The following is a 67,852-nucleotide window of genomic DNA, read 5'->3' on the forward strand; positions in this document are numbered from 1 at the left end:
TGGGTTCATCTCCGAACGGGAAGGGGAAGTGGTATTTGAAACACTGAGATGTGAGAAGAGTTTCATTATTGCTCTGGATGGCCCCTTCATTAGACGAAAGCACGGTATTTAATGAAGGGGAAAGGAAACAGGAGCTTCCTGCTGTGTCCAGAATGGTGTCTCTTTTCAGCTTTGCTTCATTCCCCTTATTTATGGGAGGGAGAGAGGCTGGACCTATCCATCCCTGTAGCACCACATCCCTGAGTCTCATGAGGGGTGCTCCAAGGACAGCCCAAACCAAGATCTCTCCGCAGACAGCAACCCACAAATGCAGTCCCTGATGGACTCCCCAGCTTTGGGATACATCCCTGTGCCCACACTCCAGTGGTCAGAGGCTGGCCTTGTGTGTAGGCATGGACTACTGAGGTCTACCCCCTCTCCAAGCACACACGCCCCAGGTGCTACACACCCTGCAATTCCCTTGTTATCCAGGGGAAACCGAGGCATGGGAGATGTGTTATCCACACTTGGCATCAAGTCTGAAGACCATGTTTGATGAAAGGCGACAGGGAACACTCTCTCCATAGCTTCCTTGCAAAGTGCCCTCAGATTACCAGGGAAGGACCTGCTTTCTCCCAACTGGCTTAACAAACCCAACATGGGATTCACACATCCAGCTAGTTCTTCCCAGCTGGCACCAATTATTTCCCAAGGTAGATTTGCTCTCTCAATTACACTCCATAAAGTTTTCAGCATGGAAAGGCAGAATCTCTTTTCTTTATTTCCCTTCCTCCTCTCCTAGTAATTGGGGGGTTTTTTTTAGCAATATGTCAACAGATTTCAGGAGTAGAACAGGCTCACATTCCCTTTGCTGGGACAACTCTAGCTCTGTTAGGAATTGAGATGAAAGGAAACTTGCTTTCATCCCAGCATAAGCAGGCAAGTGGAGCATGAACAGAGAGAAGATGAGCAGAGAAGCAAGCACTATGATTTTATTCTGGGTTCCTGCACCTAAAGCTGTCCTTAATCACCACTCATGAGTCATAGCCAGTTCTTTCACTGGGAGCTCCAGACAAGGTAATTTCTTTTCAGAGACTCACAGGCACATTGGCTGGAAGAGACCTCTGGATGTCCCCAGTCCGACAACTCATAATTTGCTCCCAGAATTTGATTGGGACATGTCCTGTTCCTAAAGTGAGGGTCTTTGAAAGTGTTCTGAGGTGAGAGAGCATCCTGCAGTGGAGAATATGTTGGAGGAAGAATTGTTTCAGCGGTTGTCTACTCTTTTTGCTGCTCTGAAAAAGTCCCCAGGCCACCTTCAATAAGCCAGCTGTACCGGGAGATGAACTCTGGGACCCGTGTGGGCCATGGTTTGTGGAGGACAGCAGGAGGAGGGGATCCGTAGGATCTCAGGACACTGAATAAAACAAAAGGACAGGGCTTGCAGAAAGCAGCGAGGTTCAAGATAAGGTCAGGAGCTGGAGAGGGGCTGGGTGTGTGAAGGGTGAATAACCACAGACGCAGACCATCAAACCCTTTGCCTCTTCTGGCTGCTTCACCCCAAGAGCCAAGTGCCTTCATCCTGGGCCTTCATGCATTATTTACAAGACTGCAGGAACCACAGCCCCTTCTCAACCCCATCGCTGGAACCTTCCAGCGACTTCCAAGCAAAGGAACAAGTTTCCTGTAAATTACATTTCCGGCAAGCATCTCTGCTAATTAAAGATTATGAAATGAATTTACCGTTGCTTCAATTAAAATCCATTCACAGCTAATACCTTCCTCTTTTCCAGCGTTATTTATTTATTGAGGGTGGGGAAGGAAGGAACCGCATTCAAGTCTCCAGAAGTTCTCTGGATTTGGAACAGACTCGGCTCTGCCTCGTTACATGGAATAGGTCCCTGGAGAATGCAGGCTGATTGCAATCTAATTTATGGCATTCATCAACATATGAATTAATGCTGGGGTCTCAGATATGAGATCTCTCTATTTCCCCCTCCCTCCTTGCACAGCCTCGGCAGCTCCTCTCCGCTGCCACGCTTCCTTCCCTCCCAGTACTGCTTATTTCCTTCATTAAAGAAACAACTTTGTTTTCGGTTAAGAAAGCTTGTTTATCACTCATAATTTGCTCCCAGAATTTGATTGGGACATGTCCTGTTCCTAAAGTGAGGGTCTTTGAAAGTGTTCTGAGGTGAGAGAGCATCCTGCAGTGGAGAATATGTTGGAGGAAGAATTGTTTCAGCGGTTGTCTACTCTTTTTGCTGCTCTGAAAAAGTCCCCAGGCCACCTTCAATAAGCCAGCTGTACCGGGAGATGAACTCTGGGACCCGTGTGGGCCATGGTTTGTGGAGGACAGCAGGAGGAGGGGATCCGTAGGATCTCAGGACACTGAATAAAACAAAAGGACAGGGCTTGCAGAAAGCAGCGAGGTTCAAGATAAGGTCAGGAGCTGGAGAGGGGCTGGGTGTGTGAAGGGTGAATAACCACAGACGCAGACCATCAAACCCTTTGCCTCTTCTGGCTGCTTCACCCCAAGAGCCAAGTGCCTTCATCCTGGGCCTTCATGCATTATTTACAAGACTGCAGGAACCACAGCCCCTTCTCAACCCCATCGCTGGAACCTTCCAGCGACTTCCAAGCAAAGGAACAAGTTTCCTGTAAATTACATTTCCGGCAAGCATCTCTGCTAATTAAAGATTATGAAATGAATTTACCGTTGCTTCAATTAAAATCCATTCACAGCTAATACCTTCCTCTTTTCCAGCGTTATTTATTTATTGAGGGTGGGGAAGGAAGGAACCGCATTCAAGTCTCCAGAAGTTCTCTGGATTTGGAACAGACTCGGCTCTGCCTCGTTACATGGAATAGGTCCCTGGAGAATGCAGGCTGATTGCAATCTAATTTATGGCATTCATCAACATATGAATTAATGCTGGGGTCTCAGATATGAGATCTCTCTATTTCCCCCTCCCTCCTTGCACAGCCTCGGCAGCTCCTCTCCGCTGCCACGCTTCCTTCCCTCCCAGTACTGCTTATTTCCTTCATTAAAGAAACAACTTTGTTTTCGGTTAAGAAAGCTTGTTTATCGTGAATGAACTGGGCATCTCACCTGGCTTTCTGTGAAGTCAACTGAAACCAGGGAGGATCTAGTCCCCATTTTGAGTAAGTGTTGGATCTGGTGCTCCGCTGCCGTGTGCCTCATCTTCCTTGCCTGGGACACAGGGATGCTGTTCCTGGCTTCCCTCTGAAAGCCACGGGGAGAATAAAAATACATTTGTGCTTTGGAGCCCCACAGAGGGCTTTTGTGTGTTTTACTATTGCTCCGCTGTATTGTTCTTGGCTTTGACCTTGGACAGAGGCTGGACAAAAGAATAAGCAAACAAGGCCACTTATATTTCAGGTGCATGTTGGACACTTGTTAAAGAAAGCCTAAAACTGCAAAGTCTTCTGGTAGCAGCCATTAACCCGTACGGTGACTGGAAGCCCCGGAGCTATTGACAAGGTTATAAATCATCAGCGGTGGTGGATGAAGGGCTGCTTCTCCGCTCGCTCTCTGCCCAGAGGCTGGCGCAGGCAAAACACAACAGCAAAACAAATCTAAGGGCAGAAAGTGGGTGAGCAGCGTGCCTCGGGCAGGGAAGGCAGGTCTGGGAGTGGGACGAGATGCACAGAAGAACATTCAGCTATTTAAAGGGGAGACTTTTGCTTCATCAACGTGAGGAGGCAACCGTTGGGTTGGGTAACACTGAAGACAGGTATAGTCCAGGATGGAAACCATAGGCCTACAATGTCTGATCGCTAGGATCAGGCTTCCTTTCCCTGGGGCATAACTCCACAGCCAGAACTGGTTTTGAGACAGAAGTCTCAGTGTCTGTGCTCTCTCACTGGTCAGATCCCAAGGTCACCTTCAGCAGGGTCTCCCATTCTGGAGACAAGGCCTGGGTACAACTTCACTGAGGCTCAGCACCACAATGAACTGCTGCTCCATCCCTCGCCTGTTCTTCCTGAGCTGTCTAAATGTGTGTGGACTTAGTGAATGTGGTTTAGTTTTTTTCTCTGCTCTCTGATAAAATAAGTAAAGCATTTAAGGTCATTTTTACACTAAGGCATAGATCACTCTGTCCATCAAAAACATCAAAGAGTGCTCCAAGGACGAATGGAATAGGCAGGTCTCTGTGCTTGAAGGGACAGAGCAAGATGTGGGCTCCGATTGCAGTGAAGAAGGCTTGAGTTGGATTCATTAGGAAAGGCAATAACCCGACACTGGAGGCCAAGAACTGACTGCATAGCTCCTCACTGATGAGAGACCTCCTTCATCTGTGGAACAGCAGGTTCAGCCAGGAGAACATGCAATTCAATCAACATTTTGAAAGCCAAGAGTTTTGGTGAGCTCTGGACTATCTGATGTAACATTAGTGGACTTTTAATACCTTCACAGTAGTAAAGTGCAGGAGTCCAAGGACTACGTCTCTATGTGGTTAACAACCTACACAACAAAACTATGCCCTGCTCATTATGAGTGTCACCTTTAGTCTTAATTCAGCCTTCTCCTGGGGTTTCAACTCCTAGAAGGGAACATTTTCCTGGCTAAATTGCTCCTTGATAGCATCAGGCAGGCCGATTGGAAAATACAGCCTGCAGCACTTTCATCACAAAATAAAAAGATGGCAGGGGTGCAGTCACACCTCTGGCTGCAGGTGGGTTAAAAGTTGTTTCCATATTTGTTAAATACGTATTTTCCACTTCTGCTGGTTCTGCTCCTGAGTTTTTCCTGTCCCAAAGTAATCAAGCGTTTTGCTGCCACTGCCAATCACAGCTGTCTGCGGCTGACAAGAGAAGCGGTGCCGCTAGAGGTGGAGCACCACAGGGTGCTCGAGGCAATGTCCCTGCTGAGACGCAGCAGAGCTCAGGCCAGGCTGGAGCTTCTTTGTGCTCCTGTCACTCAGTCGGGGGCTGCTGCAGGTCACGAGGAGTTGGCTGGGTTTGCCTGACCTGAATGGGGAAACAGGGTGCTATCACCCGATTTCAGCCTTCAGTCCAGAAGGACCGTGCCCACATCTTTCCTCAGTTCCAGCACCCGTGTACCTGTAGCAGCTGGATGTTCTCACCCGTGATCCACCACATTGCTCTGGAGCACAGGAAAAGGAGTGTTATCCGCTTTTATTCAGGATGCTGTATCTTCTGGTGCCCACTAGAAGACAAACACAGGCTAACATTATAGTCCCCCCCTCTACCACCAACTCCTTTCATGTGAGGATGCCTGGTGTGACAGAGATGGCCAGGACACAGCCCACGGGGTTGGTGTCCCACCTGTGAGCACGGGAGCCATCTGCAGACACTGTTCCAACCCGAGCAGGTGACAACGCGTGGGCCGGGCAGGAGATGCGCGGTGTGACACCGAGAAGACTCCGTGCCTGGGAAATAGCAGGTAAGGGTTGTGAAAGGTGGCGGGGAAAGGGCACGGCTGGAGCACAATCTGCAATGCAGAAGAGAGCGCTGCATCACCTCTCGGATGCGGTGGCGGATTCATCAGGAGTCACAGAGCGCGTTTGTAACCTGCCTGGCAACCCAGCTGCGTTTCACACCCTCAGCCCTACTCAGCTCTTCCTCCACACCTGAAATGCCAGCATGACTTTACAGTTAGAAGCAGGTCCGGCTCTGGCAGGAGAAAACGCTGGAGCAAAGTCTTTTTGTGAGGGACAGACAGCAGAGCTACACACTCCTTTCTGTCTCTCTGTTAGGGTTAGGGAATGAAAACTAGCCTCTGGGGAGGTCTCTATTTCTGTTCCTCTGCCTGCATTGGGGAAGTATTTCATGGAAGCAGGTAAGTTTTCCTCTTTGCCTTGCTCAGTTCCTTCATCTCTACCTTACCTCCACCACTGTTGACATTGAAAGTTCCCTCCTGGAGCCCAGGAGTTAGCAGGTGGACCAACCCCTCAGTCCTGCCCTTTTCATCTATTTTTACCTGTTCTGTGTCCATGCAGCGCTTTCTAGGGATGCAAACAGAACATGTAATTCACTCTTCCCACCTCACCTCCATTACTCCTGGGCTTGTTTACTTGGGAAATGCTCCCCTTTCTTTCACGAAGGAAGCTTTTCGTGCTGGTTATTTTTGTTCATGCCTTCAGCCTCTCAAATCCATTGAATAAGCCAAGCTGCCCATGAGATGGTGCCACACGCAGAGTTAAAACCCCACTTTGTTCACCAGAGACAGCAGATAAATAGGGAAACATCTTCCTTGGCATTGCATTTAATGTGGCATGTTCATGATGTCACTTATTATTACAATCTGGACTTCTTCAGCTTTGGGAACATGAATAATACAGCATCAAAAAAACTCCATTTTTTTTAAAAGGTGTTTTTATATATAGACAGATAAAGATAGTTCGCTCTGATTCATCTGCTCAAAGCTGCTGCTGTTTCTTGCTTGTTTGTTTTTTTTCAAGCAGAAATCACTGGGCAAGAAGGATGCCAGGAACGGAAATCCAGGATAAGCCTATTTTTCACAACTTCTTGTCATGCAAGAAGGTTGCTGACAAAACTTTGGAAAAGGTCTGGAACTTGTTTGGAAATGAAGTTGCTGCTCCGGGGTGTAGCGCAGAAGCCATGGCAGGGAGGCAGGGAAGAGCGTCCGACCCATCCAGGGGTGAATGAAGGTCAGCATGCCTCATCCCTGGGAAGGCTGGGACATGAGCTGGCATCTGGATGTGAATGTGGATGTCACCCTGCACAGCTAAAATCTGAATGGTTTGAAGAACTCCTGTGAAGCCCGTTTTACCTTGTGCCAAATGAGGGCATAAATCTTTGTTCATTGTTATTCTGCTGAAGAGGCACGGTGGCACCTTTGGTGGGGATCAGATCATGGTGTCGGCAGCCAGCACAGAAGAGAGATGCAAAAAAACCCCTTAAAACTAAAAAATTACCCTAGGGCAGATGAATGTCTCACTCAAAAGGACAGATGGACATATTGCTGCTGGAGCTGCACCTCCTGATTATGTTCTCGGCCAGCTTCTGGTTAGCTCTCGGCCAGGGCAAGGGAGAAAGCCTCCTGTGCCATGACACACTTGACAGCGATGAACTCCTAGGCTGCTCTCCACCCCTACAACTCAGTTTGCACTTGACAGTGCTACATCCTCAGCCCGTTGCCTCCATATCCCTTCCCTGTCACAAAGGAGGCCACGCTGCCAGCACTGGAGCTGGAGCAGGGTCAGATCTCTGGCCATGGGGAAGCACCAGGGCTGTAGGACAACCTCAGGCTTCACCTTCTGTAGAAACCCTGGGATCTGCTCCTGGTCACAGACAAGGAACCAGACTGTCTGCTCAGGGCATCGCTTGTGACGTGTCAGAGAGGTTTTTCAGCTCTGTGTGGACACCAGCATTACCAAAGGCATGTCCCAGTAGTGTCCTGCCTGCATGGAAATAAAACATCAGTGCTTTGACTGTAGTTACGTAGAGATTAAGCCATAAAATAAAAATACTAAAGAAATAGCTGAAACAAACACTCACCATCCATCATGAGGGACAAGATCTTTCTCAATCCACTAAAACATTATTTGTTCCTGTTCCCGGGGGCCACAACGCTGCTCTTCTGCGTGAGATATGTGTGTCATTGGATATGTGTGTATCCCTAAATTTAATTTGTCCAATTGCATTAGGACAAGCAGCTAATTCTGAAATACATTTTGCTCCCATAATCAACCCCTCTGCCAAATGGCATTTGGGTGGAATTGTGGAGATTGTGATTTTTATTTAAAGTGATTTATCGAAATCATTAGCAATGTTCCCTAAGTGGAACCCATGGCAATCCTTTTAATCTTCCCCCCATCACAACAAATGCAAACATTTTTTTTTTAATAACAGAGAGTTTGAAATATAAGGTTATTAAAGTCCACACTTTTATATTTCTCCGTGCTCTCTCCCTCTGTAATGGGATGGAAACGGTAATCGTGGAAATAAAGCCTCCCTTTCAGACAAGAGATGCAGAGGGTGTATAACAAACAATTAAACATCTATTTAGTCACTTTGAATTGAGATGGGTGCTAATGAAGATGAAAGAGGTCAACTTTGCTTTCACTGTAGGGAAATTCAAAAGGTGGAGGGGTGGTTTTTTGTATCACCCTAAGCCCCTTTTATGAATTCAGCGCCTGCAGCAGACCTCAGAGCTCCCCCAAGCACTTTCCCAGCCTCTTCCCAAAAGTGTTGTGTGGAAAACCGAGGGGGATTGTCCTCTGTCCCGCTGGAGTGAGGTCCATGCTGCTGGCACCAGTTGTGAGCAGAGAGCCTGGGTGGTTGGCTTCATCCTCCCGATGTGCTGATTCACCGCCACGCGTTTCCCAGGGAGCCGGGTGGGAGATGGAATTGTGCCAGCTGTGCCAGCTGTGCCAGCTGTGCTGCCAGCCCCTGGACGTGGGCAACAGGACAGGGACCACCAGCATCCGCGCTGCCAAGCCACTGGGCAGTCCAGGTGGGCTCTGTGAGCAGATCTCCATAGGTACCAGCCCTCAAGGGTACCCAAAGGTAAGGAACCCCGGCTGGGCAGGGTGCAGGGGCTCAGAAATGGCCAAGTACTGGGGCTCCTTTGGCCAGCACTTGGGAAGCAGTGGGGAGGAGAAGGTGTCAGCCAGGTCTCAGTACATTCTCCCTTTGCCTTTAAATGAGTAAAAACCAGTTGGCTGATGGTATGGCTGGCAGGAAAGGGCTGCTGTCAGCCTGGTTTTATAGGTGGGGAGGGGGGTCTCTCACATGCAACCCTGTTCAGGCATTCATTCACAGTCCTCACCACCTATGAATTCCTCTGCAAGGGCTGTTTTGACCCATATCACACGTGGCAGAGACCCTGACCCAGCTTCCTGGGAACTCTAACCCAGGTTTGATTAAAGCACATGAAGGTGGTGAGGACCTTAAGACCTCTAGAGCCAGAGCATGCCCTTTTGCCCTCAGTTCCTCTGATTAATCTCCCCACACGCACATACCTTTGCAAATACGTTGCCCCAAATCACTCAGCTCCATCCCCTCCTGGGAATGAAGTGTGGTGGGAGCTCATGTGGGACAGTGACACACAGATCCACGCAGCCACAGAGATGGCTCAGCCCAGACCAGATGCTCTCCTTTTCCCTCCAGTTGATGCACTGGTGCCATGGCAACTGCTAACACCAAACAGCTGTGATGAAAATACAGTTTCAGAGCAGCTTCAGCGCCCAAGGACTGGTGGGCATGTCACAGGGGTTGTCCTCTCCTCCTGGGGGCTCCAGCCATCCAGAGTGGGCCAAAGCCAAGCTGCACTATGGTACCCCTGCATAGAGTCCAAAACTCGCCTTGTATGGAAGAGTTTCTTTAAAAATACATAATCTTGCTTCAGTTTCCCTCTTGGAAGGATACAATCTGCTGTGGCAGGACTCAGAGTCTGAGAGGAGCTCTGGCCCTCAAAGCATCCCTACAGCTTCATGCTCTGGAGGCAGAGGAGGAGCTCCAGCCCCTGGCATCATAATGCTGGGGCAGGGGGACACTGGGACATGTCCCATTGCAGGGTATGTCCCCATGCAGCTGCCCAGATGTGTTTCTGTAACCTGTCACAGCTCTGTCACTTGTGAGAAGAAATTTTAGGAGGCTGTAAAATGGTCCTGGGGGACAGATGACTGTGTGACCTGGTCTGTGCACGCTCCAAGGCGGGCAGAAAAGCTTTTATTCCATTTTCTTTGCTCCTGGGCTGTACAATATGCCCAAAATCTACCTGAGCCCTGGTGATTTTATTGTAAGGGAGAGATTTTGCCATTTTATTCTACACTCTTCCAACCCCCGGGCAGCTGGCAGGATTGCTGCTGGCTGGTAATACCCACCAAAAAAAAAAAAAAAAAGTTAATCTTTTGCTATTATTTCTCCGAAGCTCCATTTGGCTGCATTCAGGCCTAATGCGGTGATTTCCTTGCCTTTGTGACAGCTATTTCTTACATGGGGAAGCTGCACCCAAAAAAAAAAAAAAAGTAGATGTGAAAAATGGACCTGTGATTTATTTTCACCTCTAAATATAGAAAGACAATTTCCCCCCTCTCGAAGATTTCCTCTTCCTTGTCTTTAAATAAGTCCCAGTGCCTTCAAACCAAGCCAGCATCCCCCCCATTGCCAAGGGGGATGCGGAGATGTGTTTGTAGGGAACCCGGACCAGTTTAAACCCAGCATCAAGGTGACCAGGGACAGTTCTGGCTCTTACCAGTTTGCACAGACATCTAACCAGGGAGGGGGGATGGCGAGGGAGATCAACCCCGAATCCTCTGGGCTTTCTGCAAATCGGGCATCCCACTAATGCCAAAACTTTGCTGGGCGGCGGCTGAGGGGGGAGCGGGGCTGTGGGGACCATCATTCCCTCGGGATGCTGGCGGTGGGATTGATGATGTCCGCCCTCCTCCCGGCAGCGCCAGTGATTTGATTTCTCTCTGCCGGCAGCGCAGCTCCCAGACAAAGGCTGTGCTCAGCCCTCGCCTTCGGGCTGGAGCTGGGGGACTCTTCCCCGAGGGGACACCAGCTCCGTCCCCAGCGCTGCCTGAGCCCGGGCTGCCGCTGGGACACGCCGGCCGTGCTCCCCGGTGCACACGCGTGTACCCACGCACACCCACACCACACGCACGCCGGCTGCTCCCCACCTCTCCGGGAAGATCCAGCGGCCGGATCAAGGTATGCGCGTCTTTTGGCTGGATGGAGGCACGTCTTTTGGGATGGAAAGGATTAACTCCCCGGGGAGCAGCGTCGGAGGCTGAGCCTGTGCTCCCGCCACGCATCGCCGGCTCCACGGAGGGCTGGGGAGTTGTGGAGCCAACCTCTCGGCAGCTAATCCCCCTCGCTGCCGGCAGAGCCAGCGGGGCTGTGGGGTGAAGGGACAGGGACGGGGAGGAGTGTACACACACACACACACACACGCACGCGTGCACGCACGCACGCCCCGCAGACGGCGGGCAGCGGCACCGGATCGGTGGCTGTTTGCGGGGAGGTCCGTAGGGAGCCGGGAGATGAATAAAACAAGCCGGACCACCGGGCGAGCAGATCTGCTCCCTTGCAAAAGTCCTTAAGGTAAAACCCGAGAGCAGCTGCTCCTCAGCTGGGCTGCCCTCTGGATTCCAGGCGCTGGGATCCCCGCCGTCCTGGTCGTTGACAAATCTGACTATGATTTTATTTTTAAAGGAATCGATCAGGAGATGCCGGCAAAAGAAGTTGGTGAAAGCCAGGCTGGCGTGGCCGGGAGCTGTGTGCCGACGGCACCGTCACGCACCGGGAGCAGCTGAACTTTGTGGGTTTTGAATAGAGGTTTCTCCTCTGTGGAGGCTTCGGGCAGCGTTACGGGGAGAGTCACCGCACACCTTGCGCCTGCTGTTACCCAGACTGAGTCCGGGGGACGGCAACGGGGGGACTTCTGTCTCTCCGAGGACCATCACCTGTGAAAAGAAGCTGGAGAAAGGCAATTTATCTTTCTTTTCCAGATGACTGAAAATACCTACAGGATCCTGTCACTCCAGTTTTCATCAGGAAGTAGCGTCCGGGAGAGACGGCTGAGGAACAGAAATGATAGCAGTCAAAATCATTCCAGCACCTACTTTTTCCCAAGGAACTTCATGCCTGTAGGGGTTTGCTGTGGGCATTTCCATGAGTGAGGACCGACGTACCGCAGATGCATCCCTATCGGATCATGTAAGAATTTGCAAATGAGAAACCTACCCCAGCAAGACCATCTCTGCCCAGTTTGCAGTACATGGTTTGTTGTAAGCACAGCAGTTCTCGCCTCTTTCTCTCCCTTCTAAATCTCTTGGGCTTGGAGATCTCTTTCCTCATTGCAATTATGATTATTTGCAACATCAGTGCCATCAAAGATTGGAGCACATTCCTCTCCCAGATCCTGCCCAGCGTTAACAAGACTCTGAACTTGGTACAGCAAGTGGAAGCCACCACCAGCTCGGTGGTAAGTGTCCTCCAGGACCCTGAGCAGGACAACTACCTGTCCAACAGCCAGTCTATGAACTCCAGCAACTTCACGGCTGGCCTGGACCACTTGTTCCAGTACTCGTACTCAGACAATGACCAGCTTTACAAGGAGTACAAACCCCCTCCTCGAGACGCCATTCCTTTGCCCAAGGCTGTCCTCTACCTTCTCATGGCAGCCCTGGTGGTGGTGGCAGTGGCGTACGCCATCGTCGGGCATCTCATCAAGGACCTCATTCACGACTTTATAGGTGAGTGTGGGCATCACGCGCTGTGTGCATGTGGTCAAAAAGCAGCCTGGTGCAAAGCCTGGGGGTGACGGCTGGCGTCTCTCCTTTGATTTGGGTGGGTTTTAGACCGAGCCTTGACCCTTTCACATTAACGAGAGTGTTACTTTATCTGATGTGCTGGGGTCTCCAAACTGAGATGAATGTTGATCAGCTCCCGGGAGAAAATACTTGGGTTTAGCCCCTTTCCTAAAGAAATGTTACGTGTGTGTGTGTGTGTGTGTGTATAAATGTGGGTGTATAAATGTGTACGTGTGTCCGTCTGTGCTGCCAAACGACTAAAATCCATTGGCAGGTTTCAACTGAGCTTGGTTTAGAGGTCTCCAAAATGAAAAGTTTCATGGCAACAGATACCTGAGTGCAGGTTAACAATCCACTAGGGCACTGGGAAAGAAAAGCCTAACCTCTTATCAGACACCAGTGAATCCACAAACTCCTAGGAAACACAGGTCAGCAGTCTGCCTCCCTTGTACAGCACCTAGCACAACCCTCACAGCCTCTGAGGCTGCTGCAACAAATCTATAAGATGATAGCCCAAAGAGTCTGCATTTTTATGAGAACTGGCTTCCCAGCTCTTTCGTTTCACCCTGTTGCTGATGAATGAGGTCCCTCATCGAGTCCGACATCGGGGACGAGAGCAACAAACATTCTGTGGCCACCATGGGCAGGCAGTGGTGCTTGGCTGCTTACAGCAAGCCCTCAGTGATACTTCTGTTGTTTGCTCCATAATTTGAAAGGCTGGTGATGCTGGGGAGCGCAATTCCCCTCTGAATCCTCAGTACTTTTGGCCCCTACACCCTGACAGCCACCTCACCATGTCCTCTGGGGGACAGGGCCCCACCGCAGGGAGCTGGTGGCAGTTTTCCAGCTGAGACAGGGGCACAGGAGGGTTCCACATGGGGATTTAAGCTCCTGACCCCTGCCAATGTACATACCCTCCCTGAAAGCTCTGGGGAGCAATGTCCTCTGCAGGGGAGCAGAGCTGAAATCCCATTGCACATCCCTTGCTCCGAACCTGCCCCCCAGGCAGGGATGAAACCCTGCAGGCTCCATCTCTGCAGTGGGAGGGAGATCACACTCATCTGGAGCAAAATCCACGCAGAGCTGAAATCCCATTGCACATCCCTTGCTCTGAGCCTGCCCCCCAGGCAGGGATGAAGCCCTGCAGGCTCCATCTCTGCAGTGGGAAGGAGATCACACTCATCTGGAGCAAAATCCACGTGCTCATTCAAGATTCCCCTTTATTTCCCTGCTCCTGGGACGCAGGAGATGATACACAACTGGCCAAAACTCCGACAGGTGCCTGCGGGGCAGGCAGCACCCATGCCTTGCTGATGGGAGGACAAGCCAAGTCCTTGGGGCAGGGGGTCACCACCGGGCAGGGGCTGGCAGATCTGGGACATGGGTACCGGCCAATGCCTTGCTGATGGGAGGGCAAGCCAAGTCCTTGGGGCAGGGGGTCGCCACCAGGCAGGGGCTGGCAGATCTGGGACATGGGTATTTGGGGAGGAGGTATTTGGGACAGGAAGGGTTGAACATCCTGGCAGGGAGCAGTGCTTGGGGTCACACACGAGGCTCAGCCAGGAGAACGGCAGGGAGCTGCTGCTGAGGAGTCTTTCTTCGCCCCAGCTGGAAGGGAACGGATACTGTCTTAAAGTGTTAAATATAACACTTAATCAGCAGCTTTCTGGGGCTGTAGCGTCTCCTGGCTCTGCCGTTCATCTGATTTAGCGTTGCCTTCCCAACAAAGGTAGGCAGCAGGGACAGCACCTAAAAATATACAGGCTTCTGTCCTGAGATGCTCAAAGGACCAGGTCAGAGCGGGTTAGAAACACCCCCAAGGTGGGAGCCGGTCCAGACGCAGTGACCCCATGGAAGAGACACCCCTGCCTCAATTGCTGGGGTCTCTGATGCAGGAGAGAGTGGATGTGGGTGCTCAAAACCACCCCTGGGGTGGGTAATGCAAAGCAGGGTCAAAAATCATCATAAATGTCATGCCCCCCCAGGCAGGGAGAGAGGCTGAAGCCACAGTCAGAGGCACCCGTGCCCACACCACGCTATTTCCAGCTCAGCACCATCGCTCCCTGGTGACCTTGGGCACCTTTTGCTTTTGCGTGGGACGTCTGCGTGGGACGGGGTCAGTGGGGAGCCCCTTCCATCGCAAAGCCCTTTGCAAAGGGACTTCCACAGCCTCTCACAGCACCAGGGGGACAGCCCTGGGGTCTGTCCGCTTGCTGCCACTTTGGAAGAAGCCCGTTCCCAGCTGAACACCCTCACTGAGGGCAGAGCATCCTCCCTGCCCTGGCTGGAGGTGACACCTCTCTGAGTTGGGATCAGAAATCCAGATGTGACCTTCTGCCCCATCCAGACAGAGAGGAGATGGCATTTCCCAAACTCCAGCAGCACCCAAAGGCTGCTTCCAGCTTGTCCTATTTAGCACTCCGGGCCCGTCTTCACACCATTTATACGCTTAAAATGAGCCAGTCCTCGGAGGAGAGCGGACGAGACTGTGTTTGTTAACACTGCCAAGCAGCAGCCTTTAAAGAGAAGGTTTCATTTGAATGAGTTTGCATAAAATGACTTCAGGGACAGGACAGAGGGACTGAAGGATAGTAAATAAGAAGCTGGTCTATTAGCTGCTTTAACACAATGCCTGGATTTATATACTCAGTAGCAGCTCCAACCCTCACTATCAGCGTTTCTGTGCTAATCATATTTAGAAGGATAGACAGAGATGTGGAAATAAGATGCCAAAGGGCTGGAGTCTGTTTCGGGGAGATTAAAGTGTGAATAGTTAATCGCTACTTTAAACAGTCACTTGGAGACATCAAGAATGATTTGGATTCCTCAATAACAGCTTGTAGGACACGGCTGGGGGGGGTTAAAGCATCACCCCATCCCCGTGTGCTCACAGGGACTGCAAGAAGCGGGCGCTGGGCTCAGTTTGGGATGGCGGACGGGCTCTCGGGATGCTGGTGAGCTCTCTCCCTGCGAAATCTGAACGGATATTTGGGACACCAGCACCGCTCTCACAGCCACTTTTTAAAAATTCAATTAAGAGCTTGTCCGGGCAAATGCTGCTGTGATGCCCAGCAGGGTGGGGAGGAGCAGAAAATGGGAGGCTGCATTGGAGGAGAGGGAAGGATGTATTGCTGGAGAGAGGGAAGGCAGAATTCCCCTCGGCCGGGGTGGGGATCCTGTCGGTCCTCATCCCCCCGACCACCTGGATATGGATAAAAGGGCTCTCAGAGAGCCTGTGTTCAGCTCTTCCTTGAGAGACCTGGCCAAGAAGAGCCCAAAATACCTTAATTTCTCTCCAGTTCCTCCCCGCTTGCTCTGAGTATGCAAAGCCTCACATTTGCAACTTTCCCAAAACTCCTCGGGCATCTCCGCTTGGGGGACCGTTGCCAGCCCCCTCACCCCGAGGCAGAACGATGGTTCCTGCGTGAGTGCGGCTCCGACACGGCGACCAGTTAAGACAAATGGGGTCGAAGCGTTTGGAAAGCAGCTTAACTGGGGAGCGCTGGAGAGCTGCCGGAGACGGCGCTGCGGCGAAGTGCTGGTTTGGCAAATGACAAGCCTGTCGCCAGCCTACAAAGCGCCTAATTACTGCAATCCTGGGGAATCAGCCCGCCCTCCCTCCTCCGTCCCCAGCAGTTCACCCAATATCGCCCTTGTTTAAACACACACACATACAAAAAAGGAGGGAAAAAAAAAAAAGAGAGAAAAAAATAAGGAGGGGGGGGGAAGAGAAAAAGTTTGACTGGAAACAAAGCTGTTGCCATGGAGACTGCGGCGCGTGTGGTCCCCGGGAAAGCATCTCGCTGCCTGCACGGAAACCACACAGGAAGGGTCTCTTGGTCTGCGTGGGAGCTGATGCTTTGCAGGAAGACCTTTGCCAGTGTCCCTTGGTTCAGCCGAGGTCTCCTCTGAGTTGCTGGTCTCCAGAGGAGACCTTGAGGAAACTTCTCCTCCGGGAATGGGCCCATGGCAGATGCCCCCCCCAGATAAGGCAGGGCAGGTTCACCAGCACTGGTGGGACTGTGCTGGTCCGTGGTTTCAGGACCACTCAGAACCCTAAGCCTGTCTTGGAGCGGGATCTTTCTTTTCTTTGCCCTTTCGACCCACCAGCTGTATTTTTATTTTTCAGCCTTATCTCCACCCGCCACATTTCAGGCTTCTTTGGGAAACGGTCTCCTTGAACAAAGAAACAGTGCATGAATGTAGCGTTGCTGAAAATAGCTGCTGGGTGATCCTGCAGGGACTCGGGATCCGCTTTTAATTGCTCCCACGCAGAACCGCAGGGCTCTTAGGATAATTCAGCCCATGGCAGGGACTGCAGATAGCGTCTCGGGCCCGTCAGAGAGGGCTTATGTCTTCTTTTGGGGCTCTGTTCTGAGGATGATTCATTTGCCTGCCAAAGTTATGGGAAAAGAAGAGACTGTGTGAGGTTCCCTTCTGTTTCCCCACTTTGGTGCTAACCCACCTCTGACACCAACCCCCCAGCCTCAGTTTCCCTTTTGGTGCATGGGGGTGCATTGGGGGTTCCTTAGCTGCTGGTCTAGGGGTGCTGATGTCTAGCAGCAACTATAGTAGGGTGGCTTTCACCAGGCTAATTCCCACTCCCAGATTCTGTAATAACAGGCAGATGCCCCATCCCCACATCCACCTTAGCATTGCCGTGGCTGTGGCTATCGGCTGGACAAGTGGCCACAGTGCTCAGGCCATGAGAAAAGCAGGCAGAGGTGGCTCCACTCTTGGACTGTTTCATGGCCAAACCTTTGAAGCACAAAGCCCGAGCACTGAGATGGCTACCAGCATGTGCTGCCAAGGATCAACCAAGGCTGGCCTCGAGGATGTACCATCCCACAGCACCATTTCCATTTCGACCATCGCATGGTCCAACAACTGGCTGTGTCAGGTCCCTGAGGTGAGGCCCAGGCCTTTCTGCTCTGCTCCTCTGCAAGTGCTGGTCTTCCTCAAGCTGAGACCGAGCAGGGCTCCTCACCCTCTCACCATCTTTGCTCTGCCTCTGGCAAATGCCTCAGGCTGGAAGATGCGGAGAGCAACTAACCACCTCCAGGAGCATCCCTGCCTCCCACGTACCACACCTGAGTCATTACCCCTCGGAGATCCAGTCTCCGGAGCAGCAATGCTGCCCAGCAGGTGGGACTGGGATCAAACGCAGGCTTGGTTGAGGCTTATACTGGTGCAGAGAAGCTACTTTTAAGAGAATATCATGATTAATTGAATGCCTTTACCGTGTCACCCCACCAGACCCCTTACGCTGGTGACAGCTCTGCAGAGGGACAGCATCCTTACCTGTCCATCAGCAAAGCCGTTGTCCACACTGCAGGACACTTTTGACTCAGCCAGCACAGCTGACCTAAGAAATCTCTGCAAAACAGGAGGGAAGAATGGACTCCAACAGCAACTTCATTTAGAAAGACATGAATCTTGGAGGGAAAAGGGGGACTTCTTGCTAACAAATTACTACTGGCAGAGGCAGACAGAGATTTGCTGGCAGAACCAACCTGGGAGATGTCTGCTGATTTTGCTAATGAATAAGCAAAGTCTGTCTTGCAAATGAGACGGATACAGTGTCCAGCTGCGACTGCTGCATCATGTCAAACACGTGAGGGATACCCTTGAACTTGTGTCCGACGGTAGTGCTTTGGCTGGAGCTGGTCCTGCCTCACTGCAGTGTATGAGGCAATCGCTGGGTCAGGACCTGTTTCAAACAAAGAGGTCTTCTGCTCCTGCTGCTGGGAAAAAGGCTTTTTTAGCAGCTGTTTTCACACCCAGCTCCATTTAAAGCAAGTAAAACTAGAGCACGAGTTTGATTGTTCATCTAACCTGTCTCGCCTTCCATTGCTTGTTTCCATCTCTGCAGGGAGTGTGAACGTCTCACTCACCGGGTTGCATTTAAATTTCAGCCCTTTCTCCCACCTCCTTTTGCTCTTCTGTCAGGGACGTCTCTTTTCCAGTGGCTGAAGTGCCTCGTGGACATCCTGCCCTGTCACTGATGAATGCAGGGGACCTGGCCAATCCACTGGGATGAGACTGGGCATAGAGCATCCCCGTGCCCCTGTGCAGACAGGCAGCAGGAGGCTGCTCCCCACTGCCTGCCACTGTAAAAGGTTTCCAAGCAAGGACAGTCCCTCATGCCACTGGTATGAGGAGGCGCTGCAAAACCTAGGCCACCCAGAACAGTATTTTTCTGCCTCCTTGGATCAGCACATCCCAAAGGTCCTGCTTCCAGGGATGCTGTCAAAGACTCGGGCAGAGCCAGGGAGGTGCAGGGGCACTTTGTGCCACATCACTCTGCTATTTAGGGAGAGCTGCTACTCCGCAGCTCCTGGTTTACCCAGTCTACCCTATCTCCTCTCCCCAGCTGCTTTGGATCAATAACTCCATATCGATCTCACCCCATCTCAGCACTTTCCACCTCGCCTTTCACCCTGCAAGACCTCAGCAGACACGCTGCGCCTCAGCAGCACCAGACGAGCAGGGAGAGGTGTCCCTGGGTTAGATGCTGCTCTCCAGGCCTGACTGAGAAAGTCACTTTGTCCTTCTCTTTTATCTGAGGCATTCACATACCTGCCCATGTGCACACCCTGATTTTGCAGGATGTTACAAGCTCCTTCCAGGGGCTGGGTAGGGGCAGGCAATGCATTTCCTCCCCTCCCGGGTGTGACCATCCTGAGTCCAGGGGAGCCACTGCCCCAGGAGCTCACCATGGGACCCCTGCTCACCCCAGCTCTGCCTTTGGATGCCCCAGATCCATTGGGTGTCCCAGTTCAGCTTGACTTTGCTTGCCTTCTAGCTAGAGCACATGTGAACCTGAATGTGGACTTTGCTCCAAAAGAGGATTTCATTTTCTTCTCAGTGCTAATTGTGCCCATTTTCTGCTGGTCATGCAGACCTCCTGCCAGATGTAAGGCATGAAAAGAGAAATACCTGTCGCAATGCTAAGGGCTTCAGCTACCTTGAGTCGGTCACCACCATCCCTCAGCTCCTGGCACCCCGCCACCCTCCATCACCTGATTACAACCCTCTGCAGGGTTCATTATCCGAGGTTTCTAACACTCCCTTGTGCATGATGTGAGGTTGTGCATCCCATCCCCCTGCAAAGGTCCTTCCACATCAGAGCAAGGTTTAATCCCACCTGAGCCAAAGACATGCAGGTCTTCTCTCTCCTCCCCCTCATCAGGGATCCCCTGTGAGGGACCCCAGAGAACCCCAGTTTCTCACACACAGGCTGAGAAAACTGGGGAGGAGCTGGAGGGAGAAGCTGGGGAGGAGCATGCACGGCTGGGACAGAGCTGGCCAGCAGTGGCTGGTGAGGGAGATGAAGGCGCTGACATTTTTATGGTGGTTTCTCCAGGGTCCTGCCAGCAGGAGATTCTCCGCCAGCTCCATGGGGCCTCGCTCCCCTCTTCTGCACATGGCAACATGCTGAAGTTACAGACCATAAATGGCCACAAATAACGTGTAATTGTGTAATTACTTCACTCCTTACTTACACAGTCAAATCATAAAGGCATCGCAGTAAATACCCTCTAATGACAGCCTAATTACATCTTCCTGCAGATTACCGGGTAATTAGATCCAGCAGGCTCCAGAAATAATTCCCAGGGAAGCAGCAGTTCGGATTAGCGCGTACAATCCAGCCCGCATTTACCCAGGAATTAGACTGCGGCGGCCTCACCCAAGCCACCTTCCCTGGGCACCCTGGCCAGCCATGTCCCCTTTGGTGACAACGCACTATGACCCTTTTCCCATGGAAATGGCTTTTGCTGAGCTCTGCCGGCACTCTCCCGAAACACCCATCCTCTGTGTTTCTGCCTTTATCATGGTGCCATGCCCAGCTCTTGCTTCTTCTGCCTGCAAATGGCCCCAGGAGTTCCTTGTTTGGCCACCAAATGCCACCTCTCCTTGCCCACAGGCATGCAAAGCCATGGTCTTTGATTCCCTTTGCATCACTCACCCAATGGCTCCTGGAATATCCGGGGACCTGCCACCTCTTTTTCTATGGGTTATTCCCCTTCTTCCTTGCCAGACCAGCCCCTGCTCCCACTGGAGTTTTACCACTGACGTCAAGGAAAACAAGACGAGACCTTTAATAGTATTTGTAGGAGGCAATCTTGTTATTGCCTTCCGGATCCTCCTCATGCCAAGCAGCTGCGCGGGGTTGGCATGAGCCCGGGAGGTCTTGGAAGCAGGAGACAGGGATCCAGGCTGCGGGGCCAGGCTGGGAAGCAGCCGGTGGAGTGTTTGGCTTTTGTCTAAATCCAGTAAATCCAAGCAAAATGGAGGCTTTAAAGGAAAAAAAAAAGACCTATATGAGCCTCCTGAGCTTGGCTGATTTCCTCGGGGAAGGGTTGTGATGGGGAGCCCAGGCTCTGGTGGGGGCTGTGGACCATGCAAACAAAAGCTAAATGCCCCAGTTGGGATGCAGGGTAAACCCAAGGCTCCTCAAAAGCCTTTAGACCACATCTTTGCCGGGTTCCCCAGTCACTCTTGCCAGCACCGTGGTAGTCATGGGGACTGTGGTGGTTCTTCTCCTGCCCTTCCCATTGCACAACTGGCAGATCCTGCTGCTGCGGTGATGGAGGTGAACAAAAAAGGAAAAATGAGAGAAAGCAGTAACTCTCTGGACATGCCACCAGCACCTAGCATGGTGGGAGCTCTGTCCTCCTTGGAACCTGCACCTGTACCCAGCCAGTCCACACCAGGCAGCGGGGCACAAGCCCTTCTGCTCCCTGCCTGGCCCCTGTGGAAGGGTGGGCACCCACCCCAGCTCCACAGCATGAGCATCACTCTGAAAGCCATGCCCTGCACCCTTGGGGATGTCATGGCCAAACGGCTTTAGTCTGGAGAAGAAAGTCAAATATTGCATTGCAAAAGTGACAAAACTTCTGAGTTATCTTCAAAAAAGAGGGAAAAGCTTTGGGGTTTTTGAAAAAATACGGAGACCCACAGGTCTTTCCCGTCTCTCCTCACTAGTTGGTATCCCAAAAAATGAGACTTTCATCTCCTTTCATCCCTGGGATCCCACCCTGGCATTTCCCATCATTTGCCTTGGTTTTACTGCAAAACTTTTTTTTCTACAGCCCATGAAAAAGGCAACCCCTTGCTGTGATTGCCTTTCTCTGCCCCCGCTCTGCCACGCAGCCCACCTCCCCCACTGAAGAGCTGCAACTTAAATGCCCAATGAAAACAGAAAATACTCTGAAATACCCTATGTCATAGGTGACAGAAGTGTTATTTCTCAAGTGTCTGGGATGCACTTCCGTGGGGGATAAGCCATGTCCCATTTTGATGTCACACAGTTATTCAATCACCTCCTCTGTTTCCTACAGCAAAAACCCAGTGTAGGAAATCTATGCTTTCCCCTGCACACTTTACTTCAGAGACACTGCATTTTCATTTTGGGGATTAGCAGGGTGATTTCATTTGCCTGAACTGGGAGGGATTCCAGAAACCAGCAGCCTGAAAACCAGTGTGGAGCCGGGAAGAGCAGAGACCCTGGTACTGGGGGGTGGAGGGAGCCGGAGGGGTGGGGGTGGGCAAGGGGCTCTCCTGAGGGGTGAACACCAGGAGTCAGGGGCAGGATGTAGTGGGGAGCAGTGATTTCCCAGCCAGCTTTGACTCTGGAGCCAGCCAGAAGTAACCGGGGGCTTGTTTTCTGCTTTTCCTTCCTCCAGACTGGATCTTCGGCCCCAGCCCTGATGACAACAGCAACAAAAGCGATGTCAACTGCATCAGCAACAGCGTCAACGAGATGAGCGAGATCCCCGAGGCGCCACGGCACCGGGACCGCCAGCCCCAGGACGTGGTCATTGCCATCGGGGAGACCTGCCACCTCCCGCAGCAGACATGACCGGCGTGGTGGCCGGGCCAGGCGGGATGGAGCAGTGGGATGGAGCAGGAGGGACGGAGCAGCGGGATGGAGCAGGAGGGATGGAGCAGCAGGATGGCACAGCGGGATGATGCAGCAGCCAGCTTGCAGGACCGGGCGGCGAGAGGATGGGATGGGCAGAGCCAGCACCATGGAGCAAAACCCTCCTCGCCCCGGTTTTGCCAACCTCTAAGGACCTTGCCGGGGTGGGCAGCATCGCCCCTTCTCCCGGGCTCGTCAGTCCTGCCCTGACATCTGCCCATGGGTTTGTGACCTCCCTTTCTTCCCTGTGAATAGCAAAAAAAAAAAAAAAAAAAAAAAAAAAGCAAATGCAAAATACACCCCCCAAAGAAATCTCTCAAGAGAAACAAACCAGAGAGGAGCCGGGAGGTCCTTTGGTGTGCGACTGTCCCAGGGATGTGGTGGTGAGAAGGGGAAGGGAGATGAGGAGGCCACATGAGAAATGGGGGTGTCTGTGTTTCTGGGACCAGACCCAGGAAGCAGCAGGGAGCTGGGGCTGGAGCGTGACCCAGGGGCTGCAGAAAGGCACTGAAAGGTCAGCAGGGGCCAAGTCCAGCCCGCTACGTTGATGACCTGCCCAGGTCATCGCTCCTCCCCTTTAATTTTGCACTTCCAGCTCACAGCCCATTTCAGCAGATGCGTCCCGTGGCCCTGGGGCAGCGGGGTGACAGTCCCACCTCCTCAGGCACCCTTCCTCCCTCATGCCTAGGTCAAGAATACCACCTTCCTTCCACTACCAACTCAGGTTGAGTCCAGCATCCCTGCTGGGACACAGCACACCCCTGTTCTCTGAGGAAAGTTGCTGAAGGGGAGGGAAGTGACCCACCTGAAGGAGAACCCAGCTCTTCATAGGGGAAACCAGCCCCTATATGGCTGCATCCCTCAGACTCATCCCAATGTGGCCATCCCCCTCATCACCCTCAAACTAGCTGCCACCACAAAGGGATGCTGGATTCCCCTAAATAGCAGGGGCCAGAGCATCACTTTCCCCTTCTGGAAGCAGTTGGGGAAAATGGATGTGGTTTCCACCTTCTGCTCTGATGGCTTTTAATGAGAGCCATTACCAGCAGCCCCAGAACGGGGCTTTGTCAGCTTTGCAGCAAGCAAAGGCGGCAGCAATACCACAAACCTCCCCCCAGTAATTAACCATTTCCAATCAGATGCGTCATCGCTGCGACCACCTTTTTTTCTCCCATTTTTTTGGCCCCGGGTTTGTAACGTGGCTGCTCGGGTGGTTGCCAGTCGGCTCCCACGCTGGGGCTGTCAAGGGATGGTAGGATGGCATCACTGGTAGCATGGGGGATGCTGGGGGTGATCCAACCTCTGGGAGCGGGGCTGCAGAGCCAGAGCTGGATGTGAGCTGGGGAAACTGGGATGGTCCAGGCTCCTGGGGCCAGGAGATTGTGCAGGTTGAAGGGGCAGGTTGGTTTCCTTACTCCCCTGCCCTTTCAGCATCTGGAGACTGGGCACTGGGGTCACCAAGGTCCCTCCAAGCCACTGCTGGGGGGATCAGTGAGACCGTGTGTCCAGCACAGATAGCACTCTCAGAGGGACCAGTCCCTACCGTGGGGACATGCCACTCACCAGCATGACTGGTCCCCCCGTGGCTGCAGGTAACAGCCCTGGCAGCTCTTCTGCATTGGGGGACCCATCACCCACCAGCTGCTGGAAATAAGATGGGGGCTTCCCTGAGGATGGAGGCAGCCACCTCCGCTCCTGCCAGGTTCTTGCTCCCTTCCCAAGACATCTCGGGTCCCACATGTCATGGTGTGACCATGGGGAGCTGCTCCTGCATCAAGCAGCCGGGGTTGTCACCCACCCAAGGCCGCTGTCCTCCAGGCAGGAGGAGAAGGAAGGAGCCAAGCTCCCTCCTGTGGCCGCCTGCTCCGGGTCCCACCGGGCGGCTGAAGGCTGGCAAGGAGCAGGCAAAGAAATGCCCTCAGCTCGCTTCCCTCCCCGGCCTCCTGGTGCCAGGATCCGCCCCCCCAAACCTCTGAAGTCCCTCTTTTGCAGGGGTGCAAGGAGGGATCCTGGTGCTGTGTCCAGCCCCTGGACAGACCTAGCCCTCAGGTAACAAGACAGTGGTGTGCATGTGGAGGGAACCATCAACCATCTCCCTGACCCGCCAGATCACACCTGGTCAACACTAGGAACCAGGCTGGCACTGGAGTTGGGCAGGACCCCACGGCTGTAACTGCTTTCTCCACCAGCCCCACAGGAACCTGCCATATGCCAGGGCAGAGGACAGCAGCTTCCCGTGCCACCTTCCTTCACATCCCCCCATCCCTGCGTCACTGTCATCATCTGGCATCCACCTTCCTTCTCTTCCACCTAATTTGGGGAGAGAGAGCTGTTTGGGGGCCAGTACAAACAGGGCAGCAGCCTCATCTGCTCTTCTCACCCACCAGAAACCTCACTCCAGGCTGGGCTGTACCCCCATCCCTTTCCTTTTCCCTCATGTCCTCTGAGCAGAAGATGAGGGTCTGGCCATCCAACATCATGGGCCTGGGGAGAAAGACCATGGGAAGAGGCTCCCAGGGCTGCTTTACCCAAGGGAGGTTTTGGGGGATGCTGAGAGGGAAGGGGACTGGTGAGGGTGCTGGGCTCCAACCGCTGCAGTCCCTGCACCCCTTCAGTGCAGGAGGCTGCTCTTTAAGTCCCTCTTTCCTCCCCTAAGCGCCTTAGGGAGCAGGGGCGAGAGATGCTGGTGCTTTTTATAGCAGCCCTAATCCCCGCTGCTCACACCGCCTGCGCCCTCCTGCCCCAGGGCCCAGAGCTGAGCCTCTGAAACAGGGGCAGCTGCCCAAAAACTGCCTCTAACCCCTCCGGTTCCCAACATCACCCCTCTCCCCGGGCACAGATCCCAGCTGGGGCTGGTTCTGGGCTCAAAGTCTCTTTGCAGAAGGCACTGAAAGACCACGAGTGTTGCATCTTTCTCCCAGTCGCAGCACTATGCTGAGGACAAACAGACAGACAGACATACAGAGACACACGGATGAGCACTGGAGCAGCGGCCTGGGCTGATCATCAAGGCAAAGCCTTGAGAAAGCCCCCGAGAGAGTGAGGAGCTGGGGGAGGCTGGGAGTTTCTTTCCTTTCTAATTCCCCCCACCTGTAACAAGAGGGAAACTGAGGCAGGGAGGGAGCAAGGAAGGGGCAGACAGCTCCTGGCCCCGCAGTGCAGGAACAGAGCCCTTTGCAGGTGAGCTTTAAAGGCTGACAAAACTCCATGCCTGGATGTAACCCCTGAAACATGAGCTTCAGTGTCTTATCAGGGTTGGTTTGCTGCTTTCCCTTGCCCAGACTGCACCTGCAAAGCCAGGGGTGGTATCTGGGCCATCCAGGCTTTATCCATGGGGACGGAGTGGGCTAGAGAGAAGGGATGTGAAATGGGGCAGCAGGAAGTGTGATGGGGTGGGATCAGGTCCCTGGAAGAGGCATATTCCACCTCCCGTCTCTGTCCCAGTGGCCAGCACTGTCCCCCCATGCAGCCCCAGCCCCAGTCCTGGTCCCCGCCGTTACAGCTGCTTCACTCCCTTTTGGGGACATCCCCCTCTGGTCCTGCTCCACATCCTTCCCCATGGGTGTCCCCAGTGGGGACGTACCCCAACATCCCCCTGAGAGGTGGCAATGCAGCACAGGGCCACCAGCCCTGGCCAGGCAGTGTCCCTGCCCTCCCCTGCCAGGCTCTGCCCTCCCCACTGTCACACCATGTCTCCCTTAAGCTGCTCGTCTTCTTTTCCTCCCCAGCCCAAAGTCCCCCTGATTCTGCACCTTGCCAGGGGGGACCTGGCACATCTTTTAACCTTTTACTATTTCTGTTTTTACTGCCTATGGCAGATTAAATTTTCTCCAGCCCACGGGGACAGGGATTCTCACAGGAGAGGGCAGCACGGGAAATCCCCCCTGGAGCCATTCAGACCCTGCCTGCCAGACCATCCCTTTCCCCCCACTGCAGGGCTGGCCCCTGTCTCCCACAGCCTCTGTGCAACACATTTGCTGTAATTTTCCCTTAAACACCCCACGGGGAGAAAAAAAAAAAAAACCAAAACAAAAAAACCCAAAACAAACAACAGGGGGGTTCTTCTAGGTCAGGCTGCACTAAGACGGTGAAAGCAGATTAATTTCTCAGAAGAGCAATTCAGATTTTTCTTCCCCGCCGCGCCGGGGACCAAAGCAGCGCTGGCACGCAGGAGGAGCACACACATCTCCTGAGCATATCCAGCTTTTGGTGCCACCCCTGGAGGGTGGCATTGAGCTGGGGCATCCCCAGGTCCCAGCCCAATGGTGGTCACACAGGTGGGAAGGAGAAGGAGGCACCTCGGGAACCCCAACAATCAAGGGTGGGTGCCCACCACCCAAGGAGGAGGAAGGGGAGAGCTGTGCCACCACTCCTTCTCAGTGCCCAACGTCCTCAAGCCCATCCTCACCACCCACCCATGCCCACACCCCCGGGAGGCCCCCAGCAGTCAGGCTTGTTTTTCGCTCCTGAGGAGCGCCGGGAAGCTCTAAAGCTGGAGGATTAGTCTCCAAAGTGAAGGCCTGGCCCGCCGCCAGTCCGGGCAGGGAACAGCCCAGGGAGGACTTTCCCAAAGGCTCAGCTTGCTCCTGGCTGGTGCTCCAGCTTTGTCCCCGCGTTCACCACCCTCCCGGTCACTCAACCGCTGACAGCAAGAGCAGACCTGGGGGCATGGGAGCTTGGGGGAGACCCATAGGTGGGGAGAAGGCAGGAGGTGACCATGAGACTCCCACTTGGTCCCTGAGCTGCCCTGATCTCCAGCTGGGCAGTCAGAGCACCCCTGGCCCAGTGTGGCTTCTCCAGTGCATAATAGAGGTTGAGCACATGCTGCAAGCCCTTTCCTTAGAAGATGGGCACTGGGAGACATCTCTCCCTTCTCTTCCACTGCCTCTTTGCACAAAACCTGCAGGAGGTTCCTGCCTCTGGAGACCTGTAACCCTGGGGCAATTGGAAGGAAAAGCTGGAAACCATTTGGAAACTCAGGACACAGGAACCCTCTACTGGGCTGGTTTAACCTGATACTGGGGGTCCCTGGGCAGGGCGCAGGCTGGGTGAGAGGTGCTGGCCAGAAAAGTGCCGCATGATGGAGCCAGGGTAGGGGCCAGGTTCCCTGGGACCAAGACTGAATGCCACCATGGAGGTAGTTTTGGCATCCACAGGTCTCTCCCTGGTGATCACCACCTTTCTCTGACTGGCATCAGCACTTCAGCCTTACCCAGGAGACCATCCCTTCTACCATAACACCTCAGGGCTGAAAGCAGGGCTTGGGGGCATGACCAGCCTTTCCTGCCCCATTTGTTGGCCTCTCCTGCCCCACGCTGCAACGTGTCGGGCAGTGCAAGCCCAGGGCTCTGCACGCAGCACTGCTCCCCAGAAAGGCTTACAAAGAACCTTTGCTGCAGTGGACCCACCACTCCCCCAGGAGCTGGGGTGGCCTGGGGGACACCCCTCCACCGTCACTGCTGTGACTGGGTCACTTCATCACGTCGCTCTGGCTGAAAACTTTCTCTGGAGGGGTTTGATGCTCAGGCAGGTCACCCTGCAAAGAAGTACATGCTTACCCTGGGGGAACCAGCGGGCAGGGACACCATCAGCCCTAGGTTAGATGTGCTTCATCTGGACCTTTTTTACCTTTTCATCTCCAAGCAGAGGGTGGCAGAGGCAGGGCCATGGCGGGGAGGTCTGAGACAAGCCTTGCGATGAGTCTTGAGACAAGCTGGTGCTTGCATGTGGCCCACAGGGTGCATTTTAGGGCAAGCCCCAATACACAGAGTTTTCCTCCCAGCACCTGACCCCTGAGCGATGCCCAGGGAACGGTTCCAAGAGCCAAGAGGGAGCATCCCAGCCCCCAAGGAGAGGGGGGGATGCCAGGATCCAGTCCCACAGGCTGCCCTTACACCCACACACCCCAGGACCACCCCACACCAGTGAGCCCACAGGGCTGCGTGTGGCCATGGGGCTGCCAGACCCAGAGGCAGAGGGGCTGGATGCCACCTCCCCTCCCCGACCACAGGGACCAGGCTCTCCTCCCCCCAGGGAAAAGGTTATTTTCACGCTGCCTCCCCGCAGGAACTAACATAAATTGCTTAAATGGCTGCAGCGCTCAGGGGACAGGCCCTTTCAGAGCCGAGCTGCACACGGGGAGGGGAAAGCCCAGGGGACTTTTTAATAACTAGCAAGGGGGAGCTATTAAAGTGTTTTACTGCCTCGTTAAGGCAGTCTAATCTCTGTGTATATCTTGGGAGGAAAAAAAAAAAAAAAAAATTGGCTTGCTGGTGTTTTTATTGTAACAGAGGTGGGTGTTTTCTGGCAGCGGCCGGGATCCTGCCTGCTTTACCTGCTTGTTTTCTTACCTGACACCAGCACTGAACAGCCCAAGAAGAGCCCAAGGGCAGGAGCAGGCAGGGCTGGGCAGAGCTCTCCTCCCAGGCAGCGGCCAGCAGACCCACACTGGATCCACACCCCGTTTCCCACCCGTGGGTGCTCCTCACCCCACGGCTGCACCCACCTTCCAGCCGGACGGAGGTCCCCCAGGGCGGGTTTGGGACGTGTTGGCTCTGGATGTGCCTGGGAAAAGCCCAGATGTGTGTGATCCCTCGTCCGGGGCAGCCCAGAAATGGGGCAGGGGATGGCAGGGAAACCGTGGTGTCTCATCCACCCCTCCAGCTCCAAGGGCTGGGATTTGGGGGACACCCAGGGGAGCCCCAGCAAAGGCTCATCTGCAGCAATATAGAACCATCCAACCACCACGGTGAAGGTTTGGAGAAGGAATGGGCTGGGCATTTTGTTTCTAAGGTTTCGTTCCCTTTATTTTTTACCACAGCCCAGCAGAAAATGGGGAAATCCTGCCCAGTCCTGCTGGCTCCAGCATCCACCTCTCCATCTGCAAAAAGCTCAGGGTTTCAAAGCCAGGAGCCTGAACGGATGCTGAGGCCGGGATGGCAGGGCTGGATAAGCCGCTTGCGTTTGCTTTGGAAAGGCTGATGTTTGCCTGAGCAAAACCAGCTCCAGTGCTTTTCCAGGGACCCACCCAGGAGCAAATCCCAACAGCCTGAAATCAGAGCTGTGGCTGCTCCCACCCTGAGCTGGGCTGGAGAAGTCCCTGCCCTACACCCCGAATCCCCCCTGCACGTCCTGGGTGGAGGAGGCAGAACAAGAGAGGCAAATGGAAATGTCAGCACAGCTAACAGGGCTAGCAAACATCCTAGCAAGATCTCCCCTGGAAATTCGGGGCAGGAAGGGTGAAGATGCCATCTGTAGCTGGAGACCTAGTTCAGCCAAGGTCTTCAATATGGCCCACCTCCAGGAGATCCAGTCTCACCAGCATCCTCGCTCCCGGCAGACAAGTTCTGGGGCCCAGCTGCTTCAGGAAGAGTGATTTTAGGTGTCATCACTGTGGTGTGAGAAGGGACACGGATCCCCAGACGTGTGGCCTGTGCCTGTTTCAGGACTGGGGTTAAACCTGCCCTGCCTGCTGAGCTGCCAGCAGCTCCAGAACGTTTCAGCCCAGAGCATCTCCCCTTCCCCTTAGAAACCCCCATAAGCTCAGCAAAGCACCAACAGCGTGGCCTGGGAGAAACACTACCATTTATTAAGCCAGCTATTTTTTGCTGAGAATTATTTTAACAGCGCTGGAGGACTTACCCTGTCTCCCCCCAGGACCCTCAGCTGACTCATCACATGCAGGGCTAGAAAGAAAGCGGGGTACAGCCAGCCTTGGGGGACATGGTGGCTGGGCAGCAGCAGCGGAGCTACACAGGGTGCCATGAGCACAGGCAACAGCAAGCCAAGCACGGCTGCTCCGGGGCAGGGAGATGGGATGCTCACGTAGGGCAATCTGGTCCCAGGTCGCTGGGATTCCCCCAAGTCCTTGGCAGGTGCCATCTCCAGAAATTTTGGACGTTGTCCTGTTCTTCATGTCCATCCAAGGAAGCCCTAAGGATCTGCAGGGGAAGGGAGGGTGCGCGGGGTGCTCAGCATGGAGGGTAGTTTCCACTGCAGGTGCTGCTTCAGAGACACACAGCTGAACCTGTCATGCACCCAACCACCCTCCTAACCACGGCCAGCTGACATCTTGCATCTAGAAAGAGTCACAGCCAGGTCTTCCATCTCTCTTGGCTTCCCACGGACCTCAGGAGGTGTTGTCCCCATTCCCACCACCCCAGCAAGGAAAGAGCCAGGCTGCAACCCATGCAGGCAGGGGAACAACAGCACCATGCTGAGACCCCACAGGCCGGGGACAGACATACCCATGGTTATGAAGCCAGGACCCTCCAGGTTTGTCCACAAGTGTGGAAGAGCCCCCCTCCTTGAAGCAGGGGACTGCAGGTTGCTGAGGTCCTTCCCTGGCAAGGCAAAGGCAGCAGGTCCTGCCCAAGCTCGCACACAGCTCCAACTGCAAGCCATGCCCTACAAGCCAGTGAGGGGTGTGCTGGGAGGCATGGTGGGTGGACAGTAGAAGGCACAGGCAGAAGCCAAGGCTAAAAGGACAGAGGAGATGTCTCCAGGGCAGGGTTGCTGCAAATCCACTCCAGCACAGGAGCCTCATTGTTTCTGTTTGCTGGTAGTAGGCAGAGACGTTCCACTGCAGGTGCTGCTTCAGAGACACACAGCTGAACCTGTCATGCACCCAACCACCCTCCTAACCACGGCCAGCTGACATCTTGCATCTAGAAAGAGTCACAGCCAGGTCTTCCATCTCTCTTGGCTTCCCACGGACCTCAGGAGGTGTTGTCCCCATTCCCACCACCCCAGCAAGGAAAGAGCCAGGCTGCAACCCATGCAGGCAGGGGAACAACAGCACCGTGCTGAGAGCAAAGCTGTCACAGGCTGGGGACAGACATACCCATGGTTGTGAAGCCAGGACCCTCCAGGTTTGTCCACAAGTGTGGAAGAGCCCCTCTCCTTGAAGCAGGGGACTGCGGGATGCTGAGGTCCATCCCTGGCAAGGCAAAGGCAGCAGGTCCTGCCCAAGCTCGCGCACAGCTCCAACTGCAAGCCATGCCCTACAAGCCAGTGAGGGGTGTGCTGGGAGGCATGGTGGGTGGACAGTAGAAGGCACAGGCAGAAGCCAAGGCTAAAAGGACAGAGGAGATGTCTCCAGGGCAGGGTTGCTGCAAATCCACTCCAGCATAGGAGCCTCATTGTTTCTGTTTGCTGGTAGTAGGCAGAGACGTGGCACCACTCATCACACCGATGGAGAATCCCAGCCATCACACTGCGTCAAGGGAAAGCACAAGCCTTTCTGAGTCCGAGCCCCGCAGGCTCTGCCAGGCTGCCTGTACGCTGCCACATCCTGGGGTTTCTGCAGGACCTGGTCCCAAGGTGGAAGACAGTCCAGAAACAAACTGGGAGAACTGGATCTCCATCTCCTGCCCAGTGCTTTGCCCTTCTCACGTAATCACATCAGGAAGGGAAGTCTGCACTGTCATCTTTCCTCCACAGGGCACAGACAAGGGCCCCACAACCCAACAGGAGCAGCTACACCCTGATCACGCTTCAGATCAGAGATGTTTAATCCAGGCAGGGCTTCACCCTCAGGGTAGGGGGTTTTAGGATCCACCATGCGCTGTGGTCAAACCCCAGGTTCCCCAGGTCAGCTCTACCCTGGATGGACACTGGCCTTGAAGGTGATGATGGAAATGAGCACATTCAACAGGGATGTCCTGCTGATGGTCCTGCCCCACACCTTGCAATCCACATGCTGGTGCCACCAAGCTATGGATGCATGGGAGCACCTCCTGTCCTCTCTGGGTAGCTGGTTTGGGGGAAAGGTCCCCAGTTTTTGCAGATGGGAGGCTGAGGATTAGAGGGGAGAGGTCCCAGGAGTCCCACTGTCCCAGCTTTCCCCACCAACCCTTCCCCACCACCAACATCAAGTACCACAAAGCGGTGACCAGTCACCTGCAAGCACCACCCCAGAGCAAAGGATTAAATTTACAGGAACCCACCTCATCCCACCTCTCTCAGAAATTTGCCACAGGGTGGGAACCCCATCCTGTAGGGCTGCATCACTGATGAGGGGGTTAGAGGAACAGTGCAACACCACCAAGCCAGCCTGTCCTCCCCCCATCTCCAACCACCTCAGCTCTCCCAACGGAGACAAGTGAAGCAGAGCGGGCAGTTGGGAGAGCTGGACTGGGAAGGCGAAGCCACGGGCTACAAGAACGTCACATCATCCTGAGACTGGAGCCAGCGCCAGTGGGCATCGTACTCCAGGTGCACTTTGCTGTTGAGTTTGCAGTTCTCGAAGTCAGCCTCAGCTTTCCGAGCCTTCCCGCCTGGATTCCCCTTTCCCGGCTTCTCCCCGGCCCCCGATGGCAATTTGGTGTCTCTGCCTGGTTCCGGAGAAGAGGGTTGCTGGCCCAAATACCCGTTGGCCACCTGGGGCTCCTTAGCAAACCGGTGATCCTGGGGCATCCCAGGTGGGGAGATGTCCACGTGGGGCCACTCGTGCTCCGCTTTGCCTTTCTCTTGCTTTGCAAGACCCCTCTCGGGGTCAATCCTCACCCAATCCTGCTCTGCCCTGACCAGGGCTCTGCCCGGTGTGGGTACGCCAGTGGTTTCGGTGGCGTTTTGGGAATACTCATCCATGTCATCGGCCAACGTGTCCAGGTAGCTACCGACGGAGATGCTGTCCAGCCTGTCGTTGGGGTCCTGCAGGCTGTCCCAGCTGCCCCGCCGTGAGGCCGCCTGGCTCTCCACCAGGCTGTACTGGCTGCTGGCCAGGCTGCTGCAGCGGCTGGTCAGCGTGCTCCTCTCCTCCAGCAGCCACTTCACCGCCTCGATGCCCTCGTTCACCACCACCAGCTGCTGCAGTATCTTCACATCGACCGCTCGCAGATAAGCCTGGCGGGGAGACAGAGAGAGCACAGGGTTTTGGAGGGGAACCAAGGTGACCCTGGTGGCCGAGGGACCCAAGTCCCAGCACACCCCAGCAGAGGTGTCACAGTGGTGGCCATAGGTCTCCCAAGCTGCTTGATGAACAGCATGGCATGGGGGAACACCCTGCAGGGAACCATCCAGGGGACACTGTCCAAGACCTGGGGACAGGTCTTCACTGTGAGGGTGGTGGAACACTGGAACAGGTTGCCCAGGGAGGTGGTTGAGGCCCCTTCCCTGGAGATATTCAAGGAGAGGCTCGACGAGGCCCTGGGCAACCTGGTCTAGTTGGGGGTGTCCCTGCTGACTGCGGGGAGGTTGGACTAGATGACCTTTGGAGGTCCCTTCCAGCCTGGGCAATTCTATGATTCTATTCTATGATTCTATGACATAACCATCAGGGATCAATGACTTGTGGCACTCACCATCAACCAACCCCCTCAGGGAAATAAATCCATGGCACTTCAGTCACTGCCTCCTATGGGGCAAGCAAGGAACTGGAGACACTGGGTGAAGATCTGAGCCCAGAGCATCCTCCAAGCCTTGGGAGGCAGCTGGCAGGGCAGGAGGAACCAGGCAGGGGCACTGGTCAGGGCAAGGGTCGGCTGGACCATCACCACCTCCCCATGCTGTTTTGGCCAGGACGCTTCCTGCATTTATTTCCCCCCTTCTAGAGTCTGATCCAAGCCTGCTGACAACGTGACACAGCAGGATTTGGAGCCTGGGACCCAAAACCCTCCCAAAAAGGGGGAGGACAGTGCGGGGGACAGGCACTGCTGATCACACTGCTCTCCTCGCCAACTCCTGCCCCTCCAAGCCGGGGGAAGCTCTTTGCAAAACTTCAGTTGCTGCAGAAACATCTGTTTTCCTAACGGAAAGCCCCGCGTGCCAAGACATTCCTGTCTGTGTGATACTGGCCGCCGAAAGCCACTGGATTTCCCCTGCTCAGGACACAAATATTTTGCCAGGAAAGGGAATAAGGCGGCAGCAGCGGTGGGGGAGAGGGAGAGAAATCCATTGCGGGACAGGTACAGGCAGCTGGGAGCTGCGGATGCCCACGGACTCCTTCACTAACACACCCTGTCCCCAGCACCATCAATCTGTGATGGAAATCCATGCCATCCCCTGGGATCTCTTCTAAGCCCAGTGCCCGGTCCCCAGCATCCGGTGCCCTCAGAGTCACCCGCCCGCCCACGGGTGACCCCGCCGGTCTCTGGAGACCCCCGTCTCCGGTCCCACAGCGAAAGCAGCAACAAAAGCATCCGAGGAAGGAGCCTGGGAAAACTCCAGCCAGGGTTTCAGCATGGGACACCTCTCAGTCCGGAGGACACACACACAAAAAAAACAAGGGCAAAGATTTTTAGAGACCCAACACCCATCCTCATCCCCTCCCCATGCTCCTCAAGCTGCATTTAAATAAAAAATAGCAGCGATGTGCCCAGATTGGGGCCAGAGCCAGCTTCGAAGTACAGAAACTTCCTTTCTAGGCAAGTTATTTCAAAAACTGCCTACAATGGCCTTTTCTGCACGCACTGCTAAAGCATCTGGCCTTGGCAGGGAGAAGACGCAGGAGGAGGAAGGCTGGGAACCCCTGGTAGGGGGGTTACCCATTTCTCTCCTCATTCGTGCAACCGTGGCTGTCAGAGACACCAGGGGATCCACCCCGAGAGCAGAGGGTGGGAAAGCACTCCCGGCTTTCCATATTGTTTGCTGGAAAGAGTCGGCTGTTGATTTGCTGCTATTTCAAGCCAGCCTGACCCCGTCTTGTTGCGCCCCAAGAAACTCCCTCTCCAGCAAGGTGAGGGTAGCATGGAAGGAGACTAAGGTTCAGCCACTCTTTCTGTTCCTCCAGACGCAGTAATGGTTACACCACACCGACCCTGTACCCATCCCAAAGCTCCCCAGTGCTCCCCGCACGGTGCCCACCGGCATCCAGACCTGGGGCGGCAGCAGCATCCAGAGGGGAGGAAGGAAACTGCAGTCCTGAGTGTGTGGCAGGGGCTGGAGGAGACCCACCTGGATCCCTGCTCCGGGATGGGACACCCTGAGCTGCTCCGTGCCTCAGTTTCCCTGGGTGCATCCTGCAATACCATCCTCTCCCCATCTCTTTCTTTCCAAGGGGACTCCATGTGCCAGCAGAGCTGGAGGGACCATCATGCTCTTCCTCATGCTCTCTAGAGGTGGGGAGAGCATCTCCCCGTGGGGGATACGGCCCCACTCCCCTCCCCAGCACGCAACAAACCTGCAGGCACTTTCTCCCTTCAAGACATGTAGCCCCAGGGACAAAACATCCTCCTCAGAGCAGGAGGCGAGAGTGGGAATCTGCTGTCTTCTCATCCCACCACCTACTCCCAGGCCAGCTTCTCCTCCGAGCACTGGGTTTTGCTGGTTTCTGCTGCTGGGAGGGGAATTTTGGTTCCTGTTCATAGGGATGGGGAGATGGCGGGGAGCCCTGTGCTGGGTTTTGGGGTACCCAGGTGCCAGCCCCAGGTGTGAGGCATCCCTACTTCTTCTTCTTCACTGGCCGGTGAGGAGAGTCAGGGCAGAGACAGGGAGAAGCTTTTCTGAGCCAAGGTTAATAAGGCACGGCCAAAGCCAGGCCTTGCAGCCCGTGATCTGACCCTGCCTGCACCTGGGCAGGGCAAACACCATGGCTGCTTCCTCCTCCTCCTCCTCCTCCTCTGAACAACCCAGGGCCCACAGACCTTTCTCCTCGGTCAGGGTGCAGCCTGGAAGCCGGAGTGGAGGGAAGATGAAAGGTTTTACACCGATGGGGGATATCAAACAGAGCAAAGCGTGGGTGGGGAGGGCTGAGGCTGGCTGAGTCCCCCAGCCCCCTGGGGGTGGCAGGCAGGGACGCGGGCGTATTTAGCCCGTTTCCCTATGGAAACGATGCTCATTCCCTCCCGCTGGAGTATGTGTGCGTGGGAGGGTCCCTTCCCCCAGCAGCACTTGAACCCATTGCCCAATCTCGCCACGTTTCCCGGAGGCGCAGGCATCGCCGGTATTTGCTCCCTCCGCGAAAAGAGGGAGGCGAGGAAGCCGCCACCGGCACTCCCACGGCTCCGGGGAAAGGCTGCCAACGGAGCTCAACCCTTTACTAGCCACCGGAGAAGCCCCAGCAGGAAGCAAACCCCGGGAAATCTCCCAGGGATGCTTGTGCCTTGTCACCTGGGGACAGACACCCGTGGGGGGCGGGGGGCTGCCACCGTGCCCTTGGCGAAGGTCCCTGCCCTAAATCCTGATCACCAGGACATCCCGGTCCCCGTCGGACTCAGTGCCGAGGGGGGGCGTAGGGTGGGGGGGATAGGATGGAGGTGGCCAGAGGGGTCCGTGGGACCCCCGGTGGGGGGATGCTGCGTGGCCGAGGGGCAGAGAAAGGCCGGGTGGGAGCTGTTAACCCATATAGAAAAAACCAAAAGGGGGTGGGGGGGTGTCCCCAAAATGCAGGCAGGGCGCTATTAGAGGGCAGTTACCTGGGGGTGGCAGGCAGTGCCTCCGGTGCGGCGGGACTCCCCAGCTCGAGGCGGAGCGCCCGGAGGCGGTCGGCGAGGGGCGGTCGGGAGCCGCGGGCCGGTGGCGCCGGCGGCGGCGGTGCGGGCGGTGCGGGGGGGTTGTCGGCCCGCAGCCCCCGCAACAGTCCGGCGGGAGGCCGCCGGCCCACCTTGCTGGCCAGCTCCCGCAGGTCGGCGGGCAGCGCCTCCCCGCCGCCCTCCATGCGGGTGGGGCGGGCGGCGGCGGCGGCAGCCGCGCTGTCACCCCGGCCCGGAGCCCCGGCCACGCCCCCTCCCCGCGGGGCCACGCCCCCTCTCTTGGCCACGCCCCCTTTTGGCCACGCCCCCCCGCCTCCACCTGCCCGCACCAGCGAGGTCCGCCGGGGAGCGCAGAGCGGCGCGTGGAGGGGAAAGGGGCGGGGTTAAGTTTGGCCCCGCCTTCCCCTCCCGCCGCGTCTCTGCGGCGCCGGAAGCGGCGCGGCCCCGCTGGCGCTGGGGGTTGGCGGGGCGGCGGCAGCGCCTCAGACGAGCCCCGGCCTGCCCAGCCCCGGCCTAGCCCCGGGCCCCGCCTCCGCCTCGTCTCGCCTCAGCCTCCCCGCACGGACCGTGAGTAGCGCGGCCGGCACTCACCCACTGGGCCGCGCCGCCCGGCTTCTTCCCCCCCCACCCCGGTTCCCAAGCGCCTAGGCCCCCCCGCTCTTCCTCGCTGCAGCTCCGGGGCCGCCGCCGTCGTCCTTGGACGCCTGGCTCTATCTTCCCTCCCACCTTTGGCGACCCCTTCCCCCAACCTTGCATGCCCCCCCGAGTCCCTCTGCAGTAACCCCCCTCCTCCCTCCGGCGTCCCCTCGCCTTTCCCCTGAGGGCTCTGGGTCCCCCCCAAGTCTTCCTCTCCTCCCCTGAGCGCTCCCCACCCCATAACTAGTGCTCCCCACCCCATAAGTAGTCTTTTCCACCTTACTTGGCCCCGCTGGGGGGGCCCTTGTGCTCCCTCTGGGCCCCTGGCATCCCACCCCAGGCCCAGTGGGTTGTGTGGGGAGCCTCAGGATCTCCAGCAGGTCCGAGGCCCAGCTCTGGCCTCTGTATCTAGGCTGGCTGCATCCCTGTTGGTGGGGATGGTGCCTCTCCCCTCCAGGGACCCCACAGGCCGATGTGGCCAGTGACAGGCCCCATATTGGCAGGTGTTATGGAGGTGCCATCAGTGGCCTCTTGGCTGCTTTTCTTTTTCGGGGGTGGGAGTGGGCCTGGTGCACCACAGCAGCCTTACAGAGGGGTTGGGCTGGAGCAGAGGTCCTCACTGGCCCGTGGGTTCAAGGGCTACCCATCACCCTGCTTACAGTCCTCCGGCAAAGCCTGGCTTCGTGGATCGCTCCCTGTGGGGCTGGGGGTGCTGGCACACGGGGAGGCTCTGTGGGGCTTTTCCTTGTGGTGCATGAGTGCCACACACAGCCACTGCTTGTGCCAGGCTCTGTCTTTGCTGGGGACAGGGTTTGAAGGGGCTTGCCTCCCTCACCCTGCGCTTGTCCTGTCCTGGCAGGGAGCCCCGATGGACACGAGAGCGGAGCAGAGTGCGTCCTGACCCCTGCCCCACGCGGCGGCCCCTCTGCCAGCCCCTGTGACTATGGATGAGTGGAAACCCAACCCCACCGTCAAGCCCCACAAGAAGCGCAGCTGGTACCTCGCCTGGAAGTACAAGCTGATGAACCAGCGTGCGCTACGGAAGCTGTGCCAGGTGAGTCACCCGCGGGCCGGTGGTGGATTAGGGAGGATAATCTATAGGGTTTACAAGCTTATGGAGCAGCTGCATGGGTGGAGGTGGGTCTGCTGGCAGTCCTTGGTGACCTAACATGCTGGGGTACGTAACTTGTCCCCCAGAAAGCTACATCCACTGGCTTTGTACCCATGTGTGCCATGTCTGGCAGCTCCTTCCAGCTGCAGATGGACCTGTTGGGTGGCTATGGCAGGAGATACAGTTATCCAGGCGTCCTTGGGAGGCTTTCAGCTAGAAACCTGACTGATTCCTTCCCTCCTGGTTCCCGACCTGTGCCAAGGGCTCAGCTTGCAGTGGGAAACCACCCCTGCCCCATTTGATTTGCAAACCAAAGCTTGGCACAACAGGTGGACAGAGAAAATAGGGCTGAGTAACAGGATCCCGTGCCCCCAGAGGCAGCTGGCGTCTGGGAAAGCCATGGGCCTGGCTGCTTGTGCTGTAAAACGGCTAATCCTCAGCGCAGCCAGCATCCTGGGGGGTGTCTGGGGGTGTGAGGACAGGGAGGGTTTGGCCTTCTGGCAGCAGGCTGCAGAAAAAGGGCCTTTCCTGAGATGAGCAGAGCTTGTGGAAATCTGGCAGTTGGTTTCTGTGGGAGGAAGAGTAGGGGAGGGCTTTGTGTGTGCCTGGGAGGATGAAGACTTGTGAGGGCTCCTTGGAGAAGGGGTGGTGGGCACTGGGGTGCTGGGGGCTTGGGAACGGGCCTGGTCATTCAGGCAGGCATTGCCCACCACAGTGAGGCCAATGGGCTAGAGCCTGTCCACTGTTGTCTCTCTTTCTTGTTGCTGCTGTGGCTTAAAACAGAGATGAAAATTGAGCTTAAAATATGTAAACTAGAGCTGTGACCATGGAGTAGCCAGGTCTACAGCAGCTGGGCCTCTGTCAGCAGCTCTGACTGGGCCAGTCTTTCTGCTCTCCGTTGCTGGTCCTGCTTGATGCTGCCTTGTTAGCTATGGTCACCTGGGCTGTGAGGCTGCTTCCTTGCCTGTCCAGCACCAGGGGGGAAGGTCTGGGCAAGTGGGAAAGGTGGCCTTACTTCTGGTCACCAGACACAGCCTGCTCATTGCTCTGAGCCCAAGGCCCTGTTCTTGCCTAATTAAAAGCTTTCTGTGCACAGATCTCGAAAGGTGTTCATGCTCCTAAGTCAACAGCAAAACAAGCCAAAATATAGTGATGTTTAAAATATCACATTTTCTACCTGTCCATCTGTTGTTTTATTGCTGGTTTTTCATCTTCCCCTTCCTCAGTTACTTCTTGAACCCATTTGGTTGCATGGCAGAGGTAGCAGCAACACATAGCTTTGAGGGAATAGCTGGCCAGGTAGAGGGAGAGATCCTTTTAGTGCCTCTCAATAAGGGCAGGCCTGTATGTGATCTCAGCCCCATGCCAGACCTCAGAGAATTGAGGGTTCTAGAGCTGAAAAAGGCACAGATTTTTAGAAAGCAAGCTGTTGGGGTGTTGAGAAACAAGGGGAGGGTCTCAAAACCACCCCAGACCTGTCTCAGCATCTCCTTGTGGCTCTATGATGAGCAGCCTCCACCAGCCTGTCACCTCCTCTCCTTTGGTTGCTGTGATACCTCTGGAGGAGCTTAGCAGGACCCTGAATTTGCGTGGCTTGGGAAGACCACCTGGTATGTCCGTAGCATGGCTGCGCTGTGGGATGAATCTGTCAGCAGCACTTAGCAATCAGGTTTGGGCCTCCATGATGGCTCTGTGGTGAGCTGGATGGTCCTTCCTGACATGGAGGCTGGTAGTGAAGCCCTTCAGCAGTTTTAGCTTTGAGAGTAACAGCTGCTTGGGGCTTTGTGTCTTAAATCCAACAGCAAAGCCTTCCCTTGCTGCGTGGCTGTCCAGGACAGCTTTTGGACTCTCTGCTAGAGCTGTTCCTCAGCGCTGGTGCATTGTTCTGGCTGCTGGACAAGAACTTTGTCCTCATGCAGCGCCCCACAGCCACTACTTGCTGCTGTCACCGTTCCACCATGAAGAAGCAACTGGGCCCTGGGTTACAAAGTTCCCTGGGTCAAGTAAAGAGAAACTGCTTCAGCTAAAGCCTCATCTTTCAACCCAGGCCATCCAGCATCCCTCATCAGCATTGCAGCTCTAAGACCATCCTCTTGGCTGTGAGCAGATGTGCTCTTGCAGCTTACACCCACAGGCAGATCGTTTCCCAACATGGGATGTTGGCAGCTCAAGTTTTCCTGTGTGGCTCTGTCTCAGAACAGGTCCTTCTAACGTGGAGTAGTTTCTGCTTTACGCTGGGTTCAAAGAATGAAATCGGGGAAGTGAAAAACAAGATGCATTTCAATGAATAGAGGCGCTTGTAGAAATGTTGTAATCTTTTCTTCCTCCCCTTGCTCTGGGAGCAACAGGAGCATGGGACATGGTGATGCTCATGTTGGGGGTTCCCATGGACTGCTCCATAGCCCCCTGTGTTGGCATCCATGTGGGTCGCCTTGGTTTGCTGCAGACAGTGAGGCTGGGAGCTGTTCTCTGCAGCCTGTGGCACAGTGTGGCTTCCTGAAGTCAGACCTTAGCTTCTTGCCTTTGCCTTGCTTTAGTCACACGGCGTCTCCTCTCCCTCTGAATACCCTGGATGTGACCTCTGGTTGCAGAGGGAGAGATGAGGGTAGTGGTGCTGCAGGAGAGGCAGAAGTTTGCCATGGGAGCTGTAACTCTGAATTACCAAACTCTTTGCACACAGAGACCCTCCACCTTGGTGCAGTATTTTAGCAGCAATCTGCTCGCCAATCTGGAAGCAGGGACTCATTGGAAGCAGGTTAATTCTCATGTTTCAAGAGCTCAGTGCTCTCCAGCTAATGAAAGCATTTCACCCCAAAACTCAGTCACCTGTATGTCTTTGCCTTTTCCCAGAAGAAAATAGGGGAAATGACAGATGCTTATGATGCCTTGCAAGATCTCCTTGGCGTGCCCTGCAGCCTCTGCCAAGGAGGTGGCCTGATCTTGGGGTTGTTACTTACAAGTTGGTAACACAAAGCATCCTGCATTGCAGACAGGTGCCGTCCTCTTCCTGCTTGTGACTGTAATTGTGAACATCAAGCTGATCTTGGACACCAGGAGAGCCGCTTATGAGGAGGAAGAGGAGTCTGCACAGGACTACGGTGAGGGGCAGCATCTTGCTTTTCTCTGAGAGCAAGGAAACCTGAGGGAGGGAAGTAATTTCTTTAAGTCAGGGCAAACTTGTGACCAGCCACGGCGCAAAAGACAGGTCTCTGCTTGTGGGTTTAGTAAAAGTGAAAAGAAAAAGCTCTTCCCATTCCTGGTCTGTCTACTCAAGGCTTTGGCACATTTGCCTGCAGAGGTCTCTGTGGGGATAGTTGGGACCAGACCTGTTGCCATTTTAGATTTTCCTTACTTGCCATCCCCATAGATTCTGACCAATGCTTGCTGGGCTGGGATACCTGGTGGGCATGACCTCCTGGAGGCTTGGCTGGGCTAGTGCTGAGCAAGGACAAGTCAGAGGTGCCTTGGCTGGTTGAGACTGGGCATTTCTTCCCTGTAGATGACGAGATGCTGAATGTGGAGGTCCCTAGGCGCCCTGTCAACAACAAGAAGGTCTTGGATGTCGAGGTGTACTCCAGCCGGTCGAAGGTCTACGTGGCTGTGGATGGGACAACAGTAAGTGATGGGTGCTGACTGTTCCTGTGAGCAGAGGATGGGTGGAGCTGAATGAGTGAAGCCTCGAGTGGTGGGTGGGTGGTGAGAACACTTCTGTAGCTGGCAGAAAGGTCAGGAGTGGATCCCCCTCCTGCCTACAGGGCTGTGGAGGTGTTGTCCTGCATTGCCTTCTACTCTGGCATCCATCACTGCCATGAAGCAAAGCCAAAATGTCACAGGAGAGAGACTTGCCCCTTCTCTGGGGGCTCTGCTGTGTTGAATGGGCTGGGAATAAGAGGTCTTAGCATATGGTTCTCATTGCTTTTCCTCTTGCAGGTCCTGGAAGATGAAGCTCGGGAGCAGGGAAGAGGGATCCACGTCATCGTCTTAAATCAGGCTACGGTAAAGTGTCCCCACATGTCTGCATTTGTCTTTCTTACTGGGCATTGTTCGTCCTTGCTCTTTAGCTGTTGGGAGCATGAGGCAAAGGGCAGCCAGGAGAGAAGTCCCCAAATGCTTGTTTGCCTGTAGTTTCCAGAGCACGACGTGGTCACCCAGAGGGTCACCACAGTGTTTGTCTTGTGCTCGCCTGGCTGTCCTTGGGGAGAGGTGGGGAGGACTTGTGAGGTTGGGTAGCGCTGTCCCATGGACCTCAGTGCACTTCATGTTGTGCATAAAGGCCCAAGGGCTGAATTCACCTGGGGACTAACTCCCTGACATACCAGAAAAGTAACTCATCGTGTTGCTCAGGGACCAAAGCTGCCAGGACAGATTTCCATAATTCTATGTGCCCTGGCTGCACAGCACTTAAGATACATCTGGTGTTTCAATGCCAACAGGGTCACGTGATGGCCAAGAGGGTCTTTGACACCTATTCTCCCCATGAAGATGAAGCCATGGTACTTTTCCTCAACATGGTTGCCCGGGGCCGGATCCTGATCTTCACCATTAAGGTATGTGACCTAAGTGTCAAAAGAAAACGTCACTTTGAGTCAGGATGCCCTGAAGCTCATCTGAGCAGCTGTCTGCTGGATGTCATCAGGCATTCCCAGGGCTAAATGTCACATCCCCACTGGGCTATGCCTCCCTGGCTGGATCACCTCCTTTGTCCTCGTGTTCACCCTTATTACTACAGATACTGATGTGTGCCCAGCAATGCAGGAGAACTAAAAGTACACGTGTCAGAGCCTGCAGCAATAAACAAGAGGTTAGATGGAGAATGGACATGAGGAAATATACGGATGTGGTGGGACTCTTCTGGGTCCTAGTTCCAGGCTTTGGTGGGGGGCACTGTGGACTGTGCTGGCTCTGGGCTGCTGTGTGAGCAGCACTGTGCTGTTTCAAGTTTAGCTGTGTGAACGCATGGCCCTGCTTGAGAGCAATTTGGTCTGGAGGAAACAGGAGTCTGCAACTCCTCTGACCTCCCTGTGGGTCATGATGAAGTCACTGGCAGGTTTAGTGGCACAGACCTGCTCATGAAGGTTTCTGGCCCAGCTGGTTCAAGGCTAGGAGTGGGCCCTGTACCTCTTTGATATTGATGAGATACTTTCCTTGTCTGCATCAGGAGCCAGAGCTCAGCTGCAGGATTGTGTTTTGTTTCCAGGATGAAGGCTCCTTTCACCTCAAGGACACAGCCAAGAATGTCCTGAAAAGCCTGGGGAGCCAAGTGGCACCATTCCTGAGCTGGAGAGACATGTGGACATTTGTGGGGAAAAAGGGAGGTGAGTCTAGCGCAGGCCAGGAGAGGGTTCATGGCTCCTTTTTTTGGAGGAGAAGCCAGGTGAAGACAAATCCAGCCCAACCCTAACACACTGTGTGAGTGGGAAACAAGTTACAGACAGTGGCAGCTCTGTTCCTGGGGGTGAGGGAAGGGATGGAGGCAAAGCACGTCCCTTCAGCAGCTTGCCAGTAGCCAGTGGGAGAAGGTGCCAAGCTGCCAGCCTGAGCTACAGCCCCTGGTCACGCATTGACACAACAGGGATGGACCCTTCCAGACAGTCCTGATCCTCTGTCCCTGTTCCAGGAGAAGTTTACGGGGAGAAGCATGCCAAGTCACCCGCCCTCTCAACATGGGGTGACCCCGTACTGCTGAAGACAGAAGTTCATCTGACATCCGTGGAAGGTAGGAAGTACAACCTGCTGCGTGGTGCCAGGTATCTATGGCAGATGTCTGCCTGCTGCTCTCGGTGGTTTTGAGTCAAAGCTGTGGGTCTGTGAGCAGTATGCCAGCATGGACTTAAAGGCTGTTTGAGTTGGGGATGGTAAAAGTGGGGCCAGCCTCATGTCTTCCTGATTTCAGTTCCAGGTATGGTTGTTGAGAAAGATGAGGATGGGGAAGTGGGGACATGGTCTGGCCATTTGTTACCACCCCAAACCAGGCGTAGCCCAGTTTTTGTGACTCTTGGCCTTGAACATGGCCCATGGCTGCTCAGAGAGGCCATATGATGGGGTTGGCTTCTGAATGGCTCCTGTGGTTGTATCCTGCATCCAGAAGCGTTGCTTGTTTGTAGTAATAAGGACTGTCTTGGTGATGGCTGAGCCCATGGAGAGCCGTCTATGTGGCAGTGCAGCCTGGAGCACACATGAGAAGGCCATGGGGATGAGCTGTCTGATTTTCCTCCTTGGTGCCTCCAGATGCTGAGTGCCATTGGCCTGACACAGAGCTGAACCGCCGCCGGAAGAGATTCTGCAGCAAAGTAGAAGGTTACGGTAGCGTCTGCAGCTGCAAAGACCCCACACCCATTGAGTTCAACCCTGATCCTGTGAGTGCAGGGGAAGAGTATTCAGGGAAGGGAGGCTCCGGGAGGGAGGGAGGGCTGGGCTGGACCAGGTGTGTTTGCAGCTCAGATGCAAAGCCCTGTCCTTAAGCACCACCTGGGTGGTGAAAAGTGCCCTTGTGCAAGCTCTTAACCCCAGCAAAGGTAAGGTGAATGTACATGCTCAGGTCATGCTGGGGAAGGGGTGTTGAGCTGCCAGATGACCATGGCTCTGGGGACCTCGGCGTGAGCAGTGGACCTTGTACATTTGGAAACAGAGCAGCTAAAATGGCCTTTGGGTGATACTTGTCATGATGCTGAAGGGTTTGGACAAAGATCTCCAGGTGGATGCAAGTTGGGATTTGGGAGCTGTGTGTGAGGTGGGATGAAGGAGGGAAGCTGGCAGGGTCTCCAGCAGTGCTGAGTGGAGTCCTGGTTGGTTGATGTGATCCTGAGCCAAGGGGTGGGACAGTCCAGCTCTGCTGTTTAACAGCGGGGGCTGATCCCTATCCCTTGGATCCTGTTTTCAGTGCCATGGCCTCCCCCAGCCCCACTCACACACGTTTTTCTCTTCCAGCTCAAAGACAATAAAGTCTTCGATGTGCCTGTAGCTGTTATTGCAGGGAACCGCCCCAACTACCTGTACAGGTAAGTGTCTCCAGGGGACATGGTCTCTGCTCTGTGCCCAAGCCCTCCCCCCTGTCCCGCTGGCAGGATACAGCCACCTCCTGGGTTTGTGTGGGCAATGTGGGCAGGCCTGCTTGAACAGATCCCAGGGCCCTTGGCCATGGGAAAGGGAAGATCCCAAGGGTATTAGGTCCTGGTCGCTTGCCACGCACCTTTTCCCCCACCCCAAGGGATCCCTGCCCCTCTGCTGAGTGCCCTGGGCCCATGGGGGCTGTGTGCTCAGGCCCCTCCATCTCTCCCCAGGATGCTGCGCTCCTTGCTGTCAGCTCAGGGTGTCAATCCACAGATGATCACAGTCTTCATCGACGGGTATTACGAGGTGAGAGCACTCCCAGAGGTCCCTGTAGCCATGTCCTTGGTCCCCCAGTAGAGAGTATGTGGTGCTGGCCCAGTCCTTGGTGGGTGGCAGGCTGTGAGCACCTTCCCCCTTCCTCCTCCTGTGGGTCACACTGCTCCTCACCCACTCCTATGCAAAGTCAGTCAGCTCAGCCAAGCCATGCGTATGGATGAAGGTGCCTTGGCCTTTCCCAAAGCCCAAATTTTACATCTCCATGTCAGAAAGAGGCTGGTGTGCAGGAATGAGGTGGTCATGCTTGGCTCTCCCCATCCCCCTTTCCTGTCTGATGAACATCATCAGCCTGGGTGTAACGCTGCCTGTCCAGCTCCCTCACACAAAGCAGAATGAACCAGTCCAGCTGTGCCTGTCCAACTCCACTCTCAGTAAAAGGTGAAGACACCCAAACCAAACCTTTTTCACAAGGCTCATGAAAGCTGCAGCCCAGTAGAGGAGAGCAGGTCCTTTAGAGGGCAATGACCTTCCAGTCAGCTCAACATTAGAAAGCCCTGGAGGATCTCTCTGCAAGCCCTGGCTCTCTGGAAGTGGGACGTGCTCGGGGACAGGCCTTTGGCATCCTAGTAGGTCTCAGCAGCTTTCCTGCTTTCCTTGTCTCTGCAGTAGCCCATGGGGTATTGTCTGATTCCCTTGTGGAGGTGGGGAAGGGAACAGGCTTTTTTCCCTTGCAGGCCTCTCCCACCACTGCCAGGTTGTGGGGCTGGGGGAGCTGGTGTGTTTATGCAGGCTCTTACTGCAGCACAACAGAGTGGTTAAAGATAGCAGCATCCATTGCTATGGCAACTGGAGCAGCATCCCTCAGCTACGAGGGGGCAGCCTGAACACTCCTGCTGCCATGGTGGATACCAGGGAAAGGGGGAACGGTTGGTGCAATGGGAGCTCCTTCTTTCATTTGTGGCTAGTGGGTGGGATGGACAGTAAGGGGATGGAGAAGGCCTTAGTGGGGCCTTCTTCAGCAGAGATATGTCAGCCCACACGTGGATAACTTCTGCCCCCAGTGTGGATGTGATTGGTCAGACAGGTCCCTTTCTTGGCAACTGTGAGAGAAAATTAAGTTGATTGTGTTTTGACATTAAGCAGCTAGTAAGTGTTCCTGGCTATACCTGTTTTCTTTCTGCACTGTCCATGGAGGACTGGGGATTTGGGCTTCTCGGATATCCTTGAATGCAACTTTAGGTCCCCAAACTAGCAGGGCTAACGGGAATTTATGGTGATCCTTAAGGGCTGAAGGCCTAAGAGGATTTGGTGAGTTCCTTGCTGTGGGGTCTTCAGGACAGCATCATTTGGAGCCTCACTTGCCCCCAGGGAGGACAACCACAGACAGGAGATGCCACAGACATATTCTTAGTGTCCCAGGGATCTGGCAGTGCTAGAGGGTGGGGAGAATGTATCCAGACCCACACATTTGACAAGCTGTGTACATTCGTGTTGCAGGAACCGATGGATGTTGTGGAGCTGTTTGGTCTCTCAGGAATCCAGCACACTCCTATCAGCATTAAAAATGCCAGAGTTTCCCAGGTGAGAGACTTATCCCAAATCCTGAGGGGGGGCAGGCTTAGTCCCACATCTGTGCCAGGCTACCCCTCCCTGTGGTTTGGGGTTTGATGCTAACACAGGCAACAATCTGTCTTGTCTTGTAGCACTACAAAGCCAGTCTGACTGCAACCTTCAACCTGTTCCCGGTGAGTGAGACTTCTGCCTCGGCCCTGTCGAGCTGCTCTCCTGTGGGAGCGTTTCCCTGGAAGAGTGGCATCTCTGAGCCCCATCTCACAGGAGCTGGGATCAGCCCTGGGGGATAGGGAACAGCACAGGCAGGGGACACTGCTTAGTGTCTCTGTTCTGTTCTTCATCTTTCTGACATCTCTCATTGCCCTACAGGATGCTAAATTTGCTGTGGTTCTGGAGGAAGATCTTGACATCTCTGTTGACTTCTTCAGGTAACGCTGTGGGTCTCTGAGCTCCTGTTTGGGTGGGGAGTTTCCTAGGAGCTCTCTGGCTGCTCAGGAGAGACCAGATCCTTGCCTCACTTGTCTGAGGCTGAGCAGTGACCAAGGAACAGCCATAGCAAGAGAGGTCAGGTCTTGAATCTGCTGTCCTGGCACTCAGTGCATCTTCAGTTTGGGATCTCTTCCTGGTTTGCTTTTTGGGAATGCTAATCCATTCTGTACACACAAGGTTGGAGCTGCCCCATAGCAAGAGAACAGGGACAGCGTCTAATGGGGCTCCTGTTTCTTCTTAAGGAGGAAAAATTCTGGAATGGGAGACAATATTGTCCCCTCCCCATGGTGAGATGCAACTTAGCTTGTTTGGGTGTTCTTTCTCTGATTTCACACAACCACCAGCCATCTCAGCCCAAGAGACAGGTTGAACCCCCAGCTGTTGAGGTTGTCTCGTCTCTTTGCTTTGGTTTGCCTGGGAGAAGGATATTTGACCAGGAACTGGGCAACTCTTTCCTCAGCTTTCTGAGCCAGTCGATACACCTTCTGGAGGAGGACGAGAGCCTGTACTGCATCTCAGCTTGGAATGATCAGGTGAGTCAGGGAAGTGCTGGAGATGAGACACCTCTATCCTGTGGTGTTCCCAAGTCAGGCTGGGGTCTGAGTTTGGTCTGTAAAGCAGGGTGTCATCCCCACCATCATCCTAGGTGGGTCCATCTCCCCAGCCCTGGACTGTCCAGAACTGCCGCTGCAGCTCACCGCCCTGTCCCTGCTGTCTGCTTCCCAGTGGCTGTCCCTTGCTCCCTGTGCTGGAGGTCTCCCTGGAGGAGGATACCTCCTATTTTGGCAAGGTAGGGGTGTATTCAGGGTGCTGAATGCTCCCCATCACATCGCAGGGCTACGAGCACACGGCTGAGGACCCCTCGCTCCTGTACCGTGTGGAGACCATGCCAGGCCTGGGCTGGGTGCTCCGGAAGAGCCTGTACAAGGACGAGCTGGAGCCAAAGTGGCCAACCCCTGAGAAGGTGAGTACCCTAGAGGGACCCTGTCTTCTGCACCCCCACCTCTGCCCATCAGCAGTCTCTGATCATTACCCAGTCCCTGTGGGTACAGCTCTTGGAGGGGCCCTGGCTCTCCCTGACCTTCTGCTGGGAAGGATGCCCAAGCAGAATGGATTTGAGACAGACAATAACTTGAGGACCATGTTACCAGCCACAGGGTAGATGGAACATCCCAGGCAGGTTGGGGCCAAAAGGGGCTAGGGCTGGTGTGGGCAGCCAGAAAGGGTCCCTGGACAGCCACGGTACCAAATCATGTCCCCAAACTTGGGTGTGAGTGGCAGTATCCCCTCCACAGCTCTGGGACTGGGACATGTGGATGCGGATGCCCGAGCAGCGGAAGGGCCGGGAGTGCATCATCCCTGACATCTCGCGCTCCTACCACTTCGGCATCGTGGGGCTCAACATGAACGGCTACTTTCACGTGAGTGACCTCCTTCAGCCCCCAAGCTCCATCCTGCTGCTGAGCTCTGACTCAGCCACCTTTCCAGGTGGCAGGGATGCTTGAGGTTACCTCCAAGTACTGCTGACTCCTTACTGAACCCCATTTTCCTTCCTTCCTCTTTCTTCCTCCTAGGAAGCCTATTTCAAGAAGCACAAGTTCAACACGGTTCCAAATGTCCAGCTTAAAAATGTGGAGAGGTGAGTGCTGGTCAGAAGAAGACCTGGATGAAACAGTTGCTTGACCTGACCCGTGTGCCATTGTGCTGGGGACACCTCCTTTTCTTCTGGAAGAACAGCCATAACTTCCAGCCCCAGCATACTTGGCCTCTACTGGGGAATCCTTGCGGTGGTTTTGAGGTTGGGTTCAGCTGCCCTGTGCTTCTGATGGACGTGTTGAAGGGTCATGATTTTGCTGCCACATCCTCCAGGATATGTGGCAGTCCCTGCTCTCCATTCATTGCTCCACCCTGCCTTTTTGTGTTTTGCTGGGGCAGTCTTAAGTTTGGATCGTCTTGGGATGATCCCTGCTTCTCAAACTATCTGACTCTCTCCTCATCTCTGTGCTCTCTCCTCCAACAGCTTGAGGAAGGACGCTTATGAGACTGAAATTCATCGACTCCTGGGGTAAGTGCCTGCAGGGAGGTTTGGAAACCATGCACACGCTGAATGAACCAACCAGGACAGAAGAAAGGGTGGAGGTGGCCCTGGCAGCCCCAGCCAGGGCTTACCTGTCTGAAGTACCCTGCAGTGGGAACAGAGAAGAGGTGGGGTCCCCTCTCAACCCCTGTTCTGTTTTCACAGTGAAGCTGAGGTCTTGGACCACAGCAAGAACCCCTGTGAAGACTCCTTTGTGCCTGACACTGAGGGCAAGGTCTACGTCATGTTCATCAGGATGGAGCAAGAAGCAGATTTCACCACCTGGACACAGCTTGCCAAGGTGAGGCTCCTGACATGGCCTGTCCTTACCCCTGCACTGACCTTGACATCTCCGTGAAACATCTGGCTGTTGTTTTGGGGTTTGTCCATGGCCTTGGATGCAGCTTAGCAAATGGATTCTTGCAGCCCTTGGGTGTTAATTAAGGTTCTGGTGTTTGCAGAAGGCACTGGGTCATCCAGGGCAGATGTTTGGCTCAGTAGATAAAGAAGTCTTTTGACCTCCCTGTGTGGGAACCCAGGACCTAAGCTTGTCTTGAATGATCACCTCCAGAGCAGCAATGGTCAAACCCCCTGTCCTAAGGCAGGAATGGGAGCAGGTTCTCCCTCTTATCTCGCCGATGGTGGCTGGAGGGGTGCTGATCTGTGCTGCCCCCTGATCAAGGTGCCGCCCTCTCTGCTGTGTCGTGATGAGGGAAGAAGTGGTGGCTCTTCCCTTGCCAGGGGACACCTGGCCCTGGTGCCTGGCCCTGGGCTCTGATGCCTCTTCCTCCCTCCCCACCATCCTAGTGCCTCCACATCTGGGACCTGGACGTCCGTGGGAACCACAAGGGGCTGTGGCGGCTCTTCCGCAAGAAGAACCACTTCCTCGTGGTGGGGGTCCCTGCCTCCCCCTACTCGTGAGTATCGGGGGCACAGCAACCTGGGTAAATCCCCCCTCCCCATCCTCTGGGGCCTGTGTCCTGCCCAGGGCACTGCATCATCCGCCTTTGTGCCAGCCCAATCCTGGGGCATATCACCCCCTTTCTGAATCATTGTGGTGGGAGGGGGGACGGGATACGTGCCCAGGGCTGGAGGTTGTCCCAATGGGAAGGAGATCATGCCAGGGAGGAAGGCAGGGCTGTTGGGAGTTGGGGTCCTGAGGGAGACCACCACCCCTGCCTGCTCCCATCCAGCCTCCTCACCTGCAGGTCTAAGAAGCCCTCATCAGTGACCCCGATCTACATGGAGCCCCCCGCCAAGGAGGAGGGGGCAGTGGCAGTGCCAGCGGTTCCTGCAGCAGAGCAGACATGAGACTGGCAGCTGGGAAGCAAGGGGGACCGGGAGAAGATGGAGACCTCCACGGTGCGGAGACAGAGTTGGCAGCAGCTCTTGGATGCTGGTGACCAGACACAGACTCCCATTTCAGGCTGCAAAATGAGACCTCAGGCTGCCTCCAGCAGCCCCCTGTTGTGGTCTCCCTCTCACGGGACAGGGTACTTCCCTGTAGATATCCCATCCCCTCATCCCAGGAACTTTTTTTTTTTAACACAGACTCTTTACTAACGCTGCTCCCATCACCCCCTGGCTGGGCAAGGCTGGAGGAAGGAGATGCTCGGCTGAGGGCTGGCAGTGGCCTTGAGAAACACCTCTGCTTCCCTTTTTTGGCCCCCAGGTTCTGAGAAGGCAGCGTGCTCATGTGCTAGTGCTGCAGCCTACCAGCTGGGTGTTATTTATTAATTCTTTCCTGGCTGGCTTCATGCCTGGTGGTGAAGGTGGTGGTGAAGACGGGGATCTTCCAGCATCTCTTCTGTCTCCTGCACAATGGATGCACCTTGAAGACTCTATGCTGGGTTGGACATCTTCCCACATGCCAGCTTTGCTGCTTGGGCTGCAGCAATGGGTGCAGCCCAGCTCATAGGCAAAAGGGAATACTGAAGAGGAGCTGAACTTCCTGTGGACACAAAGGGGGTGCCCTCTACCCAGCACGAGGGCGGTCAGATGCCCCTTCCCTTTCTCTGCGATTCTGGGAGCTGGAGATGACTACAGATAGAAGTGGAGCGGTCTGTGTGTGCTGCGGCTCGGACCATCCTCACCCACCTTCTCTGTGGGGAGCAGCCCTGCCCCATGAGTCGTGGGAGAGGGGGTGAAAGTGCCTTGCAGAGTGAGAAGGGAGCAGCCAGCAGGCATCCCCCCCGCAGCTGCAGGGCCAGGATGAGCCGGGGTCCTCTAGAGCGAGAGGTGCTGTGCTCTGGCGTGGTACTGTACCCTGTTTCTCCCTCCTCCCTGGCCAGGTACCCCCAGATCTTGCTGAAGGCAGAGAGGGTTTATTCTCCTGAATCCCCACCCTTACTGTGGTACGTTACAAGCAGGGAAGTTGTGAGCTGGGGTGGGATGCGCAGCCTGGTTCTCCTGCTGTGGGACACCCCTCATGGAGAGGGAGGGGGGGGTCCCTATCCCCCCTCCTGTGCCTTAGGAAAAGACCCCAACACCCCTTCCCACCTCCTTGGTACTAATGTTTCCCTTCCCTGGGGAAAGTCCCAGACCCCTTGCTCGGTGCACTTCCCTCTCTCATCCATGCAGCAAGAGATCCATTCTCTGCCCAGGTCCGCAGCCTTGGGCAGGGATGCTACCCTGTGGTTTGCCCTCAGCAAGAGGATTTGCTGCTCAGCCCTTTCCCTGTGCTTGCAGGGGCTCTTCCCCTTCATTTTCTCACTGTGAGCTGAGCATCAGGGTCTACACGACACTAATTTATTTATTTATTGCTTGTGGGAAGGGGAGGATGGCAGGAAGGCAGCACTGAGAGCTGGCAGCCCCCCAGCCTCCATGGGGGCAGGTGGGGGAGGTTTGTCTCTCGTCCCCCTGGCTCCATCCTCTGTTTCCCTCCTTCCTTCCCTGGGGCACATCACCCCTTTTCTGAATCATTGTGGTGGGATGGGGGGACAGGATACGTGCCCAGGGCTGGAGGTTGTCCCAATGGGAAGGAGATCATGCCAGGGAGGAAGTTGTGAACCGGACATCTGCTCCTCTTTGGCCAAAATGAGCCCTGTGTGGGCACAGCGCAGCTCTGATGTGACTGCAGGGACTCTGACCCTAGTGGTCCCTTGCATGCCTGCCCCAGCAGCAGGGGTGGGATGGATACAGGAGGGGGGAACAAGGGGGTGCAGGGTGGCACCCTTCAGACTGCGGTACTTGGCTTTGGGTTCAGCCCTGCCCTCCTTTGCCACCCCCAGAGCTGCCCTTTGCTGGGATTCTGCTCTGGCAGCCAGTGGGCAGGTGGCTTCTGCACTGGCCATCAGGCTAACGCAGGTCCTTTCAGTGTGATGGTGGCTTCTTCCTGGGGAAAGCAGCTCTCTCCTTGTACCCTGCTTTGGAAAAACTTCCACGGCTCTCCACCATGGTGCCCTTTCCTTGGCATCTTTGGTCCCAAGGCCCTGTTTCCCTTCTCCCTGAGACTAAATACATTCCCTTTCCCTTCTTCTCTGGCAGGGCTCAGCCCTGGCTTCCTCCTGGGGCCTGGGAGAGGTGGCCCTGTGGCTGGGGAATGGCTAAAGGCAGGTTCACCCCTCTGCTGCCTGCCCTGCAGCAGCCAGGGGACCAGGGCTCCCTGCTCTCGGGAACAGCAGGTCTTGGCTGGTGGGCTTCAAGCTCTCCTCTCTCCACCCACTGCCATGGGCCTTCTGGGTGCTCTTCTCCATCCATCCCTTCCCCTTCCTCCAGCAAGGCTGCGGTGTGGTGGCCGTGGCAGGGCTGGGTGCGTGGGCATCCCCGGGGCTTGCTGCTTTCTGAATCGAATTATTTTTTCAAGAGTAAACACTGCAAAGCTGTTGAGCCTCGTGTGTTTCATGGCTGGCTTCATGTGTGCAGCCCAGGGCCACCTGCAGGGCTAGCTGCAGGCTAATGGTGGCTGTGTGCCCCTGCCCTGTGGCTGCTGTGCCAGCAGAGGTCCTCCGAGCCGTGCTGTGCCGTGCGGTGCCACAGCGCCTGGCACATGTTTACGAGCTGTTTTCCTTATAGAGCTTTATCACTTTTATCTTCAGTTCAGCAACCGTCGGAAACTCTGACCAGCTCTGGGGACTCTTGGTGTAATCAACCCCCCCTGTCCCCCACCGGCACCTCCCGCTGCTGTTCCCTGAGAAATACAGATTGGTGGCCCTCAGCTCCTGGCTTGGTGTCCCCTTGGGGGTCAGCAGGGTGAAGGGTCAGCTCGTCTTGGAGTGGGGAGCACCAAACTGCCCCCCGCAACGGTGCTTGCACTCAACCATCCAGCAGTCTGAGCCCCGTGGAGCTGGAGTGCTTTTCCGGTGTCTCTGGTGGATTTGGGTTTCTTTCCTTTGAGGGAAATGGGGTTTTGGAATAAGGACCCCCTGCCCAAGGTCACAGCAGAAGGAAGAGATATCGTAGCTGGAGGGGAGTGGGGCCCCTGCCATCAACTAGCCACAGCTGGAGCTGAGACCAGAGCCTCTAGGTCAGCCCTGGGTGGGTGACATTTTGCAGGAAGCCCAAGAGACCTCTCCAAACTTCTGCCCCTGTGGGGCAGGAAGCCCTGGGAGTGCTCCCGTTTCTGGGGCAGAGACCACAGGACCCAAACAAAACTGCAGTGGTGGCCACCAGCAGGGACTGGCCACAACCTGCCTCCCGTACCAGCTGCCTCCTGCTCCCCTGCCCGATCCCTGCAGCCAGGCTGGGCTTCTCCCCCGGTGGCTGCCACCACCTTCCCGGGACGAGGCGCAGCTTTTGGTGGGGGGTCACCCCCTTGCCAGAGGCTTTTTGCCCATCCCCAGGGGCTTTGCTTGGTGCTGCTGGAGCGGGCTCTCACTTGGCAACCTCCCCGGCCACATCCGCCTCCCGCTGAGGCCAAGCCCCTGCCAGGATGGCACGGGCAAGGGGAGGATCTGGCCACTGGGACCAGTGCCCATGGGCAGGGCCCTGCAGGGTGATGTGGGCTCGGGTTTGAGACCCACCACGTCGTGCCCGCCTCGAGGAGCCCAGTATTTGCAAACCACCATGCTGGCTCTATTTAAAAAATGGGTAGACGTGGTGCTTAGCAACATGGTTTAGTGACGTTTTGTGTCAGTGTTGTGTTGATGGTTGGACTCGATGATCTGAAAGGTCCCTTCCAACCAAAACAATTCTATGATTCTACAGGAGCATCCCCTCCTGGATCAGAGGGATGGTGCTAAAAGCAGGTGAACCCCTTGAAGGGGATCGCCCATGCCAGGCTGGTGGAGAGCTCGGGGGCATCACTACTGGGTGATGGTGGTGCTAACATTCATCACCTGAAGGGGCTCCATCCAGGGGAGCTTGTTAGAGGAGCTGGATCGCTCCCCACCCTGCCCTTTCTCAGGGTCTCGTTCACCTCCCAGCTCAGCCCCCAGGGGCTGGAGCATCTCTGGTTGTCCAGGAGCTGGCTGGGCAACTGGTCCATCGCTTGGGAAGCCCGACCCACGGGTTCCCACAGCTCAGCCCCATGTGGCACCAGCTTTAGCACATGCTGCCCGAGTTGCTGGTTCCTGGGTCTCACCTGGCCCCCCCCCGGCCCCCAGCAGCCCTGCCTCCCCGGCTTTGTGCAGCCGTACCAAGGAGAACCTGTCCGGGCTGCTCCGCGTCCCGGGAGCTGGCTGATAATTAAACAAAAACAAAATCGCCTTGGCGTGAAACTTGACCTTTGCGGAGCTTGGGGGTGGGGGGTGGATTTTGCATAATTCCCGCTGGTGGTTATTTTTATGCGTTACGTCCGGTTGGTAGCGGGGGAGTGGGGAGTCCCCATCATGCTCCCGTGGTGGGGCTGGGATGTGAGAGAGAAGGTCCAGCCTGACCCTTCCTGTGGCACATCGGTCCTTTTGTGTCCCCACACAGTACCGTCCAGCCGGCGTCCTCCGGGATAACAGATGCGTTCCTCTGGGATGGATGGATCTCAGTGCTTGGGGGATGCCAGTGCTGAGGGCCTGGTGGTCCCCTCCTCATCCCTCTGTGCAAGGGAGGCAGCGATGCTGCACCCAAGCCACCCACATCCCATCTCAGGGGGCTCCTCCCCAATTTTCAGCACCCTAAAGACCCCTGCGACTGGGACTGGCACCTTCCCTTGGTCCCAGCTGTGGGGGGGGACCAAGGCCAACCCATCCCTGTCCCCGTCCCCTGCTGCTGCTCCCCTCCTGTGCCCGCGCCCAGCAAAGCCTGCCAGTGAATTAATCTTCAACTGGGGGAGCCAGGATTGTTGCCGTGATGGTTATTATGCCGTGTCCTGCCCGGTGCGGCGTTAATGATTAACAGCCCAAGTGCAATGTCAGCCCCTTTTGAATAGCCCTTCCATTGCCTCCTCTGATAGCCCAGCAAATAACCGGGGTGGCACGGGACCTGCCCGGAAAGCACCCGAGGGACTTGGGTGGGCACCCAGGATGGTTTATCTCTGGGGCAGGGAGGAGGAGGAAGAGAAGGGGAGCCAGGGAGGAAGGCTGTGCCGAAGAAAGGGTGCGTTGCCTCACTTCTTCCCTCGGGCCAGCCCATGCCCTTCTAGGATGTCCTCTCCACCCTCATCCAGGAACCTCCTGGCCAGGCTGTTAGGGCGGGCGGGAGGGGGGGTGGAAATCCCCCACAGCGGGCACTCCTTGGGCAGATGATGCCAGATGAGTTTGTTTGTTTTTTGCTTCCCATTCGCTCCCTTTATCAGCACAAACCCGAAGAGCTGCGATTCCTCCTCCTGCTCATGACACCCTTGTCCCCCATCCAAGCTGATTCCCAGGAGGGAGGGGACAGCTCGTTTCCCAAAGCGCTGGCGCCAGGCTGGGCTTCTCCCCCGGTGGCTGCCACCACCTTCCCGGGACGAGGCGCAGCTTTTGGTGGGGGGTCACCCCCTTGCCAGAGGCTTTTTGCCCATCCCCAGGGGCTTTGCTTGGTGCTGCTGGAGCGGGCTCTCACTTGGCAACCTCCCCGGCCACATCCGCCTCCCGCTGAGGCCAAGCCCCTGCCAGGATGGCACGGGCAAGGGGAGGATCTGGCCACTGGGACCAGTGCCCATGGGCAGGGCCCTGCAGGGTGATGTGGGCTCGGGTTTGAGACCCACCACGTCGTGCCCGCCTCGAGGAGCCCAGTATTTGCAAACCACCATGCTGGCTCTATTTAAAAAATGGGTAGACGTGGTGCTTAGCAACATGGTTTAGTGACGTTTTGTGTCAGTGTTGTGTTGATGGTTGGACTCGATGATCTGAAAGGTCCCTTCCAACCAAAACAATTCTATGATTCTACAGGAGCATCCCCTCCTGGATCAGAGGGATGGTGCTAAAAGCAGGTGAACCCCTTGAAGGGGATCGCCCATGCCAGGCTGGTGGAGAGCTCGGGGGCATCACTACTGGGTGATGGTGGTGCTAACATTCATCACCTGAAGGGGCTCCATCCAGGGGAGCTTGTTAGAGGAGCTGGATCGCTCCCCACCCTGCCCTTTCTCAGGGTCTCGTTCACCTCCCAGCTCAGCCCCCAGGGGCTGGAGCATCTCTGGTTGTCCAGGAGCTGGCTGGGCAACTGGTCCATCGCTTGGGAAGCCCGACCCACGGGTTCCCACAGCTCAGCCCCATGTGGCACCAGCTTTAGCACATGCTGCCCGAGTTGCTGGTTCCTGGGTCTCACCTGGCCCCCCCCCGGCCCCCAGCAGCCCTGCCTCCCCGGCTTTGTGCAGCCGTACCAAGGAGAACCTGTCCGGGCTGCTCCGCGTCCCAGGAGCTGGCTGATAATTAAACAAAAACAAAATCGCCTTGGCGTGAAACTTGACCTTTGCGGAGCTTGGGGGTGGGGGGTGGATTTTGCATAATTCCCGCTGGTGGTTATTTTTATGCGTTACGTCCGGTTGGTAGCGGGGGAGTGGGGAGTCCCCATCATGCTCCCGTGGTGGGGCTGGGATGTGAGAGAGAAGGTCCAGCCTGACCCTTCCTGTGGCACATCGGTCCTTTTGTGTCCCCACACAGTACCGTCCAGCCGGCGTCCGCCGGGATAACAGATGCGTTCCTCTGGGATGGATGGATCTCGGTGCTTGGGGGATGCCAGTGCTGAGGGTCTGGTGGTCCCATCGTCATCCCTCTGTGCAAGGGAGGCAGCGATGCTGCACCCAAGCCACCCACATCCCATCTCAGGGGGCTCCTCCCCAATTTTCAGCACCCTAAAGACCCCTGCGACTGGGACTGGCACCTTCCCTTGGTCCCAGCTGTGGGGGGGGACCAAGGCCAACCCATCCCTGTCCCCGTCCCCTGCTGCTGCTCCCCTCCTGTGCCCGCGCCCAGCAAAGCCTGCCAGTGAATTAATCTTCAACTGGGGGAGCCAGGATTGTTGCCGTGATGGTTATTATGCCGTGTCCTGCCCGGTGCGGCGTTAATGATTAACAGCCCAAGTGCAATGTCAGCCCCTTTTGAATAGCCCTTCCATCGCCTCCTCTGATAGCCCAGCAAATAACCGGGGTGGCACGGGACCTGCCCGGAAAGCACCCGAGGGACTTGGGTGGGCACCCAGGATGGTTTATCTCTGGGGCAGGGAGGAGGAGGAAGAGAAGGGGAGCCAGGGAGGAAGGCTGTGCCGAAGAAAGGGTGCGTTGCCTCACTTCTTCCCTCGGGCCAGCCCATGCCCTTCTAGGATGTCCTCTCCACCCTCATCCAGGAACCTCCTGGCCAGGCTGTTAGGGCGGGCGGGAGGGGGGGTGGAAATCCCCCACAGCGGGCACTCCTTGGGCAGATGATGCCAGATGAGTTTGTTTGTTTTTTGCTTCCCATTCGCTCCCTTTATCAGCACAAACCCGAAGAGCTGCGATTCCTCCTCCTGCTCATGACACCCTTGTCCCCCATCCAAGCTGATTCCCAGGAGGGAGGGGACAGCTCGTTTCCCAAAGCGCTGGCACTGCCCGCTCCCTGCCAGGCAGGGGTTTGCCCGTTGTGCCCCGGGGCAGGTGATACCCGTGAAAAACATGCCCTGCAAAGTCCTAGGACCCACATGCTGGTCCCTTCCTTATTCATAGAAGCATAGAATGGTTTGGGTTGGAAGGGACCTCAAAGATCATCGAGTTCCAACTCCCCTGCCATGGGCAGGGACACCTCCCACTAGAGCAGGTTGCTCAAGGCCCCATCCAGCCTGGCCTTGAACACTTCCAGGGATGGGGCATCCACAGCTTCTCTGGGCAACCTGTTCCAGTGTCTCACCACCCTCATAGTAAAAAATTTCTTTCTGATATCTAATCTGAATCTTTTTTCTTCCAATTTAAAACGGTTTCCCCTTGTCCTATCATTACACCTCCTGGCAAAGAGTCCCTCCCCAGCTCTTCTATAGGCACCCTTCAGATATTGAAGGGCCGCTATAAGGTCTCCCCGGAGCCTTCTCTTCTCCAGGCTGAACAATCCCCGCCTCAAGCCATCCCGCTCCCCAGGCAAGAGGAAATTCCTGGTGCAGGCTCCGAAAAGTGGCCGTTTCCCACAGGGATAAGGTCCGAGGCTGCCACAGGAGGGGGAAATACAGTGACGTGAGGCCAGTTCCCATCACACTGGGGCTTGTGTGGCCTCATCAGCCAGGATGAGGCCGGAGATGCCACACCGTTCCCAGGTACTCCAGGCAGGTGGGGGTCTGTGTGCGTCCTGGTTTCCCTGTAAAGGGCAAACCCCAGAGTCCAGGGACCAAATGCCACCCATTTGCTGAGCCTGGCCCTGATGGTGACCCCCAACTCTGCTGCCCAGTGTCCCCCCTCCTGCCATCCTCATGGATTTGGGAGAGGGGCAAACCCAACCCAGGAGAAAAGCAAAGTCTGCCCTGCCTTTCATTCCTGCCGGCTCTGCCCACCCCAGAGGGTTTCACAGGGGTGATTGCCCACGGGGGTGGCATAACCCATGGCCAGGGAGCACTGAAGGGTGCGTGGCTGGAGACAGCAGTGACCTGGGCGCTGCCTGCAGTCCCTGCCAAGGAGACTTTGCCCTCCTCATCTCTACCAACCTGTGTCATGGGTGGAAAAGAGGAACCCGGCGCACACACCCCATCAGCTGCTGGAGAACAAGAACACCTTCCCGGGGGCAATAAGGAAGTTTCTGTTTGCTGCCACACACCCCCAGGGACTTTATGGCCTCATGCCCTGATAGCACAACTGTCAGCTTTCAGGGTGCTGCCAGACACCCCGGGGTGCCAGTCTTGGAGGAGGTGGAAATCAGGCAATTCTAAGGGTTACAAGGTGCAGAGATGCCTGGTGGCCCCCCCTTGGGTTGGTGGGGACAGGTGGTGGGCTGAGGTGCATCCTAGTAGGGGACCAGCTGGGATAGGGGTCTCCTCCAGGGACCCCAAAAGCTCCAGCAGCGCCTGGGCAGTGGGGAGGGGAGGGCAAGGGCAGGAGCAGCGGGTAGGCTGCATCAACCTGGCTTACCCCCCCATGACATGGGAGCTGAGAGCCAGGAAATCAAATCCGGGAGGAGGAACTGGTCCTTCGAGTTTCCCCAGCAGGCAGAGGGAGGAACCGAGCCCGTGGTTGCTGAGCTGCTGCCAAAACTCGGCACCACAGAAACTGCCTGCCCTGTCCCAGAGGAGCCCTGCGGCAGGGAAGAGGTGTGAAGCCAGGAGCCTCTGGCCAGTGGGGCATCACCCCCCCCAGACCCGTTCCTCCCCGCAGGGATGGTGGTGAAAGGAGCCGACTTTGCAAAGCAGCACCAAAAAAAACCAAACCAGAGCAGAGGGGGACACGGCCAGGCCAGGCGTGGCCAGCGGTGGCCGGCTGGGTGCCAACTGGCCGTGCTTGGTGCCACTTGGCACCGATGCAGCTCCCTGGGCACCACAACACCTCCAGGAAAGGGCTTTGGGCAGTGACAAAGTCCAGGCGGTTCCCATGTGCTCCCCAGATGTAAAAGAGGAATAAAAATCCCTGATGTCACCCACGAGGTCACTGGTTTATGGTGGAAGTAGGACATTCACCCAAATCACGAGGAGGAGGAAGACAGGGAGTTTTTTCTGGCAGCTTCCTCCACACCTCGCCATGGGGCAGGGCCAGAGCCCACATCCCTGGGGCTGGGTCACCCGGGGTGGGGAGCGGGTCCCCGCACCCATCCCACCACCACATGGAGGTTCCTGCCAGGGTGCCGGGTGCTGGCTGGCACTGGGGAGATGCTGGACCCCAAGGGGCCGTGGTGGTGCCCCGGTGCAGGCCTGTACCCAGCGCAGGACCTGATAAGGGGGAGCCATGGCGGGGACAGAGCGAGGCGGCATGGGGAGGCTGTTTGCCCACTGGCCTCCTGCCCACTCCTAATCGCCCCGTCCTTCACTGCCACCACCCCACAGCCCTCCCGCTCTGCCCCACAGCCAGGGAAGCAGGGAGCTTCATGACAAAAATAGGGTGAAGCAGCCCATGAGAACACCCACCCCACCCACCCCCCAAAACCACCCGCTTTGGCCTCACTTTTGAGATGGGGAAACTGAGGCACGGCAAGTGGGTGCGTAAAGGGGGGGTGGTGCCAAAGGTAAGGAGGGAGTGATGCTGGGGAAGGGGGTGGCTGGAAACCCCCCCATCCTCACACATAGAGAGACCATGGGTACACCATACAGGTGAGGTCCTGTATCATACAGGAGAGTCACATCATACAGGAGAGTCCAGCACAGGGCAATAAAGATGATTAAGGGATTGGAGCACCTCCCTTACGAGGAAAGGCTCAAGGAGCTGGGACTCTTTAGCCTGGACAAGTGAAGGCTGAGGGAAGACCTTATTTATGTTTATAAGTATCTAAAGGGTGGGTTGAAGGATGTTGGAGCTGGACTCTTTTCGGTGGTTTCCAGTGATAGGATGAGGGGCAATGGGCACAAGCTGGAACATAAGAAGTCTCATTCAAATATGAGGAAGAACTTCTTTACGGTGAGGGTGACAGAGCCCTGGAAGAGGCTGCCCAGGAAGGTCATGGAGTCCCCTTCTCTGGAGATCTTCAAGACCTGTCTGGATGCCATCTTGAGTGATGTGCTCTGGGCAACCCTGCTTTGTCAGGGGGTTGGACTGGATGATCTCTGGAGGTCCCTTCCAACTCTGACAATTCCATGACAGAGATGCTCGGAGAGGGGGTTGACAGGACCCTCTTCCCCTCACCACCCCATGTGGGATTCCCAGGGCTGACGAGGCCACCAGTAAAACCCCCAGAGCCAGCCCTGCCCCTTCAAGCCAGGCTGTTGCTGAGGCCGTGGTGAAGTGGTGTCACTGAGCCAGCAGCGGTTGCTGCGGAGGGCAGGTTGAGCCGGGCTAATGGTAGCCCCCGCCGCTCCCTGACTGTTGTGCAAACACAGGGCTGCTTGTTTCCAAGCAGAGTGGAGCAGGTGAGGAGCCACAGGGAAGGGAGGGAGGAAGGGCAGGATGGAGACAGGGATCACAGGTCAAGGTAAGGGGAGACGAGGCAGCCCCCACCCCGCTGTGCTCCCCCCTGGGAGGGGTTATTATTGGAGGTGGCACCGAGAGCGACTCCAGAAAGTCATTTGTATCCAAGATGAAAAATTTATTTGTTTTCCTTTACAGCGTGGGGGGAAGGAGGGGGGGTCAACCAAGAAATGACAGGGGGTATGGGACAACCCTGGCCCCTGCAGGGCCAGGGATGGACAGGGCTGTGCTTCATGCCAGGGCAGAGACCAGCTAGCGCCTCTTTTAGGGGACAATGTGGTGACACAGTCAGGGCTGGCAGAAAATGAGTTTAGGGGTAGATACATCCCCATTTGAGGATGTAGTTCCCACCTACACCATCTTAGCTGGACACCAGCCCCAATTCAATGGAGTGATACCTGTTGGGGGGGGTGAAGGGGAGAGGAAGGGGGCAGGGGCCAGCCTCTGCCAGCCCCTGCATGGGGACACCATGGGAGAAGTACAGCAGCAGCCTGCAAGGGTTTATCAAGGCATCACTGTGCCGCTGGCCCTGATCAGCCCCTGTGCCACTTGATCTCCTGCTGGCATCAGCCAAACAGACCAAGCAGCTTCCCCTCCAGCCCCACCCCATCCCCCCCCAAAGAAGCCCCCAAATCTCTATGTACAGGCTGAGTACACCATATCAGTATAAAAATATACACATACACTCTACAGATCCCAGCTCAGTAGATCAAAACACAGCTATAAATCACAGTGCACAGGACAGCATAAGGCCCAGGGAGCAATGGTGTGCCCCCCCCCCGCCCCCCCAAGAACACACCACACCATGGACACACCCCGGCATGGTGGTGGTGGGGGGCAGATCATCCTCTTGCCTCGTGGGGTCACTTCTGATCCAGACGGCAGTAGATGTACATGGAAACTGCCATGGCCGCAATCTGGGGATGGCAAGAGGCAAGTCAGGCCCCCTAAGCGTTCCCCCCCCAGCACAGGTTTGGGTGACAGCCCATAGATAGCATCCATCCCCAGCACACACAAGGAGGAAGAGCTGGGTGTGCCCAAGTAAGACAGCTCAGTAGCCACCCCGGAGCAGATGGTGGTCCATGGGGCTGCACCAGCCCCTCAGCCACCCAGGCTGGTCCCAGCCCCACTGCTCACCTCCAGGTACAAGGAGGAGGCAGCAGAGTTATGCTCAAATACTCACCTCCAAGGCAGCAATGCCAGCTGCCACACCACCCACCACACCTGCATTGGTCTTGATTTCATCCAAGATCTGATCAAAACAACCCTGCAGGAGGCAACCACGCAAGACAGCATGAGCAAGGGGTAGAAATTCCCTAATCCCTGGGGTTCAGCATCCCTGGAAAGGGAGATATAGTTCTCCAGCCCAGAACTACACAGCCATGCAGAAGGTCTGGAGGCTTCAGGGGGTAACTCAGCCATTTCTCAGGTCAAAACACAATATTGGGAGGGGAAGAGGCAGGGAAATAGCCCAAAAAGGTACAGCAGTGCTTGAGTTCATGCTCAGCTCCAGACATGCCACCCTTCCACAGAGCTCACTTTAGGACCAGACCAACGGTAGCAGCTTTGCTTGTCTCCACCAGGGAGAAGCCGAGGTCACCATAAGACTTAAAACCCTTGGGAACACTATGTCAAGAGCTGGGACTGGAGCTACAGGACAGGTCTCCCTCACTGTGCCAGGGCACACCCCAAACCAGGCTCTGTCAGAAGGCTGGTGCATCCATACCGGGACATCGGCTTCTGCAGCACCTGTGGCATTGCAAGGCAGCTCGAATTTACAGCAGGCATCTGGGTAAACTTGGTTTTCCTTATACCAGGTTGAGTTGGTGAAGTCTGTGTAGTTATTCAGGCCGCAGCATTTGACCTAAGAGGGAGAGAGAGGAAAGGATAGGGAGATCATCCTGGAGGTCTTCATCCTGGGTTAGGCACGGTCTGGACCCTGCTGTCCCATGGAGGGGTCACCCAGCTCAACCTGGCTCTGGAAGAAGTGCTCAAGGGCGTTCCTGGGACCAGTGTTTTGCCCCAGACTCTAACATGTACAGCTCTCACCCCAGCAACGGGACCACTAGATCCCAAGCAAGGAGGTCCCAGGCACCTGGGAAGCTGATGGGTGGTGACAGCTCAGTACATCCAGGATTGCAATGGTGTCCCCATTCCCATCCCAGTGGCCCACCACCAAGCTTGTGCTGGGAGCATCCTGACACACAGGTAGGGGCCCTAGGGCTCAGCACACCTCCTTCATGGTGGTATTCCAGATCCTTGTGAAGCTTTCTTCTTGCCCATACTTCTCCTGCAGGAGAGGCGTCACCACAGCTGTTAGCAGCGTCTCTGCCTGGAAGAAGGGGTAGAGAAACACCATCAGAGAGGGCCCTGAGGAGCACTACAGAGCCAGAATTTCCCATACTGACCTCAGCCTATGGGGAGGAGACCAACCAGACCCAGCATGGCCAGGAGTGCGTCACATTGTGTCCCCTTGGCCCCTTCCCCACTAACCAGTGCTTTATGGCACCAAGGCCACTAATGACCAGTGAATCATCTGATAAGCAGCATAACTGAGGGAGCCAGGAATGACGTTTGCCCTGAGGTTGACTTCTCCAGTGCCTAATGAGGCAAAGTCACCTTTCTCTCCAGGTGGTTTCTCAGGCACCTAATAAGGGGTTGAGTTTGCTCAGCGTGAAGCATTAGGGACTTCCTCTCCCATGTGGCTCCCACCATCAGAGGTGGAGAGGTGTCAAGGGTTCGAAAGAAAAGGGGGAAAAACTCATACCAAACCCTCATTTCTTTAGGGCAATGGGAATCCCTGCTCCCACCACCCTCACCCCAGCCAGGGCACCCCCACCTGCCCACCTAACCGGTGCCAGCAGGGACCACCATCCCTTCCTCCTGCAGCAGTGTCCACCTCTGTTTCCCCATCCATGGGCAGCAACTGCCACCCACCCAAAGTGTGATGTTTTCCCAAGGGATAAACCAGGTCCCAGATTAGCCCAGCCCGAGACTCAGATATGCCACTCACAAGACCTGTGTAGACCAGAGCCACCACGGCAGCAGCAATTTCAGCAATGAAGATGATCAGCACCACCGAGAAGAACTAGGACACAGCAAACGGAGGGAGGTCAAAGCAACAGCCAGAGTCCACAGGGCCCCCCAGGAAACCATTTGCTTCCCAAAGGCCTCCCCCTCAGGGCTCTAGCCCCATCTCATTGCCTTCAGCTCTGCTCCAAGGCAGAAGCAGAACAACCTTGGAATCCTCCAACCCTCCATCTGAATGGGGCTGACCTCTCCAGACATGCTCCAAGAGATGCCTCTGCCCAGCACCCAGTTTCTACTTCCCTTCACCCTTGTTCAGGACACACTGAGTCCAGCATTGCCTTTCCAAGGTCCACCCAGCATTCCACCACGTGGCAACATCCAAGGAGGACATCTCCACAGAGAAATCTATCCCTCAGACCTCCCACACCAGAGACCCAGCTCAAATGAGGCTTGATAAGGAGATGTCTGGTCCATACCATGATCAGGAGACACTTGCTCTCTTTCTGGGCACCATAGCACCCAAGGAAGCCGATCACCAGCAGAATGGCACCAATGGCGATGAGAAAGTATCCCACATGCACAACCTGAAGGACACTAGAGGAGAGCGTCCCAAATATCTTCACGAACGACTGATCATCCACTGCAACCCAGATGCCAACTCCCATGAGGGTCCCACCACTGAGCTGGAAGGAGAGAGACAACATCAGCTCCTGGGCAGGCAGAGATCTGGGATTTGGGATTCTTTCTTCTGTAAATTTTCACCGTACCAGAGCAAGACTTTGTGGCCACTGAGGGCAGCTCAGTGTGTTTCCACCGCAGGCTTGGGGCAGCCAGATGGGTCACTACCCCAAAACACACCCCACCACCAGCTGGCTGTGGCACCACAGCTGCCCCCTTTCCCCAGCCCGAGGGGTTTGGGTGCTTGCAGTGGGGCAGAAGCCCCCATGCAGGGCAGCCAAGCTAGCAGTGCCACCAGCCGGCCCACATGGCCAGCTCAGACACTGGCCACTATCATGCTGCCACAAGTTCTTCTGTCCAGGGACGCTGCCCACTCACCCAGGGGAGCAGCTGAGCAGCCCCCAGACATGACACACTCCTGGCAAGGTCAGCTCGGGGCAGCCTCCAGCTTGCCCCAACCCTGTCCTCCACCTGCTTGACCTTCACCCACCAGCCTCAAGACCCAGCAGGAGCTTTAAGGAGGGAGTGCTCCACTAGGGCAAGCCTGAGAGCTCTGCACCCTCCCTTCCCAAGGCCATATCCCACCACACCCCGTTCCAGATGGCTCCATTGCTCCCGCAGAGCCAAGGTAGCTCTCAGGAGCTCGACTACCCTTTGCCCTGGGCGGGAGCAGAGGCTTTGTGTGCTCTGGAGATCCCCAACGCGCAAGACCACAGGTCACTGCCACACACACAGGTTGCTCCCTCACAGAGATGGAGCCTTCCCAGGCAGGAACCCAGCAACCCCCCCTGCTCTGGGGCACCCAGCACCCCCCACCAGAGCTTCAGCACAGGGAAGGACATGGGTGGCTGATGCAACAGCCACCATCCCAAGACCAAACACAGTCCCTTGGACTTAGGCCAGAGCTGGAGAATGAGAGACCTTCACAAGGCCGGGGTTTAAGTCTTCAGTGTGGGGCCAGAGACCAGATCTCACACCCCACCCGGGTCCCAGGAGCACGAGTCGCACCAACACCCAACTGCCCGTGTCTCCCTCCCCATCTCCCACACAAGAGGGTGTGGAGGGGCAGGAGCCCACACGGGCAGGTTTCACCCACCCCATGGTGCTTCCCCAGACCCCCCAGACCCCAGTTTCCTGGCACAGCCGGGGCAGGGGGCTACCAGGCTTGTTCCCCCCGCCCCCTCAGGCAAGGACAACCACTGGGGTGCACTTACAAATATGGCCAGGTTGAAGAGGATCATCATGACCTTGATAAAGGTGAAGCACCCCATCTTTGCACCTGGGGAGAGCAGAGAGAGGTTATCGGGGGGACCCCCAACCCCGGCACAGGCGCTGCCCTCCTGCGAGTGGGCCTATGCCCCCCCTCCAAGGGTGTCTGCAGGGGGGGCCCCAGGGGTAGGAGCAGGGAAACCCACGGGGGTCCACACCCCGAAACCGCCTCAGCCCAGCCTACCTGAGCGAAGAGCAAGTCCCACAGCCCCGACCTAACCCGCACGCGTGTCACCGGGTGCCTAGTGGCTTGCTGCCCTCTGCCGCCGGAGCCGCCCGCCCCGGGGGGAGCGGGGTAACCCGCCCGGCTGCTGCCCGCGCCCATCGCCGCAGCCTCTTGGCGTGGGGAGGGGGAGACGGTGGCCCCGTCCCGTTGCTGCTGTGAGTTGACAGCCCTCGAGGAGACCACACGCGTGTGTCCCCCCACTGAGTCCCCACCTGGGACCTCCAGGATGGAGGCTTTGGAGGGCCAGGGGATGCGTCTTGGGGGGTCTTCACCCCATGGCAGATGCCGCAGCTGTGGCAGGGGTACCATCACCCTGCTGCTGCCCTCCTCCAGCCGTGCTGGGTGCCGGGGTTGGGGTTTTCCAGCCATGGACAACCCCATGGGTCACAACCCCCCTCTGCCACCCACTCCTGTCATGACCATCACTGAGTCACTGCATCTTCCCCGGCTGATGCTGGACTCACCGATCAGGAAATTTAAAACCGTTTCCCCTTGT

At 55.9% G+C, this 67,852-nt stretch overlaps 4 protein-coding genes across 7 annotated transcripts; 2 read left to right on the top strand and 2 right to left on the bottom strand.

Annotated features, from left to right (window-relative positions):
- The first annotated feature begins 10,519 nt into the window (after positions 1-10,519).
- On the top strand, positions 10,520-22,443 carry LOC106886287. Of its 4 annotated transcripts, none has more exons than XM_014939056.1 (3): positions 10,520-10,647; positions 11,152-12,194; positions 21,941-22,443. In XM_014939056.1, exons 2-3 carry the CDS (start codon positions 11,717-11,719, stop codon positions 22,114-22,116), a joined length of 654 nt encoding a protein of 217 aa, XP_014794542.1. In that variant the 5' UTR covers positions 10,520-10,647; positions 11,152-11,716; the 3' UTR covers positions 22,117-22,443. The 4 variants fall into 4 exon arrangements, with proteins under 4 accessions (XP_014794542.1, XP_014794543.1, XP_014794540.1 ...); XM_014939057.1 differs by lacking the exon at positions 10,520-10,647 and adding an exon at positions 10,904-11,040 and having other exon boundaries at positions 11,448-12,194; XM_014939054.1 differs by lacking the exon at positions 10,520-10,647 and adding an exon at positions 10,907-11,040.
- Positions 22,444-30,758: 8,315 nt separating this feature from the next.
- On the bottom strand, positions 30,759-36,832 carry LURAP1 (leucine rich adaptor protein 1). The gene is made up of 2 exons (XM_014939367.1): positions 36,572-36,832; positions 30,759-33,021 (listed from the first exon to the last, which is right to left on the bottom strand). The coding sequence occupies exons 1-2, from the start codon at positions 36,770-36,772 to the stop codon at positions 32,332-32,334; spliced, it is 891 nt and encodes a 296-aa protein (XP_014794853.1). The 5' UTR covers positions 36,773-36,832; the 3' UTR covers positions 30,759-32,331.
- A 189-nt stretch (positions 36,833-37,021) lies between these two features.
- POMGNT1 (protein O-linked mannose N-acetylglucosaminyltransferase 1 (beta 1,2-)) lies at positions 37,022-53,622 on the top strand. The gene is made up of 22 exons (XM_014939365.1): positions 37,022-37,154; positions 38,083-38,277; positions 41,324-41,432; positions 41,834-41,949; positions 42,265-42,330; positions 42,768-42,881; positions 43,532-43,649; positions 43,952-44,050; positions 44,563-44,690; positions 45,262-45,332; positions 45,615-45,690; positions 47,158-47,241; positions 47,364-47,405; positions 47,602-47,660; positions 48,182-48,254; positions 48,557-48,685; positions 49,017-49,142; positions 49,296-49,360; positions 49,742-49,786; positions 49,964-50,099; positions 50,606-50,715; positions 51,007-53,622. Exons 2-22 carry the CDS (start codon positions 38,167-38,169, stop codon positions 51,107-51,109), a joined length of 1,980 nt encoding a protein of 659 aa, XP_014794851.1. The 5' UTR covers positions 37,022-37,154; positions 38,083-38,166; the 3' UTR covers positions 51,110-53,622.
- An 8,625-nt stretch (positions 53,623-62,247) lies between these two features.
- TSPAN1 (tetraspanin 1) lies at positions 62,248-67,339 on the bottom strand. The gene is made up of 8 exons (XM_014939036.1): positions 67,315-67,339; positions 67,076-67,140; positions 65,660-65,866; positions 65,167-65,241; positions 64,387-64,485; positions 63,880-64,017; positions 63,337-63,420; positions 62,248-63,070 (listed from the first exon to the last, which is right to left on the bottom strand). Exons 2-8 carry the CDS (start codon positions 67,130-67,132, stop codon positions 63,017-63,019), a joined length of 714 nt encoding a protein of 237 aa, XP_014794522.1. The 5' UTR covers positions 67,133-67,140; positions 67,315-67,339; the 3' UTR covers positions 62,248-63,016.
- Positions 67,340-67,852: the final 513 nt, after the last annotated feature.

Source organism: Calidris pugnax, unplaced genomic scaffold (assembly GCF_001431845.1).
Source record: "Calidris pugnax isolate Ruff unplaced genomic scaffold, ASM143184v1 scaffold18, whole genome shotgun sequence".
In the NCBI taxonomy this organism is placed as follows: domain Eukaryota; kingdom Metazoa; phylum Chordata; class Aves; order Charadriiformes; family Scolopacidae; genus Calidris; species Calidris pugnax.

What these genes read in the sequence shown, in the direction of transcription:
- LOC106886287 (XM_014939056.1), top strand. Translation starts at nt 11,717, where the DNA reads ATGGTTTGTTGTAAGCACAGCAGTTCTCGCCTCTTTCTCTCCCTTCTA. An exon ending in CCTCATTCACGACTTTATAG is followed by an intron (nt 12,195 to 21,940) that starts GTGAGTGTGGGC and finishes TCCTTCCTCCAG; the next exon opens with ACTGGATCTTCGGCCCCAGC.
- LURAP1 (XM_014939367.1), bottom strand. Translation starts at nt 36,772, where the DNA reads ATGGAGGGCGGCGGGGAGGCGCTGCCCGCCGACCTGCGGGAGCTGGCC. An exon ending in GGGCGCTCCGCCTCGAGCTG is followed by an intron (nt 33,022 to 36,571) that starts GGGAGTCCCGCC and finishes TCTCCCCGCCAG; the next exon opens with GCTTATCTGCGAGCGGTCGA.
- POMGNT1 (XM_014939365.1), top strand. Translation starts at nt 38,167, where the DNA reads ATGGATGAGTGGAAACCCAACCCCACCGTCAAGCCCCACAAGAAGCGC. An exon ending in TCGTCTTAAATCAGGCTACG is followed by an intron (nt 42,331 to 42,767) that starts GTAAAGTGTCCC and finishes CAATGCCAACAG; the next exon opens with GGTCACGTGATGGCCAAGAG. An exon ending in CCTGGACACAGCTTGCCAAG is followed by an intron (nt 50,100 to 50,605) that starts GTGAGGCTCCTG and finishes CCACCATCCTAG; the next exon opens with TGCCTCCACATCTGGGACCT.
- TSPAN1 (XM_014939036.1), bottom strand. Translation starts at nt 67,132, where the DNA reads ATGGGGTGCTTCACCTTTATCAAGGTCATGATGATCCTCTTCAACCTG. An exon ending in GGAATACCACCATGAAGGAG is followed by an intron (nt 64,018 to 64,386) that starts GTGTGCTGAGCC and finishes TCTCCCTCTTAG; the next exon opens with GTCAAATGCTGCGGCCTGAA. An exon ending in CTGGCATTGCTGCCTTGGAG is followed by an intron (nt 63,071 to 63,336) that starts GTGAGTATTTGA and finishes TGCCATCCCCAG; the next exon opens with ATTGCGGCCATGGCAGTTTC.